We start from the raw sequence: 72089 nt of genomic DNA on the forward strand, positions 1-72089 counted from the left end.
TGACAGGTTATCAAAATGTTTCCCATCAGAGGTTTGGACGTAAAAGTGGTACTCATATCACTCTGCATTTTATACTATTCAACGCAATCTGAAGGACGACCAATGGCGTAGGCTTGAACCCTATATGAACTTGAAATAACTTTATGGAATAACTTTGTTTTATGCTATATGATATTGTATTGTAATATGATTGGATATGACAGGATACTAATATAGCCTACTTGCAAATGATAATAATGTCCTGTTTAAAATAAGACATCTAACGTAGTATTTATTGTTTCCTACAGAAAGAGATCCGTTAGTGAAGTACAACTAATGCACAACCTTGGGGAACACAAGCACGTGCAGGATAGGCAAGACTGGCTCCAAATGAAGCTGAGGGACATCCATACAGCCTCGCTCCGAAATGCAGAGAAGGGGGAGAAAGTGAGAACCAGAAGGCTTCTTCCCGAGGATCTCCTGGATTTGGAGGAGTTAACGCCAAACGAAGTTGAATACATTTTAAACATTTTGGAGAAGCTCCTCAACTCTCAGTGAAATTATATTTTTGCAGTCTGGACTGTAGGCTACCACGTTTGACACTTCATTCTATTCATGACTTTTATAGTTTTTCTGTTTTATTGGAACAACTCTAATTTATTTATAGGGCATGCGATTTTAAAATGGTAATGCAGTAATCAAATTGTGAGGAGGCTAAGCTTCCATAGTTTTAGCTTAAAGCACTTTTATTTATTATTAAGTAGTTCAAGCTATTTATTTATCATAACCAAATAAAAAGGAAGGGCAAATACTGTTTAGGACCAAAACATTGTTTTTATTATCTGGAGAAAGTAAGTGTTATACAATTGTTTATTAACTTGATGATGATTAATTATTAACTTGATGATAATGTGTTGTCCACAAAGACAAAACTATGTCTGTATTTTCGTGTTCTATTAGTGCCATGGTATTTTGATATGTGGTGTAAAGCTGGGTTAGTATGTAGAAATAACTAGTAAATAGTGTAACTTGTGCATGGATACTTATATGCAGTAGGCCTAATTAGGAATAGGGATCATTACAGTTACATAACAGAAAAATATTTATGCACTTTAACTGTAGAATGTAGCGACTTATATTTTTTATATCAACCAACTCCAAAGTGCCGCAATGTAATTGATTGTTGTAAATAAAACAGCATAATCACAATAGCTATATACTGTATGTTAAGCAATAAACAATTAAGTGAATCTTCAATTTTTATTTGCAGTTGCTGGCTTTTAAACGGCTGAATAGCCTATGAAACGTTGATATGCCTACATGTTAACCTACCAAGTTTATATTTCTACCTAATGTTTCAATCCTGATGTTTCCGAAATTGGAAGGTTACTGTATCATTACCACTGAGGTATAATAGATAATTACACCTCAGAGGAGGGTGATTGGTTGCTGATGTTAGCTCAATAACTGTTACCGCCTCAGAGGTTGTTCACGGGAGTCAATGTACACAGTGGCTGCATATTCGCTCATTATAATTAGTAGCCTATATGAACATAGACATTGATATATAACCGTTATATACACATATATCAATTAATACAAATATTTAATTTCCTAAATGTTTGTGGGCTTGATGTGTTTTTTTAGACTGCAGATTGCGCAGCGCGTAGCAAGTCCGACCCTCGTGAACAAGCCAGTTATTTGGTCTCGCGATCTATCACATTCGTTGTTCAGCAGTCAAAACAAGGGATTACATTTAGCGGTTTGCCCTTATTTAGTGACTGTTTGGGGGAAATGTCTGTCACTATTACTTTAAGCAGTCGGTCACCAATCTAGCAAAAATATTTATTAGGAATTTGTTTACTTTCACTTTAGGATAAAACTCAGACAACAATGAATCCCAAGAGGTAAGGAGCGTCATGCTATAGTTAGCTAACCGGCTACTTCAGCGAACTAAAGTGATTTAGCTAACGTGAGCATTATTTTATCCTGTAAACTAACGCTAGCTACAAGTTTACTGGTTAACATTTTGTTTGATAGCGAGCTAGCAGTTTTTTATGTTTGTCTAAACCCTCAAAACGGTATTCTTCATCGCTTGCTAGCACGAGTCATAAGGAGTCATAACCTAGCGGTCAAACACGGACATTGTTCCAATCGTTTTTTTCACAATTAATATGGGGATTTTAGAAACCCTTCAAACAAGGTCTGTTTGTTTTTCATGTCGCTAGGCTTTCCCTAGCGTGACGTTTAGATTTACACGGTTATCAATCTCGGACAAGGTGACTTATCAATATATTCGGCTTTATTTACTCTCAGATTCGAAAATGCTAATTGGAATCAAAAGTAGACATCATACAAGACTAAAGTATAGCCCCTTGATCAGGACTCTCAGCTCAATTACACGAGTCATTGGACGAAGGCGTCTTGTAGCGGGGGAGTTTTGTTAAGAGCCACGACGCTCGGTCTGAACATTAACACGCATCGCTTGCGGTACGGTTTGTAAGCAAAATGACCTTATCTTTCATATAGGCGAGAAATAAAAATAAATAAATAAAAGGTTAAATTGATACATACTTTTTATTTTATAGGGTTAGGGTTCCCACATGGCCATATTTCCATGTTACCGAAGCTGTCTTTGAATACCCATACTAACATGCTGTATACTACATACTTAATGAGTATATACTATTAGTTCATTTTAGTATACGAATGGTATCCTTTCAGTTGAGCATACTAGCGCTTCGCCTGTCTCCCGGAAGTTGATACTGTTGCTATGCAACCTCTTGTTAGCTTGTTATCATAACAAATTACTAGGTAGACATTTTACCACTTCGGGTGTGTTCGTAAATTCAATCTGGAGTGCGCTCTGGGCGTTTGTAAATTCAGAGCGTTGTGAGATTGTCTGTTCGTAAATTCAGAGGGTTTCGTTCTCGTGGTTGATCCGAGCGTTCTGACCTCACAACGGCAGTCAAGCACCCAAGCTAACTGGCTAACGTTGGCTAGCTTGCTAGCTACTTCCAGACACAAATGAGAGAACACCTCACTATGTAGTAGGTATGTACCAGTACAGAGGGATAGGCCAACAAGTTATATATGTTTCAGTAACATTGGATTTTTAGCATTTATAGCAATGGTTATTAATTGTACTGCAGGGATGGAACGTAAGTCGAAGAAAATTGAGGTTGTGGTGGCAGCTGCAGAGAGGTATTTGGGTTTGCGAGACTTGACATCAGAAGGGTTACAGGGAGTGTTAAGTGGTGATGTCCCATCAGTTCAGGTTGAGGGCATGAGGTAGGAATAAATATATTTAAATAGTGGAGTAGGGTGGTGTTAATTATTAATACTTTTTATTTTTTTGTGAGTGTAGTGTTTGATGGTAGGGTATTTATTTTATTTTTCAAGCAAAATATAAGGGCGTTGTACTCCAGTCTAGTAGGTGGCGGTAATGCAACAAATTGGATGCCAACCACCATTAAACCTCATCGAAGAAGAAGAAGAACACCTCACTCTGACCATTTTACTCGCCCTAGCAGAGCTGGTTAGACTGTTTTCATGTTATCCAGAGCGTTGGTGACGAACTATGCTGCTGGCAACAATTTAATAATGCTTTTTTTGCCAACGTTTACTGACACTGGCCATATTCAACAGGTGTTGAGCATTTGTAAATTAATCAGTTATTCTGCTCTCTGGCACACCCAGACAAGAGTGCTCTGAAATTGGAGTAGATAGCCAGAGTGAATTAACAATGACCATTGAGAACGCACAACGACTATACCACTTAGCTAAGCTAAGAATTACATATAGTTAATATACTGGCAAGTTCGATGTATTAGTAGCCAACTAAAGTTAGGTAGCTAGCTAACATACCGGTGCATACAGCTGTAATGATAAGCTGTGGTTCGTAAGGATAGCGTAGCTAACAAATTGTCAGCCAACGTAACTTATTTGAAAAGTCATTACTTTGTTACATTGCTCACTTTTTCTTAACATTTGTCATAATTAGTTAAAGCAATGAAATTGTATCCACTCTCGTCGGACTTCGGCTGCATATTTTCCGCCATTTTCTTGAAATCTGAAAACGTTGTGAAGCCACGCCCATTTTCTGAAGAATTGTATTATGGTCCCTAAAAGCACGGAAATAGTGTCCACTGCTTGTATACTTCGTATTTTGGCGAATTTAGTACGACATCCGGGAACTTTTGGCATACTAACTATATCTATACTATGACCAATAAGCACAGATACTCAATTTATGTCACAAATAGTAGGTTTAGTATTAGTATTCGAACAAAGCTCAAGTGCACTATCTGTGCCAAATAGCTATCTTGCTTCTCCGAACACCTGTGTGTAAATGGAAGACAGACGCCACAAACTTGTTGTCACTGAAAAAAACTGTTGGCTGCAACTGTGTTAAAACCAGTTAAAACAGTGTGTATTTTGCATTAGTGAAATTATTTTGATGTGATATGAAAGTAGAGGGATGTATGTTTCTAGAACCGTACCACGAGTCAGAATCGATTCACGTTTATCAAATCAAGTCAATTTTTATTGGTCACATACACATGTTTAGCAGACGTTATTGCGGGTGTAGCGAAATGCTTGTGATGCACCTGTACTGACCTCGCCTTCTGGATGATAGCGGGGTGAACAGGCAGTGGCTCGGGTGGTTGTTGTCCTTGATCTTTTTGGCCTTCCTGTCCTGGAGGGCAGGTAGTTTGCCCCCGGTGATGCGTTGGGCAGACCGCACCACCCTCTGGAGAGCCCTGTGGTTCGGGCGGTGCAGTTGCCGTACCAGGCGGTGATACAGCCTGACAGGATGTTCTCAATTGTGCATCTGTAAAAGTTTGAGGGTTTTAGATGCCAAGATACATTTCTTCAGCCTCTGGCCCCGAGCTTAATGATGAGCTTGGAGGGTACTATGGTGTTGAATGCTGAGCTATAGTCAATGAACAGCATTCTTACATTGGTATTCCTCTTGTCCAGATGGGATAGGGCAGTGTGCAGTGTGATGGCGATTGCATCGTCTGTGGATCTATTGGGGCGGTAAGCAAATTGGAGTGGGTCTAGGGTGTCAGGTAAGGTAGAGGTGATATGATCCTTAACTAGCCTCTCATGACAGAAGTGAGTGCTACGGGGTGATAGTCATTTAGTTCAGTTACATTTGCTTTCTTGGGTACAGGAACGATGGTGGACATCTTGAAGCAAGTGGGGACAGCAGACTGGGATAGGGAGAGATTGAATATGTCTGTAAACACTCCAGCCAGCTGGTCTGCGCATGCTCTGAGGACTTGGCTAGGGATGCCGTCTGGGCCGGCAGCCTTGCGAGGGTTAACACGCTTAAATGTCTTACGTCGGCCATGGAGAAGAAGAGCCCACAGACCTTGGTAGTGGGCCGCGTCGGTGGCACTGTGTTATCCTCAAAGCGGACGACGGTGTTTAGCTTGTCCGGAAGCAAGACAATTGTGTCCGCAACATGGCTAGTTTTCCCTTTGTAGTCCGTGATTGTCTGTATACCCTGCCACATAAATGTCTCGTGTCTGAGCCGTTGAATTAGATGTAGTATTTGGCTGTTTTGGCTTCCAGAGCCAATTTGCCCTTTAAAAAGGACATGTAACTTGGACAAAGGAGTAACATTATGTTCCTTTAGTCGAATATTGGGCTAACAAGACTACAAATCCCTGCAAGCTCCTGCACTTCGTCTCTATCTGACACCTTTGTAGTCAGCTAGCTAGCTACTAGCAACCTTGATCCAAAATGGAAGATATATTGAACATTTTCATTTACTGTTCCATATTTTAGTTAACTAACATTTGTTGGCTTATTATTGCATTTGGAATTGTCTTATACAGAATACTATCCTAGTAGCAGTTAGATATTTACGTGCCATGAATACTAGGCTAGTTCTTTGCAAAGAAGCTAGATAGCTACCTAACGTTAGATATTATTAGCAACATACCCTTATTTTACCAGATCCTCTTCTCCTTCAGCCGGTGGAGGTCTACATTTAATCCCTTATAAATTCTGCAAACTATAGACGGGTTGGCTGACAATGTCATGAAAATGATGCACACACATCGATGTGGCTAGTTGACAGGTGATAACTCAGGCACGCCCATTGGTGCTGGAATAGAGAAAGTGCAAATAAGGTTTGCAATTTGGCAGCAATTACATGACCGTAATTCTACCTAAAAAATAAATGTGTGAATACCAGTTAATTTAAAACTCACCATGGCAGGTAGGATTAAATAAGGTTACATCATCTTGCCTACTAGCTATAATAATGATCTGCTGTCCAGAAGGTAACAGCAAACAGATCAATGTCTTCCTGCAGTAAAGAATGCACACTGTTGACTCGAATGCTAATCAGTCCATCTCTGAAACCTCTCAAAAAGCCAGACCAAAATAATACAGGTAGCTACAAGTCAAGTAGTGCTTGAAGTAGGCTACCAACCCTTCAGACGCAAACAAACATCAAGAACACCTAGCTTCACCATCTAAGTTAGCTAGTTAACTAGCAAGCTAGACTGTTGGTTTATAAAAGCCAAAGAAAGCTAAACTAGTTTTTATGAAATTCTCATGCATTTAAATAGCTAGACTTTGGATGTTAATTGTTAAACGTTAATCGGTTAGCTGCCGAAAATACATTTTACCAGTAATGCTTATCGATCTATAGGGTAATTTGCATAATTGTGTGCAATTAAATTGGCACGTGTGTATTTTCGTTAGTTGTCAGGCATCTTATTTATCACACGCGCAGTATACAGAGCCTAGGTTGAGGATCGGAATAGCCTACAACCTGTCAGACAGCGCGAGAGTAGCTCATAAAGTCTAGTCTACTGGAGTGAAACTTGCTTTTGTAAGCCCAGTCATTGTGCAACAAATAACAATTCTAAATGCAATTGCATGTTAAAAACTTTGGTGGCCACGAGTAAAAGGAGCTATTTTTATTTCTCAATCTCAACTCGTAATTAAAGCGCACCTCCCATTCGCCATTCGGGTGTATAGGCTATAGCCTGTCTTCCGTTGGCTATCAGCGTGTCACCCACCACTTTGTCACAGTGACATTCTATTCGTTATGTCGTTATGAAAAAGTATAAACACAAAAACTACAGGCTGCATGACATCAGCAGCCTGGTACTCCAAAATAGCATAACTAGTCTATTTTATCATCAATAAACCCACCCGTTTTAAAAATGAGTTTAGTATGTGTCAATCTTTTAAACCAGGCAACTAAAAGCAATTTCTAAACAATGTTTTGGTTCATTTCTAGCTAGCTAGCTAGCTAATGTTAAGTTAGCTGGCTAGCCAGTTCAGATAATGACCATATCTTAAGATGACACCGTCTTCACTTTAGCTCATTACTCTTCATTATTATAAGAAATGACGAAATGACGAAATAAAAGCAGGGCATTCTACCAGAGAATTTTAGAACTTGGACACTCTCGTTGGCCTAACGTTATATCCTAATTTGACTTTGGTGCAGGTCATGTTCTTCACATTACCATCTGGTAAACACATACTATATCAAATAAAATCAACATTTATTTGTCACATGCACAGGATACAGAAGGTGTAGTGAAATGGTTACTTTCACTACACATAGTGGAGTCTCTTGTTAGCTAGCTAGCTAAACGATGAACCATAATCCCAACTCATAATGTTACTACCCTGCATGAATCTGCAGGTAGCTAACCAACCAGGTTAAATGTTAGCTAGCCAGCATTAGGCTATAACTAGCAATGCAAATGGCCCTGAGATACAAATAATATTACTACGCAGATCATACACGTAACGTTAGCTAGCGAGCCAGCTAACAGTAGCTAGCTAACAGTACACTTTAACTTGAAATGAAAACAACTTTTGGACAAAATTTGAAATGTATAATATCTGAAAATGTAGCTAGCTAGACTATCTTACCCATATACATGGATGGACGCTTCTCCCTCTCTCACGGATGCCATGGTTGCACTTAGTTTTAAGATGTAATCCGGAGACAGGTGTTTTATACAAGAGCCTTCTGTGTGTTCACTTTTCGACTCCCTCTGCATATTTACAATCAAACTCCAGAATTGTCTCCATCTCCTTAGCTATCATACTCTAATTCCACCGGGCATTCCACTGATTTCAAAACTCAGTCCTCCAGAAAGTGGAGAGCAACACTTTTGCAGTTCAACTATGTGATATCTCTCAAAAAAGCTGTGTTAGAAAGGAATACCTACACATACTGACCAGCTCATGTTATAGACAGAAGCGTGCTACATGGCAGACCAATCCGAACTCATCTCTCGGTATTTCCAGCTCATCCATTATCTCAGCCGATCATGGCTAGCGGGAAGGTCCTGTCTTTTTCGTGGCTAAACCAACTAGGCTCGTAATTTTAACAGTTTTATTTGTATTTACAGATGGCATACAAGTTTGCTATTAAGGCACATGAAAGTTCACGTTCCAGAAGGCATTTCTGCCCAAAAATTAATTTTGATAAAAAAAAAATATATTTTACATTCAAATGCCTCTCCTGTGAAGTAATGACGCGCTACATATGCCTAATTTCCTGAAACAAGTCACATATACAGATCTCTAATAGTATTTTCTGTTGGTCACGTCATTTTACTGTTTGGGAAAATTTTAACCGTTTGTTGACCGGTTAATGAGGGTCAGTTAGTCGGCAGCAAAACTGACCGAAATTTGCATCACTAGGCTAGAAAAATGGCTAACTAACTAAACTTGCCCAGACAGTTCACAAAACAGTCAATTTATTCATTACAAAATTTAGTTAATATTAGTTTATCCAGAGATTCTTAGCTTTGCCTTGATGTCAGTCTCGTCCAGATCATCATGGCCCTGGTGAGTGATGTGAAGCTTGAGACAGGCATTTCTAGTTCTGTATGATAGCCACATTAGCAGCTAATTAGCATTTCATTTTGGGGGGTAAATACAGGCGAATATATTGATAAGTCACCTTGTCCGAGAGGAATTTACACTGTTATCAAAACGTCACACCAGGGTAAGTCTACACGAAGCACAGCCCTTATTTGAAGTGTTTCTAAAATCCTCTATGGGAAAAAATGAATGGTGGAAAAACGATTGGAACCATTTCCGTGTTTGACCACTAGGTTTTATGGGTATTATGACTCATACTGTGGTACTCTATTATTAATTTAGCCAGGTAACGTTAAAGGTTGCTTGGCTAACTAGCTAGCCAACCGCTAGTTTAAACCACTTAAATGTAATCAAAAATGTAATCTACTTAATCCCCAAAATGATTTATTTGTCATGAGAGGGCCATAAACAATAACTAGTAATGCTGCGTACTCAAAGAAAAGTTAAAATCTCACCTTTCTGGTAAAAAATAGTTATAAATTGCTGAGGTGTAGGAGACTTCACTTTTGAGGACAGAAACTCAAGTACACAATACAAATGTGATAAAAATATGGAATATTTTATGATATATTTCCTATTCAACAAACTGTATGAATAAGGCGTGAAATAATTTATATGCTTTCAAAATATAATATAATAAAATTATAAAACGACTAACTACAGTGCCTTCGGAAAGTATTCAGACCCCTTGACTTTTTCCACATTTTGTTACGTTACAGCCTTATTCTAAAATGGTAAAAAAAAAAAAAAATATCCTCAGCAATCTACACACAGTACCCCATAATGACAAAGCGAAAACAGGTTTTTAGAAAAACCAAGCCATGAGGTCGAAGGAATTGTCCGGAGAGCTCCGTGACAGGATTGTGTCGAGGCACAGATCTGGGGAAGAGTACCAAAAAATTTCTGCATTATGAAGGTGCCCAAGAACACTATGGCCTCCATCATTATTAAATGGAAGAAGTTTGGAACCACCAAGACTCTTCCTAGAGCTGGCTGCCCGGTCAAACTGAGCAATCGGGGGGAGTGACCAAGAACCCGATGGTCACTCTGACAGAGCTCTAGACTTCCTCTGTGGAGATGGGAGAAACTTCCAGAAGGACAACCATATCCACCAATCAGGCCTTTATGGTAGAGTGGCCAGACGGAAGCCACTTCTCAGTAAAAGGCACATGACAGCCAGCTTGAAGTTTGCCAAAAGGCACCTAAAGACTCTCAGACCATGAGAAACAAGATTCTCTGGTCTGATGAAAACAAGATTGAACTCTTTGGCCTGATTGCCAAGGGTCACATCTGGAGGAAACCTGGCACCATCCCTACGGTGAAGCATGGTGGTGGCAACATCATGCTGTGGGGATGTTTTTCGGCGGCAGGGACTGGGAGACTAGTCAGGATCGAGGGAAAGATGAACGGATAAATCTTTGATGAAAACCTGCTCCAGTGCGCTCAGGACCTCAGACTGGGGCGAAGGTTCACCTTCCAACAGGACAACGACCCTACGCACACAGCCAAGACAACGCAAGAGTGGCTTCGGGACAAGTCTCTGAATGTCCTTGAGTGGCCCAGCCAGAGCCCGGACTTGAACGCAATCGAACATCTCTGGAGAGACCTGAAAATAGCTGTGCAGCGACGCTCCCCATCCAACCTGACAGAGCTTGAGAGGATCTGCAGAGCAGAATGGGAGAAACTCGTCAAATACAGGTGTACCAAAGAAGACTCAATGCTGTAATCACTGCCAAAGGTGCTTCAACAAAGTACTGAGTAAAGGGTCTGAATACTTATGTAACAGTGACATTTCCGTTTTTTATTTTTAATAAATTAGCAAACATTTCTAAAAACCTATTTTTGCTTTGTCTATGGGGTAGTGTGTGTAGATTGATGAGGAAAAATAACAATTTAATCACTTTTAGAATAAGGCTTTAACGAAACAAAGTGGAAAAAGTCAAGGGTTCTGAATACTTTCCGAAGGCACTGTATAAGATTTAACTTCCTTAACTGTAAAATACATATTTCTGTTTTTATTGTTAGAGAAAATGTGCATATGTTCTACAGGTCTCTCTTGATCAAAACGTCTGCCCCCATCGCTGTGAATGTCTCAGAGCTCTAGCTTGGCTTCCTGAACTCGTCAGGAACTCACCTTTCATCCCATATTAATCTTGTCCGTCTATGACAGTGTTTTTTTTGTTTAAAATCTATTATTTATTTTAGATTAATGGCTATAAATCGATCTCTGAATGTTTTACAGTGATGACACCACTCTCTCCTGCTGTGCTACAATTTAACGATTGCAGGCATGTGCTTTGTCAGTGGCTGTGACGTAGGATTCAGCCAGGAGAAGGACATGCTAGCTTCAAGTAGCTTTAGATTTCACATCCTACATCACACAGGCTCAGAAAAATATACTCTGTGTCCATGGGAACCAGGGCTATCGCTCAATGCTAGCTATTTCGATCTACGTTTTGTACAGATTGATTTATAAGCTAAAATGTTGGTCAGAACCGGTACCAGAACCACGCAGGTCCGCTAAACAGGGGACTTTACATCTAAGAGGTTCAGTCTAGCTAGCCATTTCACATAAATGTTTTCAGTTACCAAGTTGGTCAATAAATTAGCTACCTTTACTCAAGTTATCGCATGTCTAGCTAACTAACTTAGCTAGCTAGCTAACAAACAATGGCCCCATCTAGCTAGCTTGGTGGTGGTACTACTAGCAAGCCTGTTATTTTTAGTGAAGCCTTACTTGGCTAGATGGAGAGTAAGTTTGTTACGTTTACCAAGAGAAGGCTTTGGTTGTTGTTATCTAGCATTCCGTTTAAATTTATTCAACTAATGTGAAGAGAACAACAAATGTGTATGTTTTGTATTAACAGGACGTCATGAGTGCTGATGGTGGCAGATTCCCTAACTACTTACCTGTGATGGCTGAAAGTCCACATTTAGATGACAACTCAAGCGACACTGAGAACTGGGAAAGTAATCTTCACAGACACTCAAGGTGATAAACTAGCACTCATTAGGGAAGAGTACTGTATTGTTACTTACAGAAAGAATTGTAGAACACAGACATTTTTTTAAAACATTTTAGTCATTTAGCAGACGCTCTTATCCAGAGCTACTTACAGTTAGTGAGTGCATACATTTTTCATACTGGCCACCGTGGGAATCGAACCCACAACCCTGGCGTTGCAAGCGCCATGCTCTAACAACTGAGCTACAGTAGAAGGACTCCTGAATGTGCTTGATTGTTCTTGATTGTTCAGCATTCAAGACAACTGTCCAGTACCATTTTATATACAGTGCCTTCAGAAAGTATTCACACCCCTTGACTTTTTACACATTTTGTTGATACAGCCTAAATTAAAAGTTGATAACATTTTTACAACTTAATTAAAAAGGAAAAAAGGAAATGTCTTGAGTCAATAAGTATTCAACCTCTTTGTTATGGCAAGACTAAATAAGTTCAGGAGTAAAGATTTACGTAACAAGTCACATAATAAGTTGCATGGACTCACTCTGTGTGCAATAATAGTGTTTAACATGATTTTTGAATGAAAACCTCATCTCTTTACCACACATACAATTATCTGGGCTCCCGAGTGGCGCAGCGGTCTAAGGCACTGCATCTCAGTGCTTGATGCGTCACTACAGACCCCCTGGTTCGATTCCAGGCTGTATCACAACCGGCAGTGATTGGGCGCACAATTGGCCCAGCGTCGTCCGGGTTTGGCCGGTGTAGGCCGTCATTGTAAATAAGAATTTGTTCTTAACTGCCTAGTTAAATAAAGGTTAAAAAAAATAAAAAAATCAAGGTCCCTCAGTCGAGCAGTTAATTTCAAACACAGATTCAACCACAAAGACCAAGGAGGTTTTCCAATGCCTCGCAAAGAAGGGCACCTATTGGTAGATGGATAAAAATAGAAAAAAGCAGATATTGAATATCTCTTTGAGCATGGTGAAGTTATTAATTACACTTTGGATGGTGTATCAATACACCCTGTCACTACAAAGATACAGGCGTCCTTCCTAACTCAGTTTCTGGAGAGGCAGCTCAGGGATTTCACCGTGAGGCCAATAGTGACTTTAAAACAGAGTTTAATGGCTGTGATAGGAGAAAACTGAGGATGGCTCAACAACATTGTAGTTACGCCACAATACTAACCTAATTGAGTGAAAAGGAATACAAATATTCCAAAACATGCTTCCTGTTTGCAATAAGGCACTAAAGTAATACTGCAACAAATGTGACGAAGCAATTCACTTTTTGTCCTGAATACAAAGTGTTATGTTTGGGGCAAATGCAACACATTACTGAGTACCACGCTCCATATTTTCAAGCATAGTGGTGGCTGCATCAGGTGATGGGTATATTTGTAATCGTTAAGGACTGGGGAGTTTTTCAGGAGTAAAAAATGAACCAAATGGAGCTGAGCACAGGCGACTCTTGCTCGACGCCCAAAACACATTGAAAGTGCTGTGCACACGTACACACCATCTCATTATTGCAGAGTCCTACTAGGAAGACAAATATTGCGTTCTAGAGAGGACTGGTATGAACATGAAGCTTTGCATTTGCTCATCAACTTAGCCTATAAAAGGCCTATTTTGTTTGAACGTAGATGTGTAGGAACTATAATATTTCAGTGATATTTCTGCTGTGCGCCGCTTTGACAGATCCCATGGGATCATGTGGCGCACTCTACGCTTATAAGCCTATTATTTGCTGTGTTTATATAGCCCTATTGGACTGAACTAGTATTACTAGAGACGTTGGTTATGTAATTATCCAAGCATGTGCGTTATTCCAGAGGACGATGCACAAAGGATTAGTGTTTCCAAACTGCCCACTGGTAATTTTTATTTTTATGCCGGAAACCTGGAGGTTTATATTCGAGGTGTGAAGATATTTCAACGTCATGTCTAGACAATAGTAGGCTACACTGATATCTCGTGCTTGGCTGCCAAATTTATAAGTGTTCCCATAATATTTAAATTGAGGAAGTGTCATTATTCTAGCGCTCCATGGTAGATGTCCTTCCTAATAAAAATGCCCCCCTGTCGTCCTGATTTGAGCTGCTGAACAGTATTTGCGCTTGATGCTTTTATGGATAAGAAAGTGAACTTGCCATTTACAAAAAGGTTATCGGCGATGCACTGTTTTGCGAACTATTGCCTAGGACATCAGCAGCCAGCCATGGTTTCATTTAAATAAGCTAGAGGTGCAATAGGCTTACTTTTTATTGCACATTTAGGCCTAATTAAACTAACTCATTTGGCGATGTTGAACTTCAATTTACTGGCACTATGTAAAATAGCTTAGCCATACTCAGTGATAGCCTAATCTATACTTTAATATACTTTTGGTGAATTTACTTGGCATTGCAAGACAAGACATTGCGATATAGATTACCAAGATATAGACTATGTGCACGGTTCCGACTGTCTGCCTGCCCCTCCTCTCACTCCCTCGCTGGCTTGCCTGCTCTTTCTCTTCTCAAGGAAAGATGTGTGTGTTCAGTCTTTGGTCAGTGGTGTGTAGAATAGCTCAGCCTACTCATTGAGAGCCTCTACTTTAGTGAATTTGCGAGACATTGCAAGCCTCAAAGTTGCGAGAAACAGCATTGCGATAAAGGCCTACAGCTATTCATTATGGATGCACGGTTCTGACTCGGTCTGCCTGGCTGTGCCCCCCTCCCTCCCCTCCCTCACTAGCTTGCTCTTTCTTTGCTGTGAAAGATGCAAGAGTTTGTTTTTTCAGAAGTAGCCTATGGCAACTACTCCTCCATTGCAAAATTACTGAATCTTAGGATTTGAGGAGTCGTTCAAGACAGGATAAATATATTGTTTCGGGTGATCATAAAACATGTTTTGTTAAATAATTTTTTTCTCAACTTGTTTCTTTAACTTTATAGCAAGTCAAGCTAGCTTGCACTGCATCAGTTGCCATAAAGCCATTACTGAAAACCACATTTTCATCTTCTCTGGCTGGACTGAAGACGACGCAAAGTTGTCAAAGTATGCGCCGTCCGTCTCGCAACGGAGCCTTAAACCGCAAGCGGGCGTTGCGTTTCCACTCCGTTGTGGACATCCCCATTGAAATGTATGACATCCGGCAGAGTGCTTATGGGTAATGTGAACAAGGCTTTACTCAGAAAGACTCACAGCTGTAATCGCTGCCAAAGGTGCTTCTACAAAGTATTGACTCAGGGGTCTGAGTACTTTATGTAAATGAGATATTTCTGTATTTCATTTTCAAAAAATTTGCAAGAATGTCTAAACATATTTTCACTTTGTCATTATGAGGTATTGTGTGTAGATGGGGGGGAATCTATTTAATCCAGTTGAGTTCAGGCTGTAACACAACAAAATGTGAAATAAGTAAAATGTGTTTTGTTTCAGAAATTGACTTGCATTCCGGAAGTATGACATATCTATGAATGTGTTTTTATTTATGAATGTGTTTGTTTCTGTATCGGAGCCCATGCATCTAGAATAGATACGTATCAAGTCATCTTGAAAGGGAAATATCCACAATAGGTGATGTTAAAATGCGTCGTTATTTTACCAAATCGGTAACAGAATGACCAAAGATTCAGTAACAGAATGAATGCAACTGAATTGGCTACAATAGGAATTCATAGTAGACACAAACCACAGTTGGGTCACCTGCTACTGTCCTCCCTTCCACCGGCATACTGTTATGTTCAGCTCAAAACTTGTTTTCTTTCTCTTTCTGTCACCTTACATGGTGGTCAAAGCAAGTGTGTGAAAACGGTCTGGTGAACCCCTCTCTCTCTTTCTCCAGTTAATGTCAACTCTCCCGGCTCTTACTGACACCTACCCATGAGCCCCCTATTTTTTAATTTACTGTAACCAGCCCTCTCATCCACTGAGCGCCGACCAACATGGGATGTCCATGGACGTTGAAAAGTTGTTGAAATTTGGCCAGTCCAAATCTGATCCAATAATAGACATCTGTTTCACAAGTTTGGACCGTACAGCACACTAGAGTACAGTATAATTTACTGTGCACTGTACTGTACTGAACTGAACCATACTGTGATGTCCGAACTTGTGAAACATAGACATCTATGATTGGTACAGATTTGGTCTGGTCAAGACCAACCAAATATCTTGTTTGGGGGAGAAGCTCATTAGAATAATAGCCATTGTGTAGAATAATACCCAAACATGCAAAGGAGGATATTACATTTTCTACCTTTGTGTACCTATTAAGGATACATCTTCATGAAGAGAATTACATTCATAATTTTGCATTTCTGTATAGTACAGATCAGGGACCCATGTCATTATGTTACCATCATTCTGTTACCAGGTGTTAATCCACTTAACTTAGTGTAGTTCAATAACCAAAGTAGATTTTTTCAAGCTCAAGGTGTCATCATAGCTGACACCCCATTCTTTCTGCAGACATCTTTGAATCAGACAGAAATACTCCTCAATTTCATCAACTGTCCGGGGGGCTGGTCTCAGACGATCCCGCAGGTGAAGAAGCCGGATGTGGAGGTCCTGGGCTGGTGTGGTTACACGTGGTCTGCGGTTGTGAGGCCGGTTGAATGTACTGCCAAATTCTCTAAAACGACGTTGGAGGCGGCTTATGGTAGAGAAATGAACATTCAATTATTTGGCAACAGCTTTGGTGGACATTGCTGCAGTCAGCATGCCAAATGTCACACTCCCTCAATTTGAGACATCTGGGGCATTGTGTTGTGTGACAACTGCACATGTTAGTGGCCTTTTATTGTCTCCAGCACAAGGTGCACCTGTGTAATGATCATGCTGTTTAATCAGCTTGTTGATATGCCACACCTGACAGGTGGATGGATTATCTTGGCAAAGGAGAATTGCTCACTGACAGGGAGGTAAACAAATTTGTAGACTCAATTTGAGAGAAATAAGCTTTTTGTCCGTATGGTACATTTCTGGGAACTTTTATTTCAGCTCATGAAACATGGGACTTTACATATTACGTTTTATATTTTTGTTCAGAATAAATGGGGTGACCGTATTTACGTACAGAATCATACAAAATGCTCTGAGACCAGGTTGCTGTGGTTGTAATCCTACCTCTGGATGGACTACTTAAAACATATCCACACTCATGTGATTCTCAATCAAAGCCCTTATCTGGGGAATCAATCATCATTTATAAGAATCTCTAGCTCAAATTAGATTTTTTTTTTTTTATCAACCAACAGAACACATTTCAAGCACATATTGGCATTGTAATCTACAGTCAAGTCCAGAGGTCAATTGGTGCTTTGTCATGTTCATCATCCCCAAGTCAGCTATTTTATTTCATCAGCCAAGCCATGCTGCTTGATGCTGCTGAAGACAATGTCGAGTCGGACAAGGCTATACAAGGACACGCCTGACGCCCAAACCGATATTTCATTTCAGAATTTATCAAAATGAGGTCAGGTAAGGGTCAGTTTTAGGTTTTTGCTAGTCGGTTTAATGACCTGATAGTCTCCCCCGGTCGAGTCAGACAGCATCAGGACAGTAGACCGGGAGGTCGAACTACGTCAGAAGGGCTGCTCGGTGTGTCTGACTCAGTGTCGTGGAAAAAAGCGCACAGCCATTTATATCTACGGGTCTCCTGTCTGAATTGAATGACTGGTCCTCTCGCTCCCTTTTTATTGTTATTTTTTTATCGGGGCTTTCGAAAGATAATTTTACAGCTAGCAAGTTGAACAGGAGTCTACGAAATAATGCTGAAGTTCGAAAGTAATGCCCAAGGATGCTAAACCGGCTGGCAAGGCTGCATTGTTCGGAGGAGCCCAAGTCCTTTGTGCTTTCATCCCTCAACTCATCCCGTGCTGCTTTGTCTTTAATTTGCCGTGCGATACAGACGGGTAGGTGTGCGAAGCATCATTGCATTTATTATGGCATATGTTGATTCCCTATGTTTTTGTAAATATTTATTTCAATGATCGGCTTTTTGTGGCTTTTCCACGCGTTTTAATGAATGGCAAGGGGAAAAGAACAAAGACTACGCGTGTCTTTTTAAAAGGAAGTGTGTCGTTTCATGGGGTTTGCCGATCAGAACGTATAATAGGGTTAACATTTGTGGAGGGTTAAAACCCCGACTCTAGCGCGCATTCTCTCTCTTAATATTATAGGAGCAGTGCTCTAAATTATTGATGGGACCCTTTTCTTTAAGTAACGGGACTCAATGCTGTAGACGCTTATTTATAACAAGTTCATCTGCGAGTTCTGTCTCCATTATCAGTCATAGTAATCGTCTTAAAATGACTAATATTAAACATTGCAATTTGCATCCAAAGTTGTCATTTCGTGGAAATAAATGCCTTTTCCAAGAGGTTATGTGAGGTAATGGCGGCAGCCATTGAGTTGATATGTGGATGATATAGCTTTGTATTGCTGCCTGCATGAAAGACGAGATGAGCTCTATGGCTTTCACTGACCCTTTGTTAGCTGATCCTGCCTTACTTGCCTTATTCATGCACTTGGGGAAGATTTGTTATATAAATTAAAAAATCTGGTCACCAAACTTTTCCTGTTTGACATTCTACTCTATATTCAGAATTGCAGTTATGCCAAAGGAGCCAAAATATTCTAGATAAGAGGTAGAATAGAAAGAGGGATTGATACTGCTATATGTTTGCTCACCTGAATTGCTGCTGAGTGCAATGGGGGCATCACTCCATAACTAGCTAGTGCTGATCCTACATTCAAGCTTTTAATCATATTCCCCAACCTGATGAGTCATAACTCTAATGAAGAGTTTCTCTTTTTGAGATTTCATATGAGCCTATACATTTTATGAAGTCCACAGGTCATGTGAGGACACGAGGGATGTCAATTTAGTCCTGTCATTGTTTCAGTAGTGTTTTTATTTACATGGCTGAAGGTCTCATAGCAGTACAGTATTATATGCTGGTGCAGTAACGAGGACAAGCTGCACAAAGATCAGGGGACCCACATACTGTAGGGCAGGCCTGCCTTTCCCTGACCTGCATACAGTATGATTAGAGCATCCCTGTCCTGGACCGTTCATTAGCATCCATTCAGCCGCTGCCAAAATGTAGACAGCAATTATTTGTTTCAGTAAACATAAACACTATGAACAAGATATTTAATAACATGACATTCAGCCCAATTTTGCCACATACTTCTTTTTTTTTTAACGACATTTCGTGTACTGAAATGAAGTAAGTTGATCTCCATGTGTAGTGAAATGACTGATTTCTCCTACTCAGTCAATGAGCCATCTCGTTCAGTCTCTGGGACTCCATCAGTGAGGGTGGCAGTGGAGGCAGCGGCTAAGTCAGACTGTGTTAACGGTTGACTGGGTTGAATTTTCTGTGGGGAACTAGGTGGACGGATGTCGTCCATTTGAGGGACCATAAAGGCAGCTTCTATATAGCTCTCCCGTCTTTGAGAGTGCCTCTTTTGTGCTGCTCTCTCCAGTCCATTCTCTCTAAGGGCATTCACTTCAGCCTCCTCATATTTCATAATCACTTCCCTCGGGAAGGAGGCACTCTTTTTATTAGGGAGACCTGCTGCATGGCACGCTGGCCAGACTAGACAGACCAGACCGTGTGAGAGCTCTTTCAGAGGTGAAGCGGCTGCCGCAGATAACATAACAGCTCTCATGTGGATGCTTTTGGCTTCTCTCTGCCTGGGTAAATGGGATGACCAGTTTCTCCAGTTTCCCTACAGATAGGCTCTTTTGTGATGAATGATAGTTGTTATAATAGTGCTATACCCTGTGGAAGTATTTTTTACAAATGATTTCAAGAAGGTGTGTTTGGTACATCATGCAGATAGTCTGCTCCATCAGTGTAATATTTCATATTTTACCAATGCCACTCCAAGAGGAGTAATATACCTATTTGTGTTCTTTCACTCCCTAATGGGTTTCTCATAGTATAGGGCTCCAGCTGCAGGCAGCAAGCAGTAGTGTTGTATTGGCCATCTTTCTGCAGCAGTCAACGCTGCTATTTCTTCTCTCTCACACAGAGGGTTCATATGAGTTTACTGCAGGCTTTTACCCACTTCTTCTCTGCAGAGAAGCATGCAAAATGCTCCCTTTCCCCCTCAGTGCTCATGTGTGTGTCTGACTGTGGGTGTGGTGTACTCCTCTCAGTGCCCAGCCCCACGTCCCAGTCCCTCAACTAGAGGCCGACCTGGTCAACATGAACCTGCATGGCGCCGGCGGAGGCCTCGACCGCTGCAGGGACAGTGACCGCCGGCGGTCTAGTGACCGCTCCCGAGACAACTCCCACGAGAGGGGCGAGGGTCAGCTGACCCCTTGCATCAGGAACATCACCTCGCCCACCCGACAGCACAACAGTGGTGAGTACTCCATTACTGCTTTGAGACCACACAGGGTGCTTGATGCAACACTGGCATAACAAGGCTGTCTCAGATGCCTCCGGTACAGCTGTTGGATTGAGTCCCTTCCTAACTACATAAAAGCAGTGGCTGAATCAGAGCTCTCAGAAATAATGTGGTTTCATCATGTAGAAATCGCCTTAAAGCCTCACCCAGAGGCGGAGCCACGGTAGTCATACTACTCCTACTCAGTCTGTACCCACATGACTGAACTGAATGATGTTTAAATTGCTACAGTTAGAGTTGAATAGTAGAGTCTTGAAAGGAAACCATTTTGACTCTTGCAAAAGCTTTCAATTACTTGACCATCGTTAACAATGTCCCTTTTCATCCAGTGTGATGAGACAGCAGTGTTGGCACCTTACCTACAGTACTCTGCCTGTCTGTGTCTCCCAGATCGTGAGCGGGGCGAGGGTGGTTCTTCCTCCAGGTCGTCGAGCCCTCGGCCCCCCAGGGCCTTAATCTCCGTGGGGCCCAGCTGCATCGCAGCTAGCAGCAGCAGGAGCAGCCTGTTCAGTACTGAGGCCCACTGTAAGGGTCTGGGTCATGGACACGTGCACGGTCCCTGTGACCTCCTCTACGTCTATGAGAACGCCAAGGAGGGGACGCGCACATTACGGACCGCCGAGAGGGTCACTCTGATAGTGGACAACACCCGCTTCCTGGTGGACCCGGCCATCTTCACCGCCCAGCCCAACACCATGCTGGGAAGGTATAAAGCATAATATTGTATCACTACAAATTAAAGGGCTATCGAAAGGAATATTAAAACAAATTAATTTGAAACCGAATGTTTTCTTCTCTCATAGAATGTTTGGATCTGGGAGGGAATACAATTTCACCAGGCCCAATGACAAAGGAGAGTTTGAGGTGGCAGATGGAATCAGCTCAATGGTTTTTAGAGCCATCCTGGTAAATCACTCTCTGGCTTTATAAGAATGTCTCATTCAGGTTTGATAATGTCATCGTTTTTCACCTAATGTGCCCAGAGACGGGTTGGTATTGACAAAGTGAAGGATTACGCTGCTGCGTCATTAATATAAATGACTGGAATGGCAAAGGCATTCTCTCACAGATTCTATATCCATCCCCTATTTATTTTATTAAGAAGAAGAATAGGCACTCAGTATTCTGACCTATCTTTCTAAAATAAGCACCCTGATTATGGTACTAAATTAAAGGGATACTTCGAGATTTTGACGATGATGCCCTTTATCTACTTCCCCATAGTCAGATGACCTCGTGGATACCATTTTTATGTGTCTGTGTCCAGTATGAAGGACGTTAAGGTACACTGCATGACCAAAAGTATGTGGACACCAGCTCATGGAACATCTCATTCCAAAATCATGGGCATTAATATGGAGTTGGTCCCCACTTTGCTGCTATAACAGCCTCTGCTCTTCTGGGAAGGCTTTCCATTAGATGTTGGAACATTGCTGCGGGGACTTGCTTACATTCAGCCACAAGCATTAGTGATGTTGGGCGATTAGGCCTGGCTTGCAGTCGGCATTCCAATTCATCCCAAAGGTGTTCGATGGGTTTGAGAACAGGGCTCTGTGCAGGCTAGTCAAGTTCTTCCACACCGATCTCGACAAACTATTTCTGTATGGACCTCGCTTTGTCATGCTGAAACAGGAAAGGGCCTTCCCCAAACTGTTGCCACAAAGTTGGAAGCACAGAATCGTCTAGAATGTAATTGTATGCTATAGCGTTAAGATTTCCCTTCACTGGAACTAAGGGGCCTAGCCCGAACCATGAAAAACAGTCCCAGACTATTATTCCTCCTCCACCAAACTTTAAAGTTGGCACTATGCATTGGTGCAGGTAGCGTTCTCCTGGCATCCGCCAAACCCAGATTTGTCCGTTGGACTACCAGATGGTGAAGCGTGATTCATCACTCCAGAGAACGAGCTTCCACTGCTCCAGAGTCCAATGGCGGCGAGCTTTAAACCACTTCAGCTGACACTTGGCATTGCGAAGTGATCTTAGGCTTGTGTGCGGCTGCTTGGCCTTGGAAACCCATTTAATGAAGCTGCCGACTAACATTTCTTGTGCTGACGTTGCTTCCAGAGGCAGTTTGGAACTCGGTAGTGAGTGTTGCAACCGAGGACAGACAAATTTTAGGCGCTACGCGCTTCAGCACTCGGCGGTCCCTTTCTGTAAGCTTGTGTGGCCTACCAATTTGCGGCTGCGATGTTGTTGCTCCAAGATGTTTCCACTTCACAATAACAGCACTTACAGTTGACCGGGGCAGCTCTAGCAGGGCCGAAATTTGACGAACTGACTTGTTGGAAAGGTGGCATCCTATGACGGTGCCACGTTGAAAGTCTGAGCTCTTCAGTAAGGCCATTCCACTGCCAATGTTTGTCTATGGAGATTGCATGTCTGTGTGCTCGTTTTTATACACTTGTAGTGCATTCGTATGCAATTACGAACAGATACGTTGACAAATAAGCTTGTTTACAAACATCTCTGAGGTTATCCATCTGACATTGTGTATTTTTGCGGAAGTGTGGAAATGGAGGGCAGATAATCTGTGCAGTGTTACGTAAGGCAGATTTTCAGGGATCAGAGCTACTAATACTGTACAACATGCTAGTGCTTTCATTATTGTGTCCGTTCGCCCCGGCATTCCACTTAAGTCTCCAGGGACAAAGGGCAGGAGAACAACCAGGTAATGGCATCTGTTTGTGTGTATCATAGGGTTTCTGGGCTTTATTTCATTCTCAGGGGCAGCTCTCTGTGTGCCTCAGAGGTAGTACTGTGTTCTAGCATGCCAGAGTAGCAATTTCACATCTGTATGCTTCTTTGTATGGGGGAGAGAAATGTAGATAGTCAGGACTCAGGTATGCTACAAGCACTTCTGTGTTTTGATTTCAAGGCTTATCTTGGATTTTCAGTATTGAACGGTCTCGTAGTACAGATCTGTTCTGTGATTGTGAAGAGCTCTTTGTATCAAATGCGACCCGACCATAACAGCAGGGAGAGAAAAAAAAACATGGCTGGCAGCATTCGCATTTAGGGCACAAAGAAAGCTAACAGCCGTTTCTGACGCTATCTTGTGAATATCCGAGCATTGCTGCTGTTGCCTCGATACCTTTTATTTTCAGCGTTATACTTGAACGATGTCAATATTCCGCTGGCTGTAAATAGATCTGTGGGGGTGGGGGGGGAGAGAGGGTTGTGACGTCGCTGCCATTTGCTGTTGTCAGAAGGCTCTGTTCTGTGTTTGCGCAGAGCAGCCTCAGTAATGGCTGCTTGGTTTTTGTTTTTCCTGTGTGACTTTTAAATGGCAGGATTACTACAAATCTGGGATAATCTGCTGTCCTGATGGGATCTCCATTCCTGAGCTGAGAGAAGCATGTGACTACCTCTGCATCTCCTTTGACTACAGCACCATCAAGTGTAGAGACCTCAGTGAGTGTATATATGTATATATATTATATGATACCCTCTTTTCCCTCTCATTGCTATAAATTGATAATGGGTTATTACATTTTAGGCAGAATATTCCTGTGTAATATTTCATGCCATGTCGTTCTGTATTAGCTGCAATATTTAGCCTGTGTTAAGTGTTGTGGGGGTGTTGATATGATGCACAGCTCTGAAACCAGGTCAATATTAGCCTACAGATTTGATGCACGTCAGATCGCAGTTTCCACAATGTGGGTCACTGACTGCTGTAGCCATTGATTGACATTGTTTGAAATGTGGATGAGTGCCTAGTTTTGTTGACTTGCTGCGAGTGAGCCAGTGCGTGTTTGTGTGAGAACATGTACAGTGCATTCGTATTCAGAGCTTTCCCTTTTTCCAAATGTTGTTGCGTTACAGCCTTATTCTAAAATGGATTAATTGAATGTTTTGCTCATCAATCTACACACAATACCCCATAATGACAAAGGTAAAACCTTTTTTTATTTTTTTGGGAAAAAATAGATACCTTATTTACATAAGTATTCAGACCCTTTGCTAGGAGACTCGAAATTGCGCTCAGTTGCATCCTGTTTCAATTGATCATCCTTGAGATGTTTCTACAACTTGATTGGAGTCCTCCTGTGGTAAATTCAATTGATTGGACATGATTCGGAACAGCACACACCTGTCTATATAAGGTCCCACAGTTGACAGTGCATGTCAGAGCAAAAACCAAGCCATGAGGTGGAAGGAATTGTCCGTAGAGCTCAGAGACAGGATTGTGTCGAAGGCACAGATCTGGGGAAGGGTACCAAAACATTTCTGCAGCGTTGAAGGTCCCGAAGAACACAGTGGCCTCCATCATTCTTAAATGGAAGAAGTTTGGAACCACCAAGACTCTTCCTAGAGCTGGCCGCCCGGCCAAACTGAGCAATCGGGGGAGAAGGGCCTTAGTCAGGGAGGTGACCAAGAACCCGATGGTCACTCTGGCAGAGCTCCGGAGTTCCTCTGTGGAGATGGTTGTCCTTCTGGAATGTTCTCCCATCTCTGCAGCACTCCACCAATCAGGCCTTTATGGTAGAGTGGCCAGACGGAAGCCGCTCCTCGGTAAAAGGCACATGACAGCCCGCTTGGAGTTTGCCAAAATGCACCTAAAGGACTCTCGGACCATGAGAAAAAGATTATCTGGTCTGATGAAACCAAGATTGAACTCTTTGGCCTGAATGCAAAGCGTCACGTCTGGAGGAAACCTGGCACCATCCCTACGGTGAAGCATAGTGGTGGCAGCATCATGCTGTGGGAATGTTTTTCAGCCGCAGGGACTGGGAGACTAGTCAGGATCAAGCGAAAGATGAACAGAGATATCCTTGATGAAAACCTGCTCCAGAGCGCTCAGGACCTCAGACTGGGGTGAAGGTTCACCTTCCAACAGGACAACGACCCTAAGTACACAGCCAAGACAACGCAGGATTGGCTTCGGGACAAGTCTCTGAATGTCCTTGAGTGGCCCAGCCAGAGCCCGGACTTGAACCCGATCGAATGTCTTTGGCGAGACCCGAAAGTAGCTGTGCAGCGACGCTCCCCATCCAACCTGACAGAGCTTGAGAGGATCTGCAGAGAAGAATGGGAGAAACTCCCCTAATACAGGTGTGCCAAACTTGTAGCATCATACCCAAGAAGACTCGAGGCTGTAGTCGCTGATCAAGATGCTTCAACAAAGTTTTTACTGTTTTTGCTTTGTCATTATGGGGTATTGTGTGTAGCTTGATGAGGAGGAAAAAACGATTTAATCAATTTTAAAATAAGGCTGTAACTAAACAAAATGTGCAAAAAGTCAAGGGGTCTGAATACTTTCCGAATGCACTGTACATTTCAGCGTGAGAACTGGAGTGTGATCATCACATGTCCCATGATGCACTTTCATGACCCTGCCCCACTGACTCCACCCACTCCTATCTTCTAGGTGCACTCATGCACGAGCTGTCCAACGATGGGGCGAGGCGTCAGTTTGAGTTCTACTTGGAGGAGATGGTGCTGCCTCTGATGGTTGCCAGCGCCCAGAATGGAGAGAGGGAGTGTCACGTGGTGGTCCTGACCGACGACGACGTGGTGGACTGGGACGAGGAGTACCCTCCGCAGATGGGAGAGGAGTATTCACAGAGTGAGTCAGGTCATTCACCTCACTGGCTCTGTTGATATAGTATATGTGCATAGTAGTATACTGTACAAGCAAGCCATTTCAACAATCACCCATGAGAGGTTTATATCCTTGTGTGTTTGACTGGTATGACATGTATCCCTAATGTTAAAGGCCCAGTGCATCAGTTCTGGGTAACAAGTTACTTACTGTAATAGTTTTTCCTTAAAATGGTCAAAAAGAAACAAGTTTCATCAGCTGTTATGACATGATACAAACCCTGGAAATAAAGTGTACTAGGCATTTAACAATTCTGAACACCTGACCGATCTGTATTGCTGAATGCCTGTGCTATTTTACGTCTAATATGTATGACATTTAATAATATAAAAAATATTACTTATTCATTTTTCTTGACAGTTATATACAGCACAAAACTGTACAGATTCTTCAAGTACATAGAGAATCGAGACGTTGCCAAATCAGTATTAAAAGACAGAGGACTTAAGAAAATCAGACTTGGAATTGAAGGTATGGTGGATCATCACTGAATTTCCTTGTTCCACATAATGTCAATCAAGAAGTTTGCTTTCATGTCTATTCAATTTCTGATAACACTAAGCAAGTTGCTCTTAAACCTACCATAATCACTCATACAGTGGGGAAAAAAAGTATTTAGTCAGCCACCAATTGTGCAAGTTCTCCCACTTAAAAAGATGAGAGAGGCCTGTAATTTTCATCATAGGTACACATCAATTATGACAAACAAATTGAGGGAAAAAAAATCCAGAAAATCACATTGTAGGATTTTTAATGAATTTATTTGCAAATTATGGTGGAAAATAAGTATTTGGTCACCTACAAACAAGCAAGATTTCTGGCTCTCACAGACCTGTAACTTCTTCTTTAAGAGGCTCCTCTGTCCTCCACTCGTTACCTGTATTAATGGCACCTGTTTGAACTTGTTATCAGTATAAAAGACACCTGTCCACAACCTCAAACAGTCACACTCCAAACTCCACTATGGCCAAGACCAAAGAGCTGTCAAAGGACACCAGAAACAAAATTGTAGACCTGCACCAGGCTGGGAAGACTGAATCTGCAATAGGTAAGCAGCTTGGTTTGAAGAAATCAACTGTGGGAGCAATTATTAGGAAATGGAAGACATACAAGACCACTGATAATCTCCCTCGATCTGGGGCTCCACGCAAGATCTCACACCGTGGGGTCAAAATGATCACAAGAACGGTGAGCAAAAATCCCAGAACCACACGGGGGGACCTAGTGAATGACCTGCAGAGAGCTGGGACCAAAGTAACAAAGCCTATCAGTAACACACTACGCCGCCAGGGGCTCAAATCCTGCAGTGCCAGACGTGTCCCCCTGCTTAAGCCAGTACATGTCCAGGCCCATCTGAAGTTTGCTAGAGTGCATTTGGATGATCCAGAAGAGGATTGGGAGAATGTCATATGGTCAGATGAAACCAAAATATAACTTTTTGGTAAAAACTCAACTCGTCGTGTTTGGAGGACAAAGAATGCTGAGTTGCATCCAAAGAACACCATACCTACTGTGAAGCATGGGGGTGGAAACATCATGCTTTGGGGCTGTTTTTCTGCAAAGGGACCAGGACGACTGATCCGTGTAAAGGAAAGACTGAATGGGACCATGTATCGTGAGATTTTGAGTGAAAACCTCCTTCCCTCAGCAAGGGCATTGAAGATGAAACGTGGCTGGGTCTTTCAGCATGACAATGATCCCAAACACACCGCCCAGGCAACGAAGGAGTGGCTTCGTAAGAAGCATTTCAATGTCCTGGAGTGGCCTAGCCAGTCTCCAGATCTTAACCCCATAGAAAATCTTTGGAGGGAGTTGAAAGTCTGTGTTGCCCAGCGACAGCCCCAAAACATCACTGCTCTAGAGGAGATCTGCATGGAGGAATGGGCCAAAATACCAGCAACAGTGTGTGAAAACCTTGTGAAGACTTACAGAAAATATTTGATCTGTGTCATTGCCAACAAAGGGTATAGAACAAAGTATTGAGAAACTTTTGTTATTGACCAAATACTTATTTTCCACCATAATTTGCAAATAAATTCATAAAAAATCCTACAATGTGATTTTCTGGATTTTTTTTCTAATTTTGTCTGTCATAGTTGACGTGTACCTATGATGAAAATTACAGGCCTCTCTCATCTTTTTAAGTGGGAGAACTTGCACAATTGGTGGCTGACTAAATACTTTTTTCCCCCACTGTATACATTACTATTATGCAATCCTTATAGGCCCTATTGCTACATTACAGAATGTGACAATGTTGTTACTAGTAGAGTAATAACCGTGTTATTCTACAGGTACAGTTGAAGTCGGAAGTTTACATACACTTAGGTTGGAGTCATTAAAAGTTGTTTTTCAACCACCCCACAAATGTCTTGTTAACAAACTATAGTTTTTACAAGTCGGTTAGGACATCTACTTTGTGCAAGACACAAGTAATTTTTCCAACAATTGTTTACAGACAGATTATTTCACTTATAATTCACTGTATCATAGTGCCAGTGGGTCAGAAGTTTACATACACCAAGTTGACTGTGCCTTTAAACAGCTTGGAAAATTCCAGAAAATGATGTCATTGCTTTAGAAGCTTTTGATAGGCTAATTGACATCATTTGAGTAAATTGGAGGTGTACCTGTGGATGTATTTCAAGGCCTACCTTCAAACTCAGTGCCTCTTTGCTTGACATCATGGGAAAATCAAAAGAAATCAGCCAAGACCTTAGAAGAAAAATAGTAGACCTTCACAAGTCTGGTTCATCCTTGGGAGCAATTTCCAAAAGCCTGAAGGTACCACGTTCATCTGTACAAACAATAGTACGCAAGTAAAAACACCATGGGACCACGCAGCCGTCATACCGCTCAGGAAGGAGACGTGATCTGTCTCCTAGAGATGAACGTACTTTGGTGCGAAAAGTGCAAATAAATCCCAGAACAACAGCAAAGGACCTTGTGAAGATGCAGGAGGAAACAGGTACAAAAGTATCTATATCCACAGTAAAACGAGTCCTATATCAACATAACCTGAAAGGCCGCTCAGCATTGCTCCAAAACCGCCATAAAAAAGCCCGACTACGGTTTGCAACTGCACATGGGGACAAAGATTGTACTTTTTGGAGAAATGTCCTCTGGTCTGATGAAACAAAAATAGAGCTGTTTGGCCATAATGACCATTGTTATGTTTGGAGGAAAAAAGGGGTTGCTTGCAAGCAGAAGAACACCATCCCAGCCGTGACGCACGGGGGTGGCAGCATCATTCTGTGGGGGTGCTTTGCTGCAGGAGGGACTGGTGCACTTCACAAAATAGATGGCATCATGAGGAAGGAAAATTATGTGGATATATTGAAGCAATATCTCAAGACATCAGTCAGGAAGTTAATGCTTGGTCGCAAATGGGTCTTCCAAATGGACAATGACCCTAAGCATACTTCCAAAGTTGTGGCAAAATGGCTTAAGGAGAACAAAGTCAAGGTATTGGAGTGGCCATCACAAAGCCCTGACCTCAATCCTATAGAAAATGTGTGGGCAGAACTGAAAAAGCGTGTGCGAGCAAGGAGGCCTACAAACCTGACTCAGTTACACCAGTTCTGTCAGGAGGAATGGGCCAAAATTCAACCAACTTATTGTGGGAAGCTTGTGGAAGGCTACCCGAAACTTTTGACCCAAGTTAAACAATTTAAAGGCAATGCTACCAAATACTAATTGAGTGTATGTCAACTTCTGACCCACTGGGAATGTGATGAAAGTAATGAAAGCTGAAATAAATCATTCTACTATTATTCTGACATTTCACATTCTTAAAATAAAGTGGTGATCCTAACTGACCTAAAACAGGGAATTTTTACTAAGATTAAATGTCAGGAATTGTGAAAAACTGAGTTTAAAATATATTTGGCTAAGGTGTATGTAAACTTCCTACTTCAACTGTATAAGAGCAACTCAATATAGCCTATAGGGTTACCTTAATTGGGTAAGAAATATGAAAGACTACACTTTATGTATAAATATACTTATAATACAACATGTATTTAATACAAGGTATTTTTCTAAAATTAGATAAGTGTTAACAGAAAACGTACACGTCACCAACTCCTAAACAAAATGTATCTTTCTACCTTCCCAGGTTACCCCACCTACAAGGAGAAGGTGAAGAAGCGTCCCGGCGGCCGGCCAGAGGTCATCTACAACTATGTCCAACGGCCCTTCATCCGCATGTCCTGGGAGAAGGAGGAGGGCAAGAGCCGCCATGTTGACTTCCAGTGTGTGAAGAGCAAGTCTATCACAAACCTAGCAGCCGCCGCTGCAGACATTCCCCAGGACCAGCTTGTCAACATGCACCCTGGCCCTCAGGTGGACGAACTGGACATCCAGCCTCAGCCCATCTACCACTACGAGCCAGACCCAGACGCCCCCTCACCGGCTGTCTGAGACTGGGCCCCCTTCTCCCTCCACAGAGCACTGGAGCGAGTTTGACAGCAGAAACCAAATTGCCTTTGCACCTCTTCTGCAGCTTAATAAGGCAAAAAAAATGAACTGGTGTATATTGTCAACAGCATAGGAAGGAGAAGCAAAGCACACAGTAAACAATTGCCTCCTTGCACTGTTTCTTTTTTTAACTGACCAAAGGAGATCTTTTTTATCAAGAATATTTGAAGTATTCTTTTCATTTGATGAAAAGGTTGTATCACAAACTTGTCTGTGGGTCCTCCTGTGCTGAGTTATGGGTGGGGTGTGGTGCTGCTGTGGACAGTTACAATACTGTAGTTCCTAAAGGGTTTGGTTTTATCCACGTCTGCTTGCTCCCCCTGTTGATGTGGTGTGGTGGTGCGGATGAGAATGTTACTACAGTAGTCTACCACCAGAGCACCTGGGGAGCCTCAATAAATCATTTTTTATTTAATATTCCTCTCACTTTCATCATTGACTCCATTTGATTGAGATCCCAATTTGGCAATGAGTATGTATTGGTCAGTTGTTCCTTATCGATATCACATTGCTGTATGTTCGCTTGTGCTGGGAAGGACCCAAGCTTACGTTGTTCATTATTAGGCACTCCTACTTAAGTCAATGGAGCGTAAAGACCCAATATGGTACAACATTGAATCTGTTCCAACTGGAGAGAGCAAGCCTAACATATTTGCACCCTGTCAGCCATCAATAGCTTGTATACTGAAGTAGTCAACTGCTTACTGGGTCTGAAGAAAGGGACCAGTATTGCTCGCACTGCATGAGCATCAAGCAGAACATGTACATTTGTTGTTGGCAAAGTTTTCAAAAAATGCTCAATGTGTCCTGTCCTACTTCAAAGTGGAATTCCTTAATTTTATAATGAAGGATTTAACTAGTATTCCTCATTATTTCAAATGATTGAAGACTAGTAACTATAGCATATTGCTCTAATATCCACACTTGCAAATATTACCTGGCTTCTGTCAGCATAGTTGTGTTCCCAAGTGTTTCTCCTCCCCACACTAGCAATGCAGTCTCCTGTTATCTCTAGCTGACAATTTCTGCCTATGGATGGCAACATGATTTAAAAATATCCCAGCGCTGCACCAATAGGGCCAATGGAGCAAATCTTCTGAAATAAATGTGATGAATTGCTTCCATTACATGCAATTCCATGAATGACTCACTCACCCTGATTCATCAAGTGCGATTGTTTAGAACATTTCTGATAGTATCCATATTTAAAATGCGCAATCATGGCACTCGTACTACTTCTTAATTAGCATCATTAATACACTGTCTGTTTAGCTCAAAGACTTGGAGAAGAGATACAATCCAAAACAAATTCTTTAATTTAAAAAATATTTCACTGCTGATACAATACTAATACATTTTGCATAAAGTATTAATTACAAACTATTTCAAGATTTGACACAGTTGTCAATGGGGATATCCAACAAGGAAAACCATTGTGTACTGTAATGTAAAAGCATCCAAACACTAAGACATGTTTTCAATATAGAAATCCCTGGTAGGATAATGCAGGAAAATAGACATTGAAAATGCTAACTGAATCATCCTGTGGTGAATGTCAATGGAAGAATGCCCATCAGCAGGCAAGGGAGGGCCTGTATACAGACACGGGTACACTTGAGGGGTCCTGTACTGTACCAGTCCCACCATGGAGCAATTTGCTCCAATGAGTCCCACAGTGCCATGAGGCACAGTAGCTGTAGTTAGCTAGCTAGCATGGTTCCTGTTGATATGACTGCATCGTCAATTCAGGGTTCTGTGGGCCTTAGGCCAAGGATTCCAACAACCCTGCTATGCCTCATTCCTCTGGGGCTGTCCTCACAAGGGCCAGGGTAAGTCACTAAAGTCCACAGGGCCACCGAGGCCTGCATCAGCCTCCAGGAGACTCATGATCACAGCCATGGCTGCCTCGTCGTTACTGGGGCTGCTGGAGCCTGGTTCGTCCATGATGTCAATGCTGAGGTGCGAGTTGTCGCCTAGAGGGGTGTTGAAGGAAAGTGCTGTAGTTAGTCAAACTGGTTTTTGATACGGTTTTGTTTTTTCACCACAAATATGACATGTTTACTTGAATGGGCAGGATTCAGTGTTTGAAATTCTTAGAACATGTTACATTTGTGTGCACAGCTACTTACTCATAATGGACTGGTTGGAGTATGGGTATCCAATGGAGTCAGGTCCTCCTGGTAGCATTCCTGCCGACTGAATGTCTGGCGTTCCAGACTGAATCTGCAAGAACAAATAGGTCAGTGGTGGTCTACATAGAAGATCAGCTTTCAACCACAGGACAGAGTCCTGACTAAGTAACCAACAGACAATCCTGGATCAAGCACAAGATCCAACAAATTAATCAGTGATGCGAGCGAGGTATCAATTTCTTGTGCCAGACATTGCTATTGGAAAAATCCATCAATGTCATCTTTCAACCATCCCAATGTTCTTATTGTGTGGCTCCCTCAGACTCACTCTCTTGCCCCCTGGAGAGCAGTCTGGAGGAGGGGTGCTGATGTTCAGGGGGCTGGAGCCACAGCTGGAGGGTGTGGAGCCTCTGGTCCTGGCAGAGAGAAGAACAGACGACGCCATTAGACTAGGGCTCTGAGACAGTGTGAAGAAGTCAGCTAATAAACCTTCAGCTCCAGGTAATTCATCATAGCTGACATAGCCCAACTGAACAGACTCATTTGCAAGCCTGTCACTTTTTGATAAAGGGTGCATAAATATCAGAGCAGGGAATTCACACGAAGGGATGATACAGAAAAGTAATCACCGAACGAGACAGGCTTCATGGTCTGGGTGTTATTCTTTTGGTTCTACAGCTATTAACAACCTGTCATCCATTTTCTGCCTTCACTCTCTCACCTCTGAGTCTCCATCACCTCCTCTGCGATCATGCGGCCGATCTTGCCGGCGCCTGCACGTGTTCCCCCGGGGATGCCTGGCACCGTCTGAAGGGCCTGTCTCCCTCCACCTGCAATCAAACATATCAATCACACTGCCTGCTCCTGGATTGACTGAGAACATTGCATTTTCACATTTGATCCAATGCTCCTATAGTCTTGTTACAAGATCTCCGATGTTTTATCATTTCGTACACGTAGATACAGTACATTTAATCACAAAGGAAGCTATTCATTATAGCTTGTATCTTTGCGTACAGAGAGAATCAGCTGACAAATCTCAGATATTGTTCCAATGACCTAAAGGAAGCCCCTCTGATATGTAGAAAAGCATGCCTTCTTTCACATCATTCAATAGTGTCACCTTCTGACGTCAGCACACTGTCCATAGAGGCAGTGGGAGAGATAGCAGACTGAGGATAGCTGGGGTCTGCACCGTCCAGCATACTGCACCTAGAGATGGATTCACACAGCAACATCAGGATCAGTTTCAAGTACAAAAACAGTACATCCACGACATACTGCCAGTTAGCTCTAAAACGATCAATGAAGCCCCAATGACACGAACATACAGTGGGGAGAACAAGTATTTGATACACTGCCGATTTTGCAGGTTTTCCTACTTACAAAGCATGTAGAGGTCTGTCATTTTTATCATAGGTACACTTCAACTGTGAGAGACGGAATCTAAAACAAAAATCCAGAAAATCACATTGTATGATTTTTAAGTAATTAATTAGCATTTTATTGCATGACATAAGTATTTGATCACCTACCAACCAGTAAGAATTCCGGCTCTCACAGACCTGTTAGTTTTTTCTTTAAGAAGCCCTCCTGTTCTCCACTCATTACCTGTATTAACTGCACCTGTTTGAACTCGTTACCTGTATAAAAGACACCTGTCCACACACTCAATCAAACAGACTCCAACCTCTCCACAATGGCCAAGACCAGAGAGCTGTGTAAGGACATCAGGGATAAAATTGTAGACCTGCACAAGGCTGGGATGGGCTACAGGACAATAGGCAAGCAGCTTGGTGAGAAGGCAACAACTGTTGGCGCAATTATTAGAAAATGGAAGAAGTTCAAGATGACGGTCAATCACCCTCGGTCTGGGGCTCCATGCAAGATCTCACCTCGTGGGGCATCAATGATCATGAGGAAGGTGAGGGATCAGCCCAGAACTACACGGCAGGACCTGGTCAATGACCTGAAGAGAGCTGGGACCACAGTCTCAAAGAAAACCATTAGTAACACACTACGCCGTCATGGATAAAAATCCTGCAGCGCACGCAAGGTCCCCCTGCTCAAGCCAGCGCATGTCCAGGCGCGTCTGAAGTTTGCCAATGACCATCTGGATGATCCAGAGGAGGAATGGGAGAAGGTAATGTGGTCTGATGAGACAAAAATAGAGCTTTTTGGTCTAAACTCCACTCGCCGTGTTTGGAGGAAGAAGAAGGATGAGTACAACCCCAAGAACACCATCCCAACCGTGAAGCATGGAGGTGGAAACATCACTCTTTGGGGATGCTTTTCTGCAAAGGGGACAGGACGACTGCACCGTATTGAGGGGAGGATGGATGGGGCCATGTATCGCGAGATCTTGGCCAACAACCTCCTTCCCTCAGTAAGAGCATTGAAGATGGGTCGTGGCTGGGTCTTCCAGCATGACAACGACCCGAAACACACAGCCAGGGCAACTAAGGAGTGGCTCCGTAAGAAGCATCTCAAGGTCCTGGAGTGGCTCTAGCCAGTCTCCAGACCTGAACCCAATAGAACATCTTTGGAGGGAGCTGAAAGTCCGTATTGCCCAGCGACAGCCCCGAAACCTGAAGGATCTGGAGAAGGTCTGTATGGAGGAGTGGGCCAAAATCCCTGCTGCAGTGTGTGCAAACCTGGTCAAGACCTACAGGAAACGTATGATCTCTGTAATTGCAAACAAAGGTTTCTGTACCAAATATTAAGTTCTGCTTTTCTGATGTATCAAATACTTATGTCATGCAATAAAATGCAAATTAATTACTTAAAAATCATACAATGTGATTTTCTGGATTTTTAGATTCCATCTCTCACAGTTGAAGTGTACCTATGATAAAAATTACAGACCTCTACATGCTTTGTAAGTAGGAAAACCTGCAAAATCGGCAGTGTATCAAATACTTGTTCTCCCCGCTGTATATGAAAACATACTCTATGTAACCATCATAACTAGGACAGTAGAGAGATGGGTGACTTACGAGACCACTGTGTTTGTGGAGACAATGTACTCCACCTCTTTGGTCCAGGGATTCATGAAACTGAACCAGCGGCTTCGCAGAGTGATGAAGGAGCCATCTTTAATCTTGAACTTGTAACAGTTTGTGTTGATCTTTTCTCTCATCTGCAGCACTGTGAAACACAAGATACCCAGGATGTAAGGTCACAGAACAAAATGTGGTGACTAAATATAGTAAGATGTAAATCACAAATGAATGTTGTCATGCTGGACAGTTGATCCAATACCTTGTCTGTGACATTCTGCCAGGTGGCCAATATCATCCTGATGGAAATACTCGTAGAAGGAGGTGCCAAGAAGCTCCTGGGGTAAGTATGCAAGAATGGCTGTGGCCCTGAATAGAGAGGAAAGATAGAACAGCACAGATAAGAAACTCTTTGTTTTTGAGATGAGAACACTGAAGAGACTTTAAAATGGCACCGGAGCATTTCCTATGAACATTAATCAGTTCACTGACATTTTTATGAAAGTTTAATTATCGCCATGAGTAATAGTGGCCTGTGAGGTGTCAAGCTGTGAGCAGGAGATTAATTCATAAAATATGCTGAGGCTGAACCTGCCTTGACAAGCCTAGGCTGGTATAGATGGGCTAATCTGGGTGAAGGGTGGTTGAAGAGGAGAAATTTACTGATGATTTGTTGCCTCTTCACGTATTAGTTTAAACCATACTTTTAGAATGTGTGTTTTCTTGGCCAACTTTATGACCGACTACCGCACATCTAATCATAAACTAAAAATGTCATAGTAAAATGAAGTCATAAGCTCCATCATCGTACCTCTGGTCAACAAAGACAAACTTCCCATCGATGGCATGGCGGCAGACGTATTCGGTGGGTTTGACGCGGATGTCCTCGTGGGAGGGCTGGGGGACAATGTGGGGGTGCAGCCGGCCGATGGCCACCAGGCAGTTGAGGTTACAGCCCTCGTTGTCAGGCTCGTTGTCATCGTCCAGGCCCATCTTGGTGGGCGGCCAGCTCTTCAGGTAGCCAGTACTGTGGATCGTGCAGAAGCTCTTACGGTCGGCTGTAAGTAGAAAAATAAATATTGTAAATATCTTTCCTCCCATACAAATGGTTATCCATCTGTTTACAGGTGGTCCATGACTAAGTCAAGTCTAAATGATTTAAATGAGAAAACCACAAGCTAAGCAATCAAGTAATACTAGCCATCTGAATCAGGGGTCAATCAAGGGGAGAATAAAGTTTTCCTAGATAAAATATTAATAATCACTGAAATATTCAACGAGAGCTCCACTGGAGATTTGCATGCCGTTTCGCATAACCTACACAGCTTTGCTTACTAAATGGTTTTAATCACAGCACATATTAAAGATTGAACAGAGGTTTTGTATACTTTTAAGCAAGTAGTTCTGAAAGTAGCACTCAAGAGCCTAAAAAGGGTGCCCGAAAATTGCTCTAGCCCATGTAGCATGTGCACAAAAATAGTTTTAAAAAAATAGTACAAAAATGAATAAAATAAAACTGGTGTGCATGTCCTTGGCCCACCCCACAACCTCATTGGACAATACTAGGCCAACCTGATCTCGCCTCCCACTTTAAAAACTTGCAACCTCATTGGACATCATTCCATCTGCCAATCAACATTGTCCATTATGTTCGGTTGTTGCCGGCTAGTTCCTGTTGTTGCATGCATGGTCTCAGACTAGTATGCATCAAATGTCCTACTCCTTCAAAGTCGTGTATTAATTATATATAACATATGCCTATGTGATGAATGATAATCGCTGGCAATCAACAGCTGCTGTGTTGCCCATTGGATTACCCAATATCATGGAATACATGTGTGAAAGTTTATAAAGACAAAATGTGGACAAATTGAATTATTAGATATGGATGGATAGTTGACAACAAAAAAGGTATGCGATTTGTGAACGGGATAAAGCGAACGGGATAAATGGATGGACGCGTGCCTGGTAAAAACCTTGTAGCCTCTGGTAGTGTTGTCCCGAATTTTGACTTCGATACCAATACCAGGTTTAGTATCACAATACTCGATACCGAAACGGTACTCGATACCAAAACGATACAATGGCAAAAAAAATAATGTGAAATGTCAGAATAATAGTAGAAAGAATGATTTATTTCAGCTTTTATTTCTTTCATCACATTCCCAGTGGGTCAGAAGTTCACATACACTCAATTAGTATTTGGTAGCATTGCCTTTAAATTCTTTAACTTGGGTCAAACGTTTCGGGTAGTCTTCCACAAGCTTCCCACAATAAGGTGGGTGAATTTTGGCTCACTCCTCCTGACAGAGCTGGTGTAACTGAGTCGGGTTTGTAGGCCTCCTTGCTCGCACACGCTTTTTCAGTTCTGCCCACACATTTTCTATAGGATTGAGGTCAGGGCTTTGTGATGGCCAATAACTTTGGAAGTATGCTTGGGGTCATTGTCCATTTGGAAGACCCATTTGCGACCAAGCTTTAACATCCTGACTGATGTCTTGAGAGGTTGCTTCAATATATCAACATCATTTTCCTTCCTCATGATGCCATCTATTTTATGAAGTGCACCAGTCCTGCAGCAAAGCACCCCCACCGCATGATGCTGCCATCCCTGTGCTTCACGGTTGGGATGGTGTTCTTCGGCTTGCAAGCCACCACCTTTTTCCTCCAAACATAACGATGGTCATTATGGCCAAACAGTTCTATTTTTGTTTCATCAGACCAGAGGACATTTCTCCAAAAAGTACGATCTTTGTCCCCATGTGCAGTTGCAAACCGTTGTCTGGCTTTCTTATGGTGGTTTTGGAGCAGTGGATTCTTCCTTGCTGAGTGGCCTATCAGGTTACGTCGATATAGGACTCGTTTTACTGTGGATATAGATACTTTTGTACCCGTTTCCTCCAGCATCTTCACAAGGTCCTTTGCTGTTGTTCTGGGATTTATTTGCACTTTTCGCACCAAAGTACGTTCATCTCTAGGAGAAAGAACGCGTCTCCTTCCTGAGCGGTACGACGGCTGCGTGGTCCCATGGTGTTTATACTTGCGTACTATTGTTTGTACAGATGAACGTGGTACCTTCAGGCGTTTGGAAATTGCTCCCCATGATGAACCAGACTTGTGAAGGTCTACAATATTTTTTCTGCAGTCTTGGCTGATTTCTTTTGATTTTCCCATGATGTCAAGCAAAGAGGCACCGAGTTTGAAGGTAGGCCTTGAAATACATCCACAGGTACACCTCCAATTGACTCAAATGATGTCAATTAGCCTATCAGAAGCTTCTAAAGCCATGACAGTGAATTAATCTGTCTGTAAACAATTGTTGGAAAATTTACTTGTGTCATGCACAAAGTAGATGTCCTAACCGACTTGCCAAAACTATAGTTTGTTAACAAGAAATTTGTGCAGTGGTTGAAAAACAAGTTTTAATGACTCCAACCTAAGTGTATGTAAACTTCCGACTTCAACTGTATGTTCATGTCATTGTCACTCAATAATTCCAATTTAGTTGCTAGTAGAATACCGTTACAATGCAAATAATGTGTAAATATTTTTTTTGTTGTATGTTGTTTTGGAACTAAACCTCCCTTGCACTGCTTTGTAACACTTTTTGTCTAGTGGTTTCGGTGGGCTGGTCCTGATCATCTGCTGTGTAAGCAAAATATTCCCATAGTTTGCTTCTGGAGCCAGTTTTGTCAACAAGCTGCTGGCGTGAATGTATGATGTTTTCATTAGAAGAAGCAATGCTGTCACCATTTTCTCTCCTCTCGCTTGCTTCTCAAAAGTGGCTTGCGCTGTGTCTGGCTAGCTTACAACTGCCCCCTTGAGAAGATTCAAACAACTTATTAGACAGACTCGATCCTATCAATCCGTATGTGACGTGAGATTTTTGACAGAAATACCAAAAGTAACAAAAATTATATTACCAAACCGTTTTTCATGTTCTGGTATCGAAAAAGTACAGAAGTTTCAGTATAGCGTGCAACACTACAAGTCTATTGCGCAATATATTCAAAAAGTCTAACCAAGTACACCAGTGACACCATTTAGGAGATACAGGTTGTGAGCATAGTGTTTCTGATCTGGCTGACAAATTATCTTAGAATGTATTTGTCTGGCTACAAAGCCATCTTTAGCACACATAATTTTCTGCTTGTTTTCCAGAGATATGCATTGAAAGACAAATTAAACTACTACCGATGTCTAACAGATCTAACTATCCCTGCTCCACGTGACAGGAATGAGCACTAAATGATGCCAGGTTAGAATGTAAGAATTCTGTGCCTTTCTCTGCTGGGAGAGGACTGCAGATGGTTTAGTTTACATGTATAAGCCATACATTGACACGTAGATTACAAAACGGGAGGTTAAAAAAAATAACGAGGTAGTTTTCAATCCTCGATAGTTTCACTTGAAGTTCTAAAATAAGCATATTGTTTATTAGCCAAGCCATTTGGTACATAGAGAAGCATACATCCTGTACTCAAATTGTAATGCTAGTATGATGCTAATGATCTGTGTTGCCAGGTTTCTGAGTATCAAAATAAAGTCATCAGGGAAGGAGGCTGGCCTAGATCTTGATATGGGTACCTTTCTTTTTGGAGCAGGTGGAGGGGAAGTCCTTGTCCTCTGTTTTGACGTAGGGCCGGTTACACTTCATTCGGCAGAAGAATGAGCGTCTGGCCCCGGAGCACAGTCGAGATGGCCCAGGGGTGATGTCTGTCTTAACTGGTAGGCCGGCTGAGGGAGAACAATCACATCGTATTAGACCACTGCTGAACATTGTGAGCTACTCATTCCCAATAACTTCAATATAATGTTAAAAGCATTATACTCTTATATGCCAGGATGTTTATAGACATAATATAGCAGGTAAACTGCCAGGTAATTGGCATACAGTATTTAATGAGGCATAATGCTGTATTGATTTTCCTCCCCGAGTCTGCATCAATTCTGTTTGACTACTTCCTGCCCTTATGAGGACAGGGTCTGACAAGACAGGAGGGAGTGTTTACTTTTGGCATCGATGAGTCGCTCCCGGGGTGCTGTATCCGATGACGACAGTTGCTCCTTGACTTTGGCGATGTCTTTAGGATGCAGGTAATCAAACAGACTCTGGCCAATCAGGTCATTCTGAGGAAAGGGAGAGGAGAGGGGAGATTGACTTTGGGAATGAGCATTTGTGAGCTCAGATCTGGTCTGATATAGTACAACAAGAATTACAGTATAACAGTAGGACATTTGACAGGAATGGAGACGTACCTGGCAATAGTTGAGGATCTTGTAAACTGACTCTGAGACGAAAAGGATCTTCCCACGATCACATCCAACAACAAAAAGAAAGCCATCAGCAGCCTAAAGGAAGACACAAAAAAACATTGAGGCTTGTGTCATCAGGCTCACCCAGATAGCAGAGAGGAACTTAGCAAAGAGGAGTTAAAGGAGGGCTTGAACCTACCCTCAATATTAAGTGCTTTAGTTCATCATCGGACAGGAAAGATGGCTTGTAGTTCGCCTCTGTGTAAGGGTTTGCTGCTCCTGTAGAGAAACAAAAAATTATCTCAAGTAACATCTTTGATGTCCAGTGATAATTTGCCTGCTGTCTCTGTCTGCATCTCACTCCATCTCACCTCGTAATGTCTTCATATGCTGGACAGCCATGCGTAGGACCGTGAGTTTGTCCAGCTTGCGGGACATAGCGTTGCAGGTAGGCACTAGCGCCGCCAGCTCGTCTATGAAGCTGTTCATCTTGTCCCTGCGCCGCTTCTCAATCTGACTGTGTGCCTCCCTATTGGCAGTGTAGCAGAAAGCAAACAGTTAGAATGACTCCCAGTCCTTCTGTTCCACAGTGCAATCTATAGACAACATAAAGTGCCTATTCATCGATGGGACACAAGGCTTTCTCTGTCTCTAATAAAGAAAGGAGCATTCAATTCACCCTGGAAAGAGATTAGAATATATTTGATCCTGTAGTTTAACCGCTTGCCAGGTCACTAGAAACACTATGCGTAGCTGCCGACAGAGACTTTAAAAAGTGAAACATGAGGATTCAGGAATGAGTCTGGGTACCTGGCATTTTTTATCCGGCCCTGGTGATCACCACACTCCCTGGAAGAAGGAAAAAAGGAGCGATGTTTTAGTGGAAAATGTCTGGCAGCAATCACACACACACACAACACAGGTCCTGTTACAATAACAACCACTTACGAGTCTGTATCCCTTCACCACTGGTACATATAATGACAATAGATTAACACCTACTCAATTTTGCAGTGAAACCACTATCTTAACATCTCTGCCTCCCCTGTACAATATAGAACCAGTTATATGAAGAAGAAGAAAATAGCCTCATAGTGTAGGGTAATTCATGCTTTTTGCTGCCAAAATTCTTACCTAAGTTTATCCTTTTCTGTATCCATACTGCTATCGCTGTGGAAGATAATCAGATGCCATCAGATTCCCGCCCAAAAAGACATCAACTCTTCCTAGCACTAGTTCCGTCTACAAGTCCTGTTTCCAAACCTTTATATCCATTCACACTATAATATTCAAAGTATCTAAGCAAAAAGCTAACTGCAACCAAAGGTAAAAAATAAAACCATACTTACTCGAAAGAAAATCCATCAATTCTGCAAAGAAAATAACGCGTTAATCATTCCGTTGTCAGATGAATGTGGATCAATAACAGATTGCAGGAAAATTACAGAGTAGACATACAAATGAGTCAATATAGCACAATGCCATAACAATTTCTTATTGCAGAATGGGCACGATTTTCTCATAACTATAGCAGGTGAAGTAAGTGGGTTGGGTTAATTATTCATTCATAGCTTTAAAAATTCTGTGAACACAATCTCCAGCACTGACTGTGGTGGGAGGCTGGGGGAGACTGTGTACGGTGACTGAGTGGGCCACAGTGAGGTGATGGGGATGCTTACTGGTAGTCGGAGGTGCTGCCCTTCCTCTTGCGGGTGTAGTCCATGCCTGGGGTGTTGACGGAGCTGCTGATCAGGTCGCTGGAGCTGGGGGACATGAACTCATTCATTGTAGAGGTAATGTCCATTCTTTGGTCTGCCATTAGATCATCTGAAACAGAAACATGAATTAGAGCTAGACTACTTTGTACTATTTTGAGGAAGGATAATTCAAATGGAATTCAGGAAAAATGCCGGACAAAGCTGGCACAAAAGGGGTCTCCCTCACCACAAATGTTCATTACAGCTTCTGGAATTTCCTTCCATCCATTTGCAATTGCTCTGCATAAAAAAAAAAAAGAAGTGTATGCCGTAAAACGTTAATAGCTGAACATTGGCACACATTTCAGCAAATAAATGCTGGGTCTAAATGAATTGTTTAGGAGGTTACCATGGACACAGCTCTGATATTTCCACGGTCATGTGCATTAAAAACTTTATTTTATTCTGTCATCATTGCTAGCCATAGCGCCACTAAAAAGAAAACAACATCAAATGAATTGTGCTGAAGCGTGAAATCTGGGGTGTATATGATAGGCAGCCTAGTCTGATCTGGGGTGTATATGATAGGCAGCCTAGTCTGATCTGGGGTGTATATGATAGGCAGCCTAGTCTGATCTGGGGTGTATATGATAGGCAGCCTAGTCTGATCTGGGGTGTATATGATAGGCAGCCTAGTCTGATCTGGGGTGTATATGATAGGCAGCCTAGTCTGATCTGGGGTGTATATGATAGGCAGCCTAGTCTTTGCAAGTCTGATCTGGGATGGATTTGTTATTACACAGAACTAAAATATAAAACGCAACAGGGGCGCAACTTTCACTGAGCTCAAAGAAATATGAGGAAGACACTACTAATGAATGGATACAGATATGTTTGAATGCCCAGTCATACTCATATAATCTCAGACATAAATTACTGCAGTTTAAGACCATCTATAGAACGTACTATATGCAAGTGAAACTGAATATCATGCATTCAGAAATGTAGTTCCTCTGCTGGAGGTGTAAAAGACAAAACATCATTTCAATATGTTCACTTTCTCACTCATCTTATTCACAATTCATTCAGGATTATCCATCATCATGGTAGCATCCACGTTCATGTAGAAGTGTTAAGAAACATATTCCGGGCCAAAAATGTACTTTTTGGTCCACCAGCCACTGTGGTAGGTAGATTTAACAATAATGTATTACTAGTTAGAAGTAATGTGGTATAATGTTTAAGTTCATTTCATTTTTTGTGACAGTCTTTTAACCAAAATATCACAGATGAGACAAACATTTTCACCTGCCCCTTTAAGGGAGGGAGGTTACCATGGTAAGATTGAGAGCAGCGGTCTTCTCTTCCCTAGCAGTTGAATCTCAATCATTGAAAAACAATCTAGCTTGTGAACAAAACAATGTAAATAGCCAAGAAACACAAGGACAAAGTCTCACTTCAGCAGACTTTAGTTTCAAGTAAATTAGACCAACTTTTATGCCTGTGCGCAGCGCTTCTAAAAATGAATCTTTCACTCAGATCTTCACGTGTGCACAGCCCCCAGCCAGGAAGTGTTGCAGCGCTAGGTGGGATGGGCTATTTAGGATTCGTAGTTCTTTGACTTTGTACGATTAATTTACCAGCTATGAAACAAAACGGCAGAAATACTTTGAAACAGCTACTGCAGCATTTATTTTGCTATAAATGTGATCATGCTTGACTATTTTGATTCACAAAGACCAGTGAAACGCTCGCACTGTGGAGCTCTGACCACCCACCAACGTGGCTAGTGAAATTGACATCTTACCCGCCAATGTCAAAATCGACCCAAATTTGGCAGGTGGTGGGCCCTGAACATATTCTATTCTTATTTACAATAAAAGTGACCCCAAAAGGGTCATATTAGATTGTGTAGAAATGCAGGAAATGAGCTTTACATGCCCCAAAAATTCTGAGGGAGGACCCCCAGATCCCCCCACCAGGTTGTCCCCCCCAACTTCTAAAACCAAAGTTGCACCCCTCAATTGCAGTTGGTACAACTGTGGCATTGTGTTGTGTGACAAAACTGCACATTTTAGAGTATTTTATTATCCCCAGCACAAGGTGCACCTGTGTAATGATCATGCGGTTTAATCAGTTTCTTGATATGCCACACATGTCAGGGATATAAACACATTTGTGAACAACACCTTACATGTTGCGTTTATATTTTTGTTCAATGTATAATGTTTATACTGGTCATAATGGTCACAAACAGTGTGGGAGTCTTTTCTACATTTTATTGAGCAAAAGCTGTGTGCATTAGGGAAATAGATGCCTGGCTCTAATAGAAGCTGGTCTCTAATAAGAGCTGGTTGCGTTAACTGATTAAAGCAAATAAATGCACGGGCTATTAATTTAAGTTTTACTGTATGTTAATTCTAAATCAGAATACTGTCTCATCTTTTTACATTTCATTTCTTCAAACAATTCAGCCAAGTTTGCCCTCCTTGTGAGAATAAGGAGTGAATTTTACACTGTGCGCACACACACACACACACCATAGTGGGCTCTGCTACAGACTAGACTGGTTGCCAGGATACCTCAGGGAAAAGAAATGCAGTGGTGTCGCATTTTTATCAAACAGGGGCCTAAAGTGCGTTCTGCATCCTAACAAACCTCAAATGTACATCATACTATACCTCACCTAAGCTGACCCACCTTGCACCTTTCAACACATCAGTGGCACTTATGCAACTCTAACAAAGTGTTGAGTCAGTATATAAAAGCAAACAGAGGCCCAGCCAAAGCTCGTCATCTCTGCTTCTGTCCTCAACCAGGGGAGTGCTCTAATCACACCACAGGGTTTTTGGCCTATTATCCTACCTACGAGTCTGCCTCAGTCAGGTTCAAAGGTATCTTAAGGACAGCGTGTGCTTGTGCGTAATCTTCTCATCACCGTCTGTCAGGTGATCTAAGGATGAGTCTTGTTGGGTGGCAAGTTCCAAGCCTCTGCTAGTGAGTATTAACTTGGTTTAAAATGGAGAGTGAGAGACGCCTCCTGGTTGGTTGGTCTGGTATTCCTCCTCTGAGACACTGGGCTAGGTGCTCTACCTGTACAGAGAAGAGGACTGTCAGATGTGGTCCGACTATGGCACTAATCCTAACATCCTAGACCAAGGTTACACGTCACAGAAACTCACGCAATACTATGTTGGAAAATCAAGGACAGTAGCATAGAAGGAATTTCACAGTCAAGTGGTTCTGACCTGAACATGAGAAAATGCCCCATGCCCCATATTTCAAATTAAAATCACATAGCCTAAATATCCATATTATGCCTATCATTAAATCAGAAGTGTTTGGTATTTGGTATCTTTTGGTATTTTATTAGGATCCCCATTAGCTGTTGCAAAAGCAGCAGCTACTCTTCCTGGGGTCCACACAAAACATGAAACATGACATAATACAGAACATTAATAGACAAGAACAGAACTACATACATTCTTTTTATAAAGGCACACGTAGCCTACATATCAATACATACACACAAACTATCTAGGCCAAATAGGGGAGAGGCGTTGTGCCGGGAAGTGTTGCTTTATCTATTTTCTGAAACCAGGTTTGCTGTTTATTTGAGCAATATGAGATGGAACGGAGTTCCATGCAATAATGGCTCTATATAATACTGTAAGCTTCCTTGAATTTGTTCTGGATTTGGGGACTGTGAAAAGACCCCTGGTGGCATGTCTGGTGGGGTAAGTGTGTGTGTCAGAGCTGTGTGTAAGTTGACTATGCAAACAATTTAGGATTTTCAACACATCAATGTTTCTTCTAAAAAGAAGAAGAAGTGATGCAGTCAGTCTCTCCTCAACTCTTAGCCAAGAGAGACTGGCATGCATAGTATTTATATCAGCCCTCTGATTACAAAGAAGAGCAAGACGTGCCACTCTGTTTTGGGCCAGCTGCAGCTCAACTAGGTCTTTCCTTGCAGCACTGGACCACACAACTGGACAATAATCAAGATTAGACAAAACTAGAGCCTGCAGAACTTGCTTTTTGGAGTGTGGTGTCAAAAAAGCAGAGAATATCTTTATTACGGACAGACCTCTCCTCATCTTTACAACCATTGAATCTATATGTTTTGACCATGATAGTTTACAATCTAAGGTAACGCCAAGTAATTTAGTCTCCTCAAATTGTTCAACAGCCACACCATTCATTACCAGATTCAGCTGAGGTCTAGAACTTAGGGAATGATTTGTACCAAATACAATGCTCTTAGTTTTAGAGATGTTCAGGACCAGTTTATTAGTGGCCACCCATTCCAAAACAGATTGCAACTCTTTGTTAATGGTTTCAGTGACTTCATTAGCTGTGGTTGCAATATTATAACAGAGCATAGGCCTACATGTAGAATACTATTCCATTAATCTTCCATACTATTCCAAACATGCATTCATGGGCCTTTTTGTTAAGAGGCTTCAGGCTTGTGAAAGTTATTCCCTCCTGGCCTTAAAAAGCAAAGCACTTCTTGTTAGTCTTTTTTCTGTGGGAGTGGGACAAAGCACCGGGAAAACCCCTGTCATGATCAGCTAAACGCGAAGCACAAAACTGTCTACTTTGCCAGGTGTAATTTCCCTCCTTTACTTGATTAAAACATGGTCTCTGAGGAGATGATCACAATAAGGCTCCTGGCGCAGCTGAGGACTGTGGTTTACTGTACAGTAGTTCCATTGCAAAGCTTATTCCATGGCCCATGGATTTACAACCAACATTCTTGAGCGATATCTTAGAAATTATCCATCATGCCTGGAACACTTCAAGAAACTTGTGAGCATATGCAATATCCAAAAAGGTAACATTACCAAATAAAGCACTGGCATTCAGACAATGATCAATATCTAGGAAATATTGGACTCTGCCAATGTACAACTCACTGGACAGACTTGAGGGAGCCAAAAACCTGCCTGCCAAAGTTGTCACAAAGCAGCATTGTTGGGTTTGGTACAGTACACTAGTTAGAAGTCACCCCACATAGAAAATAATGTGACATTGAAACACTGGCTTGACGTGCACTGTGAAAGAGGAAATATATAATCCATTCTTCAACTGAATACATCTGACGTGTATAACCCATGACCTGTGTGATAGGGCAGCCAGTAGCCTAGAGGTTAAGAGCGTTGGGTCAGTAACCGAAAGGTTCGAATCGCCGAGCCGACTAGGTGAATAATCTGTCAATGTGCCCTTGAGCAAGGCACTTAACCCTAATTTCTCCTGTAAATCGCTCTGGATAAGAGCGTCTGCTCTATGTAAATAGTTTGATTTAAACGTTTACATGATTTTCAAGAAGAACAATTTCCGTAATAATCCCGTTTACATGGACATCTGAAATCCTGATGGGATATGTGCAGAAAAATCGCCAATCAAAATAAACATTCTACCACAGCGACCATGTTATTTTTGGGAAGTCTATTTAATTCTGAGTTTGGCCATATAAAGTTTGTATGTGAAAATGTCTATGATGGGTACTTACAGTTTTTCCCCAACTCACTTCATTCGTGAGGGAGGCTTGCACTGTTTTCACATGCCAGATCAAATACACCGCTGGAACTCTGATTAAGCTGTTTAGATGTCCCAGGGTTTCCATAAGGAAAATGTGGCGCTGAACAATTAAACCGGGAAGATTTTAATTTACTGGCCATTTGAGAAATGTACCGCATCCATATGCATTGGGTGCATAAACCATCAAGGCATCCACCCACTGTGCCTGGAATGACAGAAATCACATTTACATTATGGTAATGCTCTTAACAGAACATGAAACTCATGTAATGAAGCAGCCAATAAAACGTCATTTTCAAACATTTGCCAAAATGCAATTCGCAGAAAAATACTATTCTAAACAGCGCACCTGGGAAAACACCATTCAAACAGTGCACCTGATAACAGTTCTGTATGTGACAGATAAAAATCTCTGTTAGAAACTTAGAAAGAGGGGGGATCTAAAGATGCAACAACTAGGATGGGTTGCTAATATGACTAGGATTGTGCCTTTGGCTTCTGGACAACAAAATAAAGTTGATATGAAACCAATAGAACAGGAGAGGTAGAATAGGAGATTGTCAAATAGACCACAATGGGTGACATTCAACAGTGAGTGCAGCACAAAGAAAACCATCTCAACTGGATCACCACAGGGCTCAGTCATCTCTCCTGTCCCATTTATACTCTCTATAGCTGACTGTAGGAGCATCTGCCCTGAGATAACATACACTTCCTGACACATCCAATTCTGATTACATGATTCAGTTTACAGTGGACGAGTTTGACCTCTGGTACAAGGAGAACATCCTGGATCTGAATGCCACCAAGACCAAAGACCTTATCATAGACTTTAGGAAGCAATCATCAGCTTCAAAAGAAATCACCATTGGTGACCAGAGCATAGAACAGGTGGAGTATAAGTACCTCGGTACAATAGGTGACAATAAGATTAACTTCGGAGCCAACAGTGGGCGAGTGTTATCTAAATGTCAGTCAAGACTTAGAAGGCTGAATGTCAAATCTGTTTTACAGATGTTTTATTGAACCTGCCTTAACATTTAGTGTAGTTGCCTGGTTTGGCTCCCTCACATGGGCAAGTCAGAAAACTCTAGACAGTGGGGTCAGTGGTTAGATAGTAGGGAGAAAGCAAAAGGCTCTCAGAGACACTTACAAAGAGTGCATACGTAAGAGTGGTAAAGAAATTATTTTGGATCTTACACAGCCACTGAACAGCCACTATACACAGTGTACAAAAAAATGAGGAACACCTGCTCTTTCCATGACAGACTGACCAGGTGAATCCAGGTGTAAGATATAATCCCTTATTGATGTCACCTGTTAAATCCACTTCAATCAGTGTAGATGAAGGGAGGAGCCCCTGCCTTGCGACAGATTGTGTATGTGTTCCATTTAGAGGGTGAATGGGCAAGACAAAAGATTGAAGTGCCTTTGAACGGGGTATGGTAGTACGTGCAGGTGCACCGGTTTGAGTGTGTCAAAAACTGCAACGCTGCTGGGTTTTTCACGATCAACAGTTTTCTGTGTGTATCAAGAATGGTCCACCACCCAAAGGACATCCAGCCAACTTGACACAACTGTGGGTAGAGCTGGGCGGTATACCGTATTTTACTATATACTGGTATTGAGGCACGGACTGGTTTGGGTTTTTTTTTTTGGGTATTTGAATGTTTGTCAGTTTTATAGTTTATACCGCTCATTTTGATAGTTTATACCCTTGATGACAACGATGTTGTTTCGACTTTGCTTAATATAAATCCACAAGCTTTCTATAATTACACTTAGTTTGTGTTTCTTACATCTGCAAACAGCTAGTTTGTCTTTTCTTAGCAAGTTTTAGCTAAATCGTGTTAGCCGCTAATCGCTAGTTAGCTGGCTAGTTAGCTAGCTAATACATCCTGATACCAGTGCTGGTGTAGGCCTAAATTAGCATGTTGTTTATGCAACAGTATCTTCTAAATCAAAGAGGAATAGGTGATGAAGAAACATGAATATAGCCAAAGATTGTAGGGTCACCTAGGAAACACTGACTACACTGTCACAATAACTCCTCCGTGGCATTTTCATTCGTTGTCATGTCAAACAGTGTATTAAATGTGCCCACTGTTATTTATATTCTAACTATAGAATAAACATTCTATTTCCATGACTCCAACAGTTCACCCAAGTGTTTTGATCTAAAATCGCAAGTCAAATCACATTTGTAAAATGTGGTTAAAGATAAGGCCTCGTTTTTTTGCCCATATTGTGCAGCCTACATGGCAGTGTGGAAATGACATCAAATGAGTGCAGGAAATGCAGACATGTATGGAAATGCAGGAGATTTTAGGTTGAAGTGAAATTGAACAGTATGAAACAATCAGAATGGACCTACAATGTATGTGTTGCCACTATAGGGTCACACACTACACATAAAGCACATTTTATAACTTGTATTATTCAAAAACATAAAATACTGTCAAATACCATCAACAATATAATATTTTGGCTAGCCCTGTGGGAAGCATTGGAGTCAACATGGGCCAGCATCCACTGGGGGTTTGAAGTGTCTGTTCTATATCCAGGAGATATAAGAAAGCTCAGGAAATTTGTTTTTTTGGACCCCTTATTTTTGTTGTCACAAAACTATCTCCATATTTCCATAAATTTGTATGGGTTACCTTCAGGCGAGTCCCGTGACATTTGTGGGGGTCGTCTTTCCAGAGAGGTCATATTAGTTTCTAGGCCAAACCGTTCGGACGCTACAGACATTTTCGTGATGTCTCATGGTCTGACAAACACAGCTGTAGCTCGACCACCTCCCACCGCAGATGCGGCAGGCCGACACAGGCGGATGCGGTGGATTGAGACGCAGCCCATGCAAAAAAAAACCCTGATATCTCTAGCTTAAAACAGACCGATTATGACGGGGATATTTGTATTATGTTACTTAGATTGACTCACGGGTGCATCAATAGACTCTTAAGGATTAATAGTTTTGTACCGGTGTCAGTAAGGCTTTTAAGTGAACATTTATTTGTGTGACTTACATTTATCTTGTATAGACCATGGTTGACAAATTCTAGAACTGTTGAATCTTGGCCCCTGACCACTTCCTGTTGCGCGGTGCATTTTTTTTGTTTTGATTGTAGTGAGCGCCGTCAACAAGTTATAGCTAGCTCCCCTTCCCCTCCCCTTTTTCTGCGTCCCAACTGTAATTTGCATTCCGACCTGTGAAAGGCAGCAATAAGCCACAAAGCGTCTAGCTACAACAAGAAGAAGTAGTTTAGCTAGTGAGCCATCTTTAGCTACTAGGGGTAGCTAAGGGTTGAGCGCTGTGTTACGGTTCATTGAAACAGGACAACGTGCGTGGAATTTAATAACTTATTGGTTAGAATGGAAAATGTGTCTTTTTTTTGTTGTCATTTAGCAGACGCTCTTATCCAGAGCGACTTACAGTTAGTGAGTGCATAAAATTTTTTCCATACTGGCCCCCCGTGGGAATCGAACCCAAAACCCTGGCGTTGCAAGCGCCATGCTCTACCAACTGAGCTACAGGAGGCATGTAGCTCAACACCAACAAATACACATAAATTGGCACAGGGTTAGCAGCAGTGAAGAGCCCCTGGATGGAGAGCAACTGTGGAGGGTTGGGTGCCTTGCTCAAAGGCACAATGGCAGCATATAGTACATGGGATCAATGATCATCAGCCTTCCAGCTGCCAGTTCAGTTCCATTCCTATTTAAACCAGCAACCTTCCAGCTGCTGGTCTGCCTCTCCAACCTCTGTTTCTCAATCCTGGTCCTGGGGACCCAAAGGGGTGGACATTCTTATTTTAGTCCTAACACTACACAGCTAATTCAAATGATCAACGTATCAAGCTTTGATGATTTGAATCAGATGTGTAGTGCTAAGGCAAAAACGAAAATGTTCACCCCTTTGGGTCCCTAGGACCAGCATCAGCAAACACTGCTCTACACTACTAGGGTGCTGCACTGCAGGGTGTTGGCAAAAGCATTCTAACCAATAGACAAAGTATCTATTCTCTCCATGTTCTTGTCACAAGATGACTCTGCACAGCTCTACACCCACACCGCTGTTGCCTCTATTGCACCACTGTACACGTATTCCTTATATTGTACTACACACAGACATTACTGTATGTATGGCTACTATTTAAATTGTGCAATGTAAACTATCCTGTATCTTCAGAACAAATAAACTTTGAAAAGGAGTGGAGCAATATGGTAAGTACTGTTCGCAAAACAATGACGTCTATACAGGCTAGATCACTTTACAATGCAAGAAGATACCTGTAGCTTCCAACTTTGTAGTATAACTTTTGCTAGTTTACAGCTATAGCTATCATCAATTCACTACCCTGGTACTTTGTTTGTGATAATGCAAAATATGCTGATTTTAAAGCTGATTGCCACCAAAACGTTATTAATTCACTTAATCCGTATTGCCTCAGCGAACTGACTCCGGCCCGCCCCCCTCTTGCCTCATGAATGACATCATTACTGGTTAAAGAGACAGCACAGACTTTTATAAAATAAGCTACTTTTATGCAAATGTTGTTGAACAGTACAATAAAATAAGTCCCAAATGGAAGGGAAACAGATTCATCTGTATCCCCATGAAAATCAGCAAAAACAAGCTCAATAACTCAATGCATGCACACACACACACATTTATGTGAATAGGCCTAAGCGACATCCTGATTTACCCAGTTTATCAAGAGATTTACCATTCAAATAAATTATTACCATTATGTTGTTATGTAGTTAGATTGGTAAAAACAAAGTCAAATTGATTGTATGGTCTCTGAAAAATGTTGACGTAAACTATTTCAAATATAATGATATTGAACTCAAAAGATGCCCAACGATGGAACAGAACAGTAGCTGAGTTGATCTGTTTGGATCAAGACTTTGGTTAATATGCCTTATGTTTTTTGCAGTGGTATCGTGAACCGTGACACTAAACCTGGTATCAAAATCAAAATTCTGGTATTGTGACAACACTAATCCATGGCAAGTAGCCCACATCCTCTGAAGTGTGGCTGGCTAGCTCCACCTCAGACTTCTCCATACACTGACCTGGCTACATGTAACCCTGCTTTTCTACCTTTATGAGTAGATTTTTGCTTGACTTTTCTGCTTGTAACATGCACTTGGGGCAGCTAGCTAGCCGGATGTAGTGGGGCCTCGCGTTCGAAATTAGTTTGTTATGGTTTACGTTCCAAAAAACGTCTATAGCACAGCTCTTAAATTAAATAGATTTTTGTGACTTACATTTATCTTGTAAATACCTTGTAAGCATTTGTATCTGTCATGTGTGAATGTTGCTGTTTATATGTTCACTATATAGCTTTATCTTATACGACTTCCCACAACTGAAGTTCCTTCTGGAAAAGTACAAAGTAATTCAATCTACTGGCCGTTGTTAATCCCTACCAGATACATGTGAACTCCTTTTCTTTCTTAGATACCTTTCTTTACTCCCATTCCTTTCCTAGATACCTTTCCTCTCTACTGGCTGTGGTTAATCCCTACCACATGTGAACAACTCCTTTTCTTTCTCCAAATTCCTTTCCTCCTTTCCAAGCTCCCTTTCTTTTCCTCCTTATCTAAATGTATTTTCTATCATCTCTGATGAATGTGGTTAAAGATATTCTCTGGTACTTTTGTACACTATTTAGCCAGTAGTTCTGAAAGTAGCGTCCACAGCCAAAAGTGATCCCCGAAAATTGCGTACTACGTCACAAATGTGCAGATATGTGCGCTATGTGTGCGTCTTGCTAGCTGTCACGCAAATGGCGAGGGGCTGAAGCTCATTGGCTGAAACTCGAATTGCTAGGGGGTCGGCCCACTTGGGGGTAAATGGAGGGAAAATGGAGCCGCACAGCTTCCAGAAAAGTCGCTTTCAAACTAGAGATTCCGTGGTTAATTAAAATTGTAATTTCTGGGCCTCCCGAGTGGCGCAGCGGTCTTAGAGGCGTCACTACAGATCCGGGTTTGATCCCAGGCTGTGTCGCAGCCGGCCGCGACCGGGAGATCCATGAGGCGGCGCACAATTGGCCCAGCGTCGTCCGGGTTAGGGGAGGGTTTGGCCGACCAGGATGTCCTTGTCCCATCGCGCTCTGGTGACTCCTGTGGCGGGCAGTGCGCATGCAAGCTGACACGGTCGCCAGTTGGACAGTGTTTCCTCCGAACACATTGGTGCGGCTGGCTTCCGGGTTAAGCGAGCAGTGCGGCTTGGCAGGGTCGTGTTTTGGAGGACGCATGGCTCTCGACCTTCACCTCTCCCGAGTCCGTACAGGAGGTGCAGCGATGGGACAAGACTGTAACTACCAACTACTTTCCTAGATTCCTTTCCTCACACCTTTTCCATTCTTATCTCCATTTCCTTGCTTCCTCTCCTTTCCTCGCTCCCTTTCCTAACGCCCTTCAATTTCCTAGCTTCTCTCTTCCTTTCCTTTCCACTCTTCTATTGGCCATGGTTAATCCTAGGAAAGGAATGGAAGCGAGAGAGAAAAGGAATCTAGGAAAGGAAAGGAAGCAAGAAAAGGGAGCTAGGAGAGGAAAGGAGATAAAGAAGGAGGTGAGGAAAGGGAGGTAAGGACAGAATATAAGCTAGGAAAGGAATGTAAGCTAGGAAAGGATGAAAAGAAAGGGAGTGAGGAAAGGAATCTAGGAAAGAGGAAGCAAGGAAAGGGTATAGGAGTTAGGAAAGGACACAAGGAAAGGGAGATAAGGATGAGGCGAGGAAAATGAGGTATGGAAGGAAGCTAGGAAAGGAGGAATGAAAGCTAGGAAAGGAAAGTAAGCTAGGAAAGGAGGAAATGAATCTAGGAAAATAGTAAAGAAAGGGAGAGAGGAAAGGAGGAAAGGAATCTAGGCCAGAAAAGGAGGCGTCCACATGTGTGGTAGCAATTAACCACGGCCAGTAGAGAGGAAAGGAAGTTCAGAAAGGAATCTAGGAAAGGAGGAAAGGGAGTGAGGAAAGGAAGCAAGGAAATAATTAAAGGAATCTAGGAAAGAAAAGGAGGAATTCACCAGGGTTGGGGTCAATTACATTTTAGTAATTTAGCAGACACTCTTATCCAAAGCGATTTACAGTAGTGAGTGCATATATTTTCATACTTTTATTCTGTACTGGTCACCATGGGAAACGAACCAACAACCCTGGCATTGCAAGCTCCATGCTCTACCAACTGAGCCACATGGGTCAATTCCATTTCAATTCAGAAAGTACACTATAATTCAAATTCTCTTCAATGCTTTTCAATTAGGAATATTTTGAATTTGGTTCACTTTTTGAATTGACTGGAATTGACCCAACCATGGCGGTCACAAGTGGTCGGGATTAACCATGGCCAGTAGAGAGGAAATTAAGAAGGAAAGGAAGTTAAGAAAGGAAGCTAGGAAAGGGAATGAGGAACGGAATCTAGGAAAGAAAGAGAGTTCATATGTATGTAGTAACCACGGCCAGTAGCTGGCGTTAGTATTGTTTTAGTGACAGGCTAGTTTTAGTCACAGCCTGCTGCTGCTGCGGGGCTGCAGCTGGATACTATTGTATTGGGCTAGCTAGCTTGCTAACATTACCTAATGCCCCTCTAGCAAATCAGTATGACCAGCAAAAACAAGCCGTGGTGTGCTAGCTAGCTAACGTTAGCTACCTCCATCGACTATCTAACCAACTAGTCATTTATCATCACGATTTATTGAACATAGAGCATAAGCAAACATTACGTACTTACATGAGATAAACTAGCTAGGTCATCTCCATTCAATGATGGAACCCTCTGTTACAGGAACTGTGATATACGGTATTCAGTCTAATGACCTACTTTCTCCCCTCTGTCATGACTGCAGCACTACTAACCTAGTTTTTCTAAACCAATTGTATAGGAGGACTACATAACGTAATTTCTCTCACCAATCACAAAACGTTTGAGAACAGGAAAAGATGATGGACATACTGGTCGTCCAATTATAGAGGGCTAATTTGACATCGCAGCCGACTTTAAACATCGGTCGCGTTTGAGCCGATCACTTTTGTCAAGTCGTTGACCATCGTTTGTCACTGCCTTTCAAAGTGTCTTGCATTATAGCGTAAAACAAATATCCGACTTGCGCCTAGAAGTCGCCTGCAATGACTTTACAAAAACCATGTGATCAAAGGTCATGAAGTTTTGACTGCGGTCGACTGCAAGTTTCTGCAGTTGGTCTTCATCAACTTCATCCTGAAGCCAGCGTCTGCATATGGGAGGCTCTATTGTCAACCAATCATTAGGGTGTTTTTGTTTGACCAATGCGAACCGAATGTCACCAAAGACATGAATGAATGCTGAACCAACTTTGCCATGATTCATGTATACAGTGGATATCAACAAATGTATGTGATATTTGAGGCTCTCTCACAAATTGATAGTACAATATACACACACATATTTATAGTTTGTGATATGGGAGTTTATTTTAGTAAAATATGGGAGTTTAAAATAGTAAAAATAAAGAAAACCCCTTTAATGAGTAGGTGTTCTAAAACGTTTGACTGGTAGTGTATATCCAATGTATGCACCACACAGAACACATAATGCACTGCAACTGCCTTTGCAATGCAATGCTGAAAGGCAAAGTCAACATTCCATTGGAAATTACTTCTGGTGTAACAAAACGCAATGACCCTGTCGGTCTGAGCGAGGCATTACAGTGGCTGGATAGGTATTTTACATATCAGCTATTTTTATATATTTAACCTTTATTTAATCTGGCCAAGATAGGCAGCACCAAGTCATTACACAATTACAGACAGACAACATGAAAAACTACAAGTAATCTAGTAAACATCCATAGAAATCACAGGAGCAGAACAAAATCATAAAACAGCAATTTAAAAACATTGACAGGTCAAGGAATCAGCCTCAAAATCCTTCATCAATGATTTAAAAACACCAATCGGGACAAGTTCTTCAAGTTTAAAAGTATGTTGTAAGGCGTTCCAAGCCGATGGCGCAGAGTACATAAAAGCCCTTTTACCAAATTCAGTTCGGACATTTGGAACAGTTAGCAGGAATATGTCCTGCGAACGAAGGGAGTACCCACCACATTTCTGAAGAACAAAAATGCCCAGATAAAATTGTAGTAAACCCAAAATGGCTTTGTAAATAAAAGTATACCAGAGACTGAGCCTACGAGTGACTAGAGAAGGCCAGCCAACCCTGGTATATAAAGTGCAACGGTGCGTAAGGGTTTTACAGTTTAAAATAAATCTCAATGCTCCATGATAAAGGGTGTCAATTGATCTCAAACACTGAGCGGAAGCATTCATATATAAAAATATCTTCATAGTCTAGTATAGGCATAAATGTAGCTGGTACTAGCCTCCTTCTGGTTTCAAAAGAAAAAAAAACTGGCCTTATTCCTAAAATAAAATCTCAACTTCAGCTTCAATTTTTTGTAAGTTGTTGAATATGCAATTTAAAAGAGAGGCTGTCATCAATTAAAATTCCAAGATATTTATATGAGGTTACAACCTCAATCTCATTGCCCTGACAGGTAGTAATAGGTGAAAGGTTCAGTGGTCTACTTCTTGCTTTAGAAAACACAGTTAATTAAGTTTTTTTTGTGCCTGTTTGGCATGTTATTTTGGCATTAATTCGTGTCACATATCAAATCAAATCAAATTGTATTTGTCACATGCGCCAAATACAACAGTGAAATGCTTACTTACAAGCCCTTAACCAACAATGCAGTTTTAAGAAAGAATAAATTAAAAAATCACACAAAAATATTAAAATAATACGAAATAAAAGTAACAAATAATTAAAGAGCAGCAGTAAAATAACAATAGCGAGGCTATATACAGGGGGTACCGGTACCGAGTCAATGTGCGGGGGCACCAGTTAGTCGAGGTAATTGAGGTAATATGTACATGTAGGTAGAGTTATTATAGTGACTATGCATAGATAATAAACAGAGAGTAGCAGCAGCGTAAAAGGGGGGCAATGCAAATAGTCTGGGTAGCCATTTTATTAGATGTTCAGGAGTCTTATGGCTTGGGGGAAGAAACTGTTTAGAAGCCTCTTGGACCTAGACTTGGTGCTCTGGTACCGCTTGCCGTCCGGTAGCAGAGAGAACAGTCTATGGCTAGGGTGGTTGGAGTTTTTGACAATTTTTAGGGCCTTCCTCTGACACCGCCTGGTATAGAGGTCCTGGATGGCAGGAAGCTTGGCCCCAGTGATGTACTGGGCTGTACGCACTACCCTCTGTAGTGCCTTGCGGTCAGAGGCCAAGCAGTAGCCATACCAGGCAGTGATGCAACCAGTCAGGATGCTCTCGATGGTGCAGCTGTAGAACCTTTTGAGGATCTGAGGACCCATGCCAAATCTTTTCAGTCTCCTTAGGGGGAATAGGTTTTGCCATGCCCTCTTCACAACTGTCTTGGTGTGCTTGGACCATGTTAGTTTGTTGGTGAAGTGGACACCAAGGAACTTGAAGCTCTAAACCTGCTACACTACAGCCCTGTCGATGAGAATGGGTGCGTGCTCGGTCCTCTTCTTTTTCCTGTAGTCCACAATCATCTCCTTTGTCTTGATCACGTTGAGGGAGAGGTTGTTGTCCTGGCACCACACTGCTAGGACTCTGACCTCCTCCCTATAGGCTGTCTCGTCGTTGTTGGTGATCAGGTCTACCACTGTTGTGTCATCAGCAAACTTAATGATGGTGTTGGAATTGTGCCTGGCCATGCAGTCATGAGTGAACATGGAGTACAGGAGGGGACTGAGCACGCACCCCTGAGGAGCCCACGTTTTGAGGATCATTATGGCGGATGTGTTGTTACCTTCCCTTACCACCTGGTGGCGGTCCGTCAGGAAGTCCAGGATCCAGTTGCAGAGCGAGGTGTTTAGTCCCAGGGTCCTTAGCTTAGTGATACGTTTTGAGGGCAGTTTGCAAACAATGTTAAAAAAATTTTCTTTGAGTTAATAAAGATACAAACATGGTCTCTTTCTTGAGTAAGGCAGCTCCAAAATACAGGTGTTTCAGCCTAGCTCAATGTTTCTGTGGTGGAGGGGCAGCCAGCGAAAATACAGAGTGTAGGCATTGGTAATCTTCTCTAGTTGCGCCGTGAGTGGCTCAGTGTTCTATCACTCATGGGGACATTATGTCACTGCCAAATCTACAGGGAGAACTAGGCAGTTCAAGCCCATTTGGGTGCTGCCATAGATGTACATTAGAAGTGCCTGTCCAAGAAGCCTCAAGGTCATTGGCCACAGATAACATGACGTCAAATCATGTTATATCTACCATAGCTTTGATTGGACTTATCATGTTACTTTCACATTCTTAGCTAGCAAGCTAGACAAGCAGTCATCATCATGAATCACATCGACAATCTACTGTAAAATCATTTTCGTTCCTTGTCATATGAAGAGAAATTATAGATAAAACGTATCGGTGCTCATCGGCCATTGGACATAAACATTACACAACAAGTTGGAAATAGCTAATTCAACAATGAGTGGTTTGGAAGGAATCAACGGCTAACTGCAAGCATCACAAATCAATCACTATTTTGCTTCCCTTGCCTGCTATTCGGTGGAGAGGGTGTGTGGTCCAAGTGTGGGTTTAAGGATTTAAAACATCTGTCTGAAAGGATCTCTTTTCCAAGCTTAAAAGGATAAACATTCACACTCAACACCATGGGCCAGAAAAGGTTGACAAGATTTACATGCTAAAATCGCCACTGCCTGCAACCACATAGCCATGTTATTTTTACTCGTCATTGTTATTTGTTATTCATTGTGTATTTATTGCTCGTGTCACTATTTCCATATATATATTATTTTTAATTCTGCATTGTTGAAAAAGGACCCCTAAGTAAGCATTTCACTGTTAGTCTACACCTGTTGTTTGCGAAGCATGTGACAAATTATATTATATTTGATTTGAAGTGGCATGCAACCATTGGTTGATGCATGCAATGTCTGAGCAGGGGGACGGCGACCAATATTTAAACCACTAGCAGATGTGCATACGCATGGTCTTAAGTTTGTGGGGAGGTGAGCACAAGTACATTTTATTTAAATGCCAACTTTTGCGTGAAAACTGGCGCATTGGGTATATTTTGTAGGTACACATGTTTTATAAATGAGGCCCCTGGAGAGGAGATTGAGAGAAAGCCACTTTTGACAATTGGGATAATGGTAGCCTATTGTACCACACCACTTGTGTTGGGGACCCGAGTTGCCTAGTTGGACAACCTCCCCGAATTCGCTTTAGTGGTGTGAGAAATGGGCTGGCGCCCAATTAGGTCATACAAGTGGGCGCGTTTGAGTGGGAAGGACGGCTCAAGTGACCGACTGTAGACGAAAGTCAACGAGTGAAGTCGGGGGAGGTGCAACTGTGACAGCTGAAAGTCAGACACTAATGTAGTTTTCCAACAGCAAGGCTCAGATCAACATGGAAATGTTGCCATTGTCTATACAAGTTTGTACACTGCTCAAAAAAATAAAGGGAACACTTAAACAACACAATGTAACTCCAAGTCAATCACACTTCTGTGAAATCAAACTGTCCACTTAGGAAGCAACACTGATTGACAATAAATGTCACATGCTGTTGTGCAAATGGAATAGACAACAGGTGGAAATTATAGGCAATTAGCAAGACACCCCCAATAAAGAAGTGGTTCTTCAGGTGGTGACCACAGACCACTTCTCAGTTCCTATGCTTCCTGGCTGATGTTTTGGTCACTTTTGAATGCTGGCGGTGCTTTCACTCTAGTGGTAGCATGAGACGGAGTCTACAACCCACACAAGTGGCTCAGGTAGTGCAGCTCATCCAGGATGGCACATCAATGCAAACTGTGGCAAGAAGGTATGCTGTGTCTGTCAGCATAGTGTCCAGAGCATGGAGGCGCTACCAGGAGACAGGCCAGTACATCAGGAGATGTGGAGGAGGCCGTAGGAGGGCAACAACCCAGCAGCAGGACCGCTACCTCCGCCTTTGTGCAAGGAGGAGCAGGAGGAGCACTGCCAGAGCCCTGCAAAATGACCTCCAGCAGGCCACAAATGTGCATGTGTCTGCTCAAACGGTCAGAAACAGACTCCATGAGGGTGGTATGAGGGCCCAACATCCACAGGTGGGGGTTGTGCTTACAGCCCAACACCGTGCAGGACATTTGGCATTTGCCAGAGAACACCAAGATTGGCAAATTCGCCACTGGCGCCCTGTGCTCTTCACAGATGAAAGCAGGTTCACACTGAGCACATGTGACAGACGTGACAGAGTCTGGAGACGCCCGTGGAGAACGTTCTGCTGCCTGCAACATCCTCCAGCATGACCGGTTTGGCGGTGGGTCAGTCATGGTGTGGGGTGGCATTTCTTTGGGGGCCGCACAGCCCTCCATGTGCTCGCCAGAGGTAGCCTGACTGCCATTAGGTACCGAGATGAGATCCTCAGACCCCTTGTGAGACCATATGCTGGTGCGGTTGGCCCTGGGTTCCTCCTAATGCAAGACAATGCTAGACCTCATGTGGCTGGAGTGTGTCAGCAGTTCCTGCAAGAGGAAGGCATTGATGCTATGGACTGGCCCGCCCGTTCCCCAGACCTGAATCCAATTGAGCACATCTGGGACATCATGTCTCGCTCCATCCACCAACGCCACGTTGCACCACAGACTGTCCTGGAGTTGGCAGATGCTTTAGTCCAGGTCTGGGAGGAGATCACTCAGGAGACCATCCGCCACCTCATCAGGAGCATGCCCAGGCGTTGTAGGGAAGTCATACAGGCACGTGGAGGCCACACACACTACTGAGCCTCATTTTGACTTGTTTTAAGGACATTACATCAAAGTCGGATCAGCCTGTAGTGTGGTTTTCCACTTTAATTTTGAGGGTGACTCCAAATCCTGACCTCCATGGGTTGATACATTTGATTTCCATTGATAATTTTTGTGTGATTGTGTTGTCAGCACATTCAACTATGTAAAGAAAAAAGTATTTAATAAGATTATTTCATTCATTCAGATCTAGGATGTGTTGTTTAAGTGTTCCCTTTATTTTTTTGAGCAGTGTATTTCTCTTTGTCTCCAACCCCCATATCACACACTCACAAACTGAACTCATATAGCGTGTATAATGCGCGAGAATCATGAAGCAATCAAAGGCCAAGCCAAGCTCTTCAGAGTCCTCATTGCCTATGAAAAGTACAATCCTAAGATTGGTTATAGCCAAGGTACAGTTAGCGTGGCTGACTGTGTTTGCATTCACATACCGGTATGCACACAAGCACAAATTCTGAATGATATTGTGTTTAAATGTTAGTGAGACTGTTTGACGGAAGCACAGACACATTAATGCAATAACTGTAGTTTTGTCAATAAACAAATCCCTTTGAATTAGTTTCCAAGGACAGCATTTATTATTACTAAACTTTATGACATCCAAAAACAATTCAATTGACACACAGTTCTTAGTAAAATGTTAAGTTCCATACTTTAGCCACATGGTGGCAACAGAGTCTAAGTAGATAATGAGCCGGGACAGCACCATGCTGCCAAGCAAATCACACAAACATTTCCAATACTACAGTACATTTCTTATTTTTTTATGATCTGATAATGAATGCTACATTGGTCTATTTCAGCCATATTTTAGCCATATTAGTAGCGCCTCATTGACTGTTTTATCTTGATCAGGAATGTAATACATCGCTGTAGTGCTTCTTATGAAACTATGCAAATAGGAGGCCTTCTGGGCTCTGGTCGTTCTTCTAGAGAAGTCTAAATATGTCAGAGCTGTTTGACCTCTCTTGAAAGAAGTAAGAATGTACTTTCAATGCATATCACATTATAAAGCTTTCATTAATTACATGAAGCTGCATACTTGCTGATGTACTGTACTGTATTTAACCGGTCTTTGTTTTCTAATGTCAGGATCCAGCATCAAGTGATGGTGTTTCACCAGTTCCTCAATAACTAATTTGCACCCCAGTATCTCTATTTGCACATCATCTTTTGCACATCTATCATTCCAGTGTTAATACAAAATTGTAACTATTTTGCACTATGGCCTATTTATTGCCATACCTCCATAACTTACTACATTCGCACACACTGTAAATACAGTGAGGGAAAAAACTATTTGATCCCCTGCTGATTTTGTACACTGACAAAGACATGATCAGTCAATAATTTTAATGGTAGGTTTATTTGAACAGCGAGAGACAGAATAACAACAAAAAATCCAGAAAAACGCATGTCAAAAATGTTATAAATTGATTTGCATTTTAATGAGGGAAATAAGTATTTGACCCCTCTGCAAAACATGACTTAGTACTTGGTGGCAAAACCCTTGTTGGCAATCACAGAGGTCAGACGTTTCTTGTAGTTGGCCACCAGGTTTGCACACATCTCAGGAGGGATTTTGTCCCACTCCGCTTTGCAAATCTTCTCCAAGTCATTAAGGTTTCGAGGCTGACGTTTGGCAACTCGAACCTTCAGCTCCCTCCACAGATTTTCTATGGGATTAAGGTCTGGAGACTGGCTAGGCCACTCCAGGACCTTAATGTGCTTCTTCTTGAGCCACTCATTTGTTGCCTTGGCCATGTGTTTTGGGTCATTGTCATGCTGGAATACCCATCCACGACCCATTTTCAATGCCCTGGCTGAGGGAAGGAGGTTCTCACCCAAGATTTGAAGGTACATGGCCCCGTCCATCGTCCCTTTGATGCGGTGAAGTTGTCCTGTCCCCTTAGCAGAAAAACACCCCCAAAGCATAATGTTTCCACCTCCATGTTTGATGGTGGGGATGGTGTTCTTGGGGTCATAGGCAGCATTCCTCCTCCTCCAAACACGGCGAGTTGAGTTGATGCCAAAGAGCTCAATTTTGGTCTCATCTGACCACAACACTTTAACCCTGTTCTCCTCTGAATCATTCAGATATTTATTGGCAAACTTCAGATGGCCCTGTATATGTGCTTTCTTGAGCAGGGGGACCTTGCGGGCGCTGCAGGATTTCAGTCCTTCACGGCGTAGTGTGTTACCAATTGTTTTCATGGTGACTATGGTCCCAGCTGCCTTGAGATCATTGACAAGATCCTCCTGTGTAGTTCTGGGCTGATTCCTCACCGTTCTCATGATCATTGCAACTCCACGAGGTGAGATCTTGCATGGAGCCCCAGGCCGAGAGAGATTGACAGTTCTTTTGTGTTTCTTCCATTTGCGAATAATCGCACCAACTGTTGTCACCTTCTCACCAAGCTGCTTGGCGATGGTCTTGTATCCCATTCCAGCCTTGTGTTGGTCTACAATCTTGTCCCTGACATCCTTGGAGAGCGCTTTGGTCTTGGCCATGGTGGAGAGTTTGGAATCTGATTGATTGATTGCTTCTGTGGACAGGTATCTTTTATACAGGTAACAAGCTGAGATTAGGAGCACTCCCTTTAAGAGTGTGCTCCTAATCTCAGCTCGTTACCTGTATAAAAGACACCTGGGAGCCAGAAATCTTTCTGATTGAGATGGGATCAAATACTTATTTCCCTCATTAAAATGCAAATCAATTTATAACATTTTTGACATGCGTTTTTCTGGATTTTGTTGTTGTTATTCTGTCTCTCAATGTTCAAATAAACCTACCATTAAAATTATAGACTGATCATTTCTTTGTCAGTGGGCAAACGTACAAAATCAGCAGGGGATCAAATACTTTTGTCCCTCACTGTATATTTTCTGTTGTATTTTTGACTTTCTGTTTTGTTTACCCCATATGTAACTCTGTGTTGTTGTTTTTATCGCACTGCTTTGCTTTATCTTGGCCAGGTCGCAGTTGTAAATGAGAACTTGTTCTCAACTGGCTTACCTGGTTAAATAAAGGTGAAATAAAAAAACAAGAAACCCCAGCTCTCCAAGCACATAGTAAGTGTAAGCAGTGGCCTAACACATTTTGCCATGAGGCTGAGAGAAAATGTTGCTGTTTTAGAGCTCAGGGATTCTTGAAAGAGTGGGGCCTCAACTTTTTCCCCACAACAACATTTGAAATATATATTTTGATAGACCAAAGTATCAGCTATCACACCATGTAAAGGAACAACTTCCTATTTATTTTTTCATAAAATGCAACTAACTGGATTTATGTCAACTCAGCCAGACACCATAAAAGGCATTTAATTTTTTACAATTATTGTCCAATATGTGTTTAAAGGCATTGATTTTTAATTCAAACATTAGATTATTCAAATATGTAATACAAATCTCCAAACTTCTTTTTGTTTTAGAGTACTATTAAATGCTCCAGGAGAATTTGTTTAGCATTTTGGCATGTTTCTCTTGATTTAGAACATTAAACAACATTTATAAAGCAAACATTATCTCTTAGGTCTAGCACAGCAAATACTTCAGTTGTTTATTGTAATCACTGCAGAACAGTGATTGCAATATTTTTTCTGAAAATTGACAAAAAAAATCTTAAGGGCATCAGTGACGGAGTTGACAAGCCATTGACGGAGTTGACAACAGATACGCAAAACAGCCTCTAAAAATAAAAGTTCAATACAAACATTTGTCAAATATGGAAAATGATTCATTTCAAAAGCCCCAATAAAAACATAACCATTCTATCAGATCTTTCAGCACTCTGACGGCGTTGACATTAGAAAAGTAGAGAACTTTACAGACCATGAGTGGTCTTGTTGCACTACATGTACAGTTGAAGTCGGTAGTTTACATACACTTAGGTTGGAGTCATTAAAACTCGTTTTTCAACCACTCCACAAATTTCTTGTTAACAAACTATAGTTTTGGCAAGTCGGTTAGGACATCTACTTTGTGCATGACACAAGTAATTATTCCAACAATTGTTTACAGACAGATTATTTCACTTATAATTCACTGTATCACAATTCCAGTGGGTCAGAAGTTTACATACACTAAGTTGACTGTGCCTTTAAACAGCTTGGAAAATTCCAGTAAATTATGTCATGGCTTTAGAAGCTTCTGATAGGCTAATTAACATCATTTGAGTCAATTGGAGGTGTACCTGTGGCTGTATTTCAAGGCCTACCTTCAAACTCAGTGCCTCTTTGCTTGACATCATGGGAAAATCAAAAGAAATCAGCCAAGACCTCAGAAAAAAAATGGTAGACCTCCACAAGTCTGGTTCATCCTTGGGAGTAATTTCCAAACGTCTGAAGGTACCACGTTAATCTGTACAAACAATAGAGCGCAAGTATAAACACCATGTGACCACGCAGCCATCATACCGCTCAGGAAGGGGACGCGTTCTGTCTCCTAGAGATTAACGTACTTTGGTGCGAAAAGTGCAAATCAATCCCAGTACAACAGCAAAGGACCTTGTGAAGACGCTGGAGGAAACAGGTACAAAAGTATCTATATCCACAGTAAAACAAGTCCTATATCGACATAACCTGAAAGGCCACTCAGCAAGGAAGAAGCCACTGCTCCAAAACCGCCATAAAAAAGTCTGACTACGGTTTGCAACTGCACATGGGGACAAAGATCGTACTTTTTGGAGAAATGTCCTCTGGTCTGATGAAACAAAAATTAAACTGTTTGGCCATAATGACCATCGTTATGTTTGGAGGAAAAAGGGGAACGCTTGCAAGCCGAAGAACACCATCCCAACCATGAAGCACGGGGGTAGCAGCATCATGCTGTGGGGGTGCTTTGCTACAGGAGGGACTGGTGCACTTCACAAAATAGATATCATGAGGAAGAAAAATTATGTGGATATATTTACATCAGTCAGGAAGTTAAAGCTTGGTCGCAAATGGGCCTTCCAAATGGACAATGATCCCAAGCATACTTCCAAAGTTGTGGCAAAATGGCTTAAGGACAACAAAGTCAAGGTATTGGAGTGGCCATCACAAAGCTCTGACCTCAATCCTATAGAAAATGTGTGGGCAGAACTGAAAAAGCGTGTGCGAGCAAGGAGGCCTACAAACCTGACTCAGTTACACCAGCTCTGTCAGAACGAATGGGCCAACATTCACCCAACTTATTTTGTGAAGCTTGTGGAAGGCTACCCGAAACGTTTGACCCAAGTTAAACAATTTAAAGGCAATGCTACCAAATACTAATTGAGTGTATGTAAACTTCTGACCCACTGGGAATATGATGAAATGAATAAAAGCTTAAATAAATCATTCTCTCTACTATTATTCTGACATTTCACATTCTTAAAATAAAGTGGTGATCCTAACTGACCTAAAACATGGACTTTTACTAGGATTAAATGTTAGGAATTGTGAAAAACTGAGTTTAAATGTATTTGGCTAAGGTGTATGTAAACTTACGACTTCAACTGTAAATGAGGACATGAATAAGGGGTCCATATGATATAGCTGACCCTGCTCATTCCTGATAAATTTATACTGAACAAAAATATAAATGCAACATGTAAAGTGTTGGTCCCATGTTTCATTAGCTGAAATAAAATATATCAGAAATGTTCCATACGCACAAAAAGCGTATTTCTCTCAAATGTTGTGCACAAATTTGTTTACATCCTTGTTAGTGAGCATTTCTCCTTTGCCAAGATAATCCATTCACCTGACAGGTGTGGCATATCAAGAAGCTGATTAAACAGCAGGATCATTACACAGGTGCACCTTGTGCTGGGGCCAATAATAGGATGTTCATTTCTCCAACTGGCCTCACAACCGCAAACCACGTGTAACCACGCCAGCCCAAGACCTCCACATCCAGCTTCTTCACCTGTGGGATCGTCTGAGACCAGCACCTGGACAGCTGATGAAACTGAGGAGTATTTCTCTCTGTAATAAGGCCCTTTGGTGGGGAAAAACTCATTCTGATTGGCTGGGCCTGGCTCCCCAGTAGGTGAGCCTGGGGCCCAAGTGGGTGGGCCTATGCCGTTCCGGGCCCACCCATGGCTGCACCCCTGCCCAGTCATGTGGAATCCATAGATTAGGGCCTAATGCATTTATTGCAATTGACTGATTTCCTTATATGAACTGTAACTCAGTAAAATCGTTGAAATTGTTGCGTGTTGCGTTTATATTTTTGTTCAGTATAGGATTTTAGACAAATCTGACAAAGTTTCCGAACACATCCTTTAGGAATCAAAGTTTTGAGATAAACATTATTTAAAGTCACAGAGGGATATTGCAAGAAAACTACATACGATCATTTTTCAGTTAATATCCGTTAGTGCCAGTGTTTAGAATTTTAAACACTTTTTTGGAGAGTTTGAAATTGGGATCCTTTGCTCCTAACAAGGCATAGAGCTGACATGGAAATGAATAATATTTAAAGTATTTTGAAAATTCCCAAAACAACAATTCCCCTAAATGTAAATGTTAAGCACAAAAACAAAACAAAAAGTTTCCCTGCCAGACAAGGATTGTCCCGACTTTCAAGAATCCATGAGTTAATTTGCTGCTTTTCTACACATTTTGCCACGAGGCTGAGAGAAAATGTTTTTTTATCATGGCTTGTGATGTGTTCATACCCCTTGTGGGGGCTTGGGGTGTGTGTGCTATGTCAGGTAGCTCTTAGGCACAAATCTCACATTGAGAAGACTTCAATTAAAACTGCAATTCAGGGCTATTTGGAGGGGAATCTGCTTGATGACTGAACATGCCTCAAATGTAGGGCTCTTTCTCGTCACTCTTTCACTTTGCAGCCTTCTCTAAAATCCCATGGCCTTTTCGTATAGACCATCATCATCGCTGCAGCTCTTTGTCCTCAGTGACTGGGTTTACCATAAGATCCACAGATGCTTCCCAGTAACAGTCTGAGCTCATTCACGGAAAGCAGTGGAGGCTGCTGAGGGGAGGACGGCTCGTAATAATGGCTGAAACGGAGCGAATGGAATGGCATCAAACACATGGAAACTATGTTTTTGATGTACTTGATACCATTCCACCTATTCTGCTCCAGCCATTACCACGAGCCCATCCTCCCCAATTAAGGTGCCACCAACCTCCTGTGATGGAAGGCCTCTGTAGCTCAGCTGGTAGAGCACGGCGCTTGTAACGCCAAGGTAGTGGGTTCGATCCCCGGGACCACCCATACACAAAAATGTATGCACGCATGACTGTAAGTCGCTTTGGATAAAAGCGTCTGCTAAATGGCATATTATTTTATTATTATTTTATGGAAAGAGGCTTGCCCATTCTTATCACGCTCAGCTCTCCAAGTCCCACCAACACCTCTGACTGCAGCCCCCATGAGAGACTAAACCCCACCCACCCCTCCACCATCATCTATATGTCATTTGTGCTGCTTGATTGTCTTGATTGGGATCTTAGTGTTGACTCAGCATGTCTAGGAGAAAAGCTGGCCATTCAGTGCTGGTGGCCTGCATACCACAGGGGCTTAAATGCACTTGAGTGAATGTTTCTAATGCATCATTTGAAGTACCAAGACCAGCATTTTGCCACTGACTCTTCATAGAGCTCTGCTGAAAAAGTTTTTCATCCTGTAACTGAAAGTCTACGTTTTCATTACGTAACCTTTTGATGCCAAAGCCAAATTATTTCGCTCTCCCCCTCACTCTCTCCTTCTCCTCTCTCTCACTTTAGGAGGAGGTAGGGGTTTCATCCATCCATTCTGTTGTAACCCTGTTCACATCCCTGCCCTGCTGGGACTCTGTGCTGGCCGTATGGGACCTCATCATGTTGCATGGTACAGGGAGGCACAGCCTCTGCAATTCTGTAAACCCTTTGTCGTCATGTACATTATTGTTGTTATTTTTCACTCCACCATGATTGCTCCAGTAGGCCCCCAAAGTTCTCAGACTGGAGTGTGAAAAGCCACACAGACAAGTAGGCAGTCAGTTAACTAGTGTCTGAGATATGATGCTATTGGGTTTTTACTGCGTAGGATGGCTGGATGAGTAAATATATAGATAGATGGAGAGAAATTGGAGTGAGAAGTGAGTGAGCGTTGGGTTACTGAGGGGAGGATGAATGTGAAGTCAAGCGGGAGGGCCGTGCGTGGGAGCATCTGTAGTGTTCAGCCTCTGAGGAGTTTGCCAACTATATTTCTGGTTCATGTGTCTATGTTCAGTACTGGTCTCACCATCATCCAGCTGCTGGAGTGTCGGCTGTTGAGCCTTGAATGACGAGGCTGCCGTGCTGCCCCTGCTGCTGAGGATACCTGTGGATGTGTGAGTGTTACATCATCCTTCCTCATTCAATAACACAGAGAGACTTGGGCCCACACACAGTAGTCTAAAATCATAATAGGAACCTTTTTTTATATACATTAGCTTTTATTGGACAGCCATTTGAGTCCTTTAGTAGTTTTCAAATAAATAGACTTCTCTCATGAATGCAAATCAGTCGATATAGCGTCAGAAGTTCGACAGGTTTTGTTGACGTCTATGTCACGATCGTCTATGTCGTCCAAGTATGACCAAGGCGCAACGTGTCCAAGAAACATGACTTTATTAGCAAAGTAACCAAAATCCAAAACAAAAGACGACTCAATGAAGTCCACGGTACACAGACCGAAAACGGAACAAAAACCCACAATTCCCACAGGAAAACATTCAGATTAAATATGGCTCCCAATCAGAGATAACGAGCCGACAGCTGACACTCGTTACCTCCGATTGGGAGTCATAGACCAAACCTAGAAATGAAGCCAACAGAAAAGCAAACATAGAAATACACCCAAACCCAACATAACAAAATACACCCTGGCTCAAATACAAAAGTCCCGGAGCCAGAGTGTCACAGTACCCCCCCCTAAAGGTGCGAACTCCGGGCGCACCAGCATACAGTCTAGGGGAGGGTCTGGGTGGGCGTCTGTCCACGGTGGCGGCTCTGGCCCCGGTCGTGATCCCCACCCCACCACAGTCACAACCTGCTTCAGTAGCCTCCTCCCAATGACCACCCTCCAACTAACCCCACCTGGACTAAGGGGCAACACCGGACTAAGGGGCAGCACCGGACTAAGGGGCAGCACCGGGATAAGGGGCAGCACCGGGATAAGGGGCAGCACCGGGCTAAGGGGCAGCACCGGACTAAGGGGCAGCACCGGGCTAAGGGACAGTACCTGACTAAGGGGCAGCACCGGACTGAGGGGCAGCTCCGGACTGAATGGCGGATCCTGGCTGGCTGGCTCTGGCGGATCCTGGCTGGCTGGCGGATCCGGGCTGGACGGCTCTGGCGGATCCTGGCTGGACGGCTCTGGCGGATCCTGGCTGGACGGCTCTGGCGGATCCTGGCTGGACGGCTCATGGCTGGCTGACGGATCTGGCTGCTCATGGCTGGCTGACGGATCTGGCTGCTCATGGCTGGCTGACGGATCTGGCTGCTCATGGCTGGCTGACGGACCTGGCTGCTCATGGCTGGCGGAAGGCTCAGGCTGATCCTGTCTGGCGGACGGCTCTGGCTGATCCTGTCTGGCGGAAGGCTCTGGCTGATCCTGTCTGGCGGAAGGCTCTGGCTGATCCTGTCTGGCGGACGGCTCTGGCTGATCCTGTCTGGCGGAAGGCTCTGGCTGATCCTGTCTGGCGGAAGGCTCTGGCTGCTCCTGTCTGGCGGACGGCTCTGAAGGCTCATGGCAGACGGGCGGCTTTGCAGGCTCAGTACAGACGGGCGGCTTATGCAACGCTTGGCAGACGGGCAGTTCAGGCGCCATAGGGCAGGCGGACAGTTCAGGCGCCGTTGGGCAGACGGGCAGTTCAGACGGCGTTGGGCAGACGGACAGTTCAGGCCCCGTTGGGCAGACGGCAGACTCTGGCCGTCTGAGGCGCACCGTAGGCCTGGTGCGTGGTGCCGGAACTGGAGGTACCGGGCTGAGGACACGCATCTCAGGGCTAGTGCGGGGAGAAGCAACAGGGCATGCTTGGCCCTGGGGACGCACCGTAGGCCTGATGCGTGGTGCCGGAACTGGAGGTACCGGGCTGAGGACACGCATCTCAGGGCTAGTGCGGGGAGAAGCAACAGGGCATGCTTGGCCCTGGGGACGCACCGTAGGCCTGATGCGTGGTGCCGGAACTGGAGGTACCGGGCTGAGGACACGCATCTCAGGGCTAGTGCGGGAAGCAGGAACAGGACGCACAGGACTCGGGGAACACACAGGAGGCTTAGTGCGTGGTGTAGGCACTGGTGGTACTGGACTGGAGACAGGAGGTGGTGCCGGAAATACCGG

The 72089-nt window shown here is 42.5% G+C and overlaps 2 protein-coding genes across 10 annotated transcripts; one reads left to right on the forward strand and one right to left on the reverse strand.

Annotated features, from left to right (window-relative positions):
- Positions 1-1682: 1682 nt before the first annotated feature.
- Positions 1683-30743, forward strand: LOC121576927 (BTB/POZ domain-containing protein 10-like). Of its 4 annotated transcripts, none has more exons than XM_041890530.2 (9): positions 1683-1886; positions 11727-11851; positions 19988-20196; positions 20632-20947; positions 21045-21147; positions 23535-23655; positions 25616-25813; positions 26210-26320; positions 29967-30743. In XM_041890530.2, the coding sequence occupies exons 2-9, from the start codon at positions 11733-11735 to the stop codon at positions 30269-30271; spliced, it is 1482 nt and encodes a 493-aa protein (XP_041746464.1). In that variant the 5' UTR covers positions 1683-1886; positions 11727-11732; the 3' UTR covers positions 30272-30743. The 4 variants fall into 4 exon arrangements, with proteins under 4 accessions (XP_041746464.1, XP_041746466.1, XP_041746465.1 ...); XM_041890531.1 differs by lacking the exon at positions 1683-1886 and adding an exon at positions 2999-3033; XM_041890532.2 differs by lacking the exon at positions 11727-11851.
- Positions 30744-31621: 878 nt separating this feature from the next.
- On the reverse strand, positions 31622-56167 carry LOC121576926 (aryl hydrocarbon receptor nuclear translocator-like protein 1). 6 transcript variants are annotated; one of them, XM_041890525.2, is made up of 20 exons: positions 55702-55813; positions 45278-45505; positions 42660-42712; positions 42395-42542; positions 42065-42085; positions 41850-41885; positions 41526-41564; positions 41087-41244; positions 40915-40994; positions 40719-40811; positions 40472-40589; positions 40047-40196; positions 36271-36517; positions 35722-35828; positions 35457-35607; positions 33584-33672; positions 33182-33290; positions 32789-32876; positions 32458-32551; positions 31622-32301 (listed from the first exon to the last, which is right to left on the reverse strand). In XM_041890525.2, the coding sequence occupies exons 3-20, from the start codon at positions 42670-42672 to the stop codon at positions 32144-32146; spliced, it is 1899 nt and encodes a 632-aa protein (XP_041746459.1). In that variant the 5' UTR covers positions 42673-42712; positions 45278-45505; positions 55702-55813; the 3' UTR covers positions 31622-32143. The 6 variants fall into 6 exon arrangements, with proteins under 6 accessions (XP_041746459.1, XP_041746461.1, XP_041746458.1 ...); XM_041890527.2 differs by lacking the exons at positions 45278-45505; positions 55702-55813 and adding an exon at positions 55881-56167; XM_041890524.2 differs by lacking the exon at positions 45278-45505.
- Between the last annotated feature and the right edge of the window lie 15922 nt (positions 56168-72089).

The sequence above is a fragment of the Coregonus clupeaformis genome, chromosome 11 (genome assembly GCF_020615455.1).
Source record: "Coregonus clupeaformis isolate EN_2021a chromosome 11, ASM2061545v1, whole genome shotgun sequence".
Classification (NCBI taxonomy): domain Eukaryota; kingdom Metazoa; phylum Chordata; class Actinopteri; order Salmoniformes; family Salmonidae; genus Coregonus; species Coregonus clupeaformis.

Excerpts from the sequence above, each read along its gene's own strand:
- LOC121576927 (XM_041890529.2), top strand. The coding sequence starts at position 17,605 with ATGCCCAAGGATGCTAAACCGGCTGGCAAGGCTGCATTGTTCGGAGGA. Across the intron at positions 21,148-23,534 it reads TGGTTTTTAGAGCCATCCTG|GATTACTACAAATCTGGGAT; the intron begins GTAAATCACTCT and ends TTTAAATGGCAG. Across the intron at positions 23,656-25,615 it reads CATCAAGTGTAGAGACCTCA|GTGCACTCATGCACGAGCTG; the intron begins GTGAGTGTATAT and ends CCTATCTTCTAG.
- LOC121576926 (XM_041890527.2), bottom strand. Across the intron at positions 33,291-33,583 it reads CAGTGTGCTGACGTCAGAAG|GTGGAGGGAGACAGGCCCTT; the intron begins GTGACACTATTG and ends GTTTGATTGCAG. Across the intron at positions 32,552-32,788 it reads GCTCTCCAGGGGGCAAGAGA|ATTCAGTCTGGAACGCCAGA; the intron begins GTGAGTCTGAGG and ends TTGTTCTTGCAG.